Source organism: Cervus canadensis, chromosome 17, assembly GCF_019320065.1.
Source record: "Cervus canadensis isolate Bull #8, Minnesota chromosome 17, ASM1932006v1, whole genome shotgun sequence".
In the NCBI taxonomy this organism is placed as follows: Eukaryota; Metazoa; Chordata; class Mammalia; order Artiodactyla; family Cervidae; genus Cervus; species Cervus canadensis.
Genome location: NC_057402.1, coordinates 24,303,140 through 24,375,228, shown reverse-complemented (window position 1 = coordinate 24,375,228; position 72,089 = coordinate 24,303,140). Strand labels below are relative to the sequence as shown.

The following is a 72,089-nucleotide window of genomic DNA, read 5'->3' as shown; positions in this document are numbered from 1 at the left end:
TAAAAAGCAGACCAGTACTTACTCGTAATCCTTCTGTAATAAAGTTACACTACAAGAGCACAAGTGGAAAATAGCAGGATACACAACAGAATGAGTCAGATGATGATTACAATAAATCAAACAAGCAACCAAGCCCTTGGAAAGGAAGCATAGTAGAGAAATGTCCAAACAAAATACCAAAATATGTGAAAAAGAAAAAAAAAAAGCATTTGCTTGTGTCTTCATCAAATTTCCTTTAATGAGTATTTTGCTATTCAGGTTTTGAAGAATTACTCTGAAACACACTCTTCATGGAAAGTCATGGATTCTCAGCCAAAGGAAACCAAAGTTAACAATATGAGTTTGTCTGCAGTCTGGGGAGGAACCTGCAACCAAGGAGGGACTTTGGGAAAACCAGTGACAGAGGAAGAGTGAAGCCTTGCAAAGGGGCTTTGCCAACTTGATAAGTTCACCTGAGGTACAGACAGTGACAGAGGGATGCAGATGGAAGTGGGAACTGGAGTCCAGCTGAAGAGCAGAGCAGAACCAGGCCTAGGCAGCCTTCGAAGGTCTAGGACCTGACTGAGGGACCACAAGAAACTTATTTTCTCTGGGCCTCTAGGATCCTTGTCTGTAAATGGAAAAACAAGACTGGATGAGCTTTACAGTCCCCTATAACTCTAAATGTGTAGGAATCTGAATTGTTTGATTCATTTCAGTGTCTACCACTGAAGACCTTCTATGTATGAAGAACCACAAACATCTCTTTAATTTAACTCACATCAATGCTCACATCAGTCAAAAACAAGTTTTTTTGATTGCACATTGATTGGACACCTATTAATAAATGTATAGTGTTGCATATTTTCTAGAAAAAGAGCTCTGCAAAGCAGTCTCTGAGCAAATCTTAGAGCAAAGGCTAAGAGAGCAAATCTAGCTCTTGTATAATGTGATAATTCATTCTGATTAGAGACGTGGGAAAAAGGATTTTGCAGAAGTCATGGAATAGAAATTGACACATATCTCAGCAGGAAGATGCCAAGGCATTGAGCAAAGGCCTGCTGCCCTCATGGGCATTGTTGTGGGAAGAGGTATCCCATTCTCTCTCCCAGAACCATCTCTACTCCCAGCTGTTGACTGAAGTCAGAAGTAAGCTGCTGTCTGTTGATGAGGAATGTGAGAACAAATGCACAGATGGGTGGAGCAGGAAGCTTGAGGGAAGGTCAGAGAGAAAACAAACGGGGTTTCCTGTGATGAGTCACGGCCTTCTGAGAAATAATTTCAGAGGCCACCACAAAGTCCCCGGCACCTGTCTGTCCAAGGCTTGCACTTTGTACAGAAGAAAATGTAGCAAATGAAGTACCAAGCCACATCTGACAGCCCACAAGCCATGTGCAGGGAAGAGGCCTGAGAAGGAGTCAGGCTGAGCCAAGGACATGTGACAACTTGCACACTGTCTGCTGGTGTCTCCAAGGCACACTTATGGGTGGGCTGAAGATTCTGGGTTCAACTTCCCCTTTGGGCTGTTGCTTTCTTCAATAGCCATAGCTTGAATTTTCAGATAAAGGTTTTTTTTTTCTTTTTTTTTTCCTATTGTTCTGTGATGAAGGTCAATGTAAATCAGATAAAGTTTTTAAGTGTAAAAAACTTACTGAATCTAGAAAGAAAACAAATGTGACCATCCTTGGTTCCCCTTTTGGTTTCCAGAGTTTCCTCTTACTCTATTCTTACGTTTTGCTTCCTCCACCATCTTTGAAGCTCTCAGTTTTATACCCAGTCTCCTGGGCACAGGATCAACATGCCCTTGAGCAAAAAGAAAGTCCAACTGTCTCTGTCTCCTCAGCTCCCAGACACCAAGGCTCTCCTCTTGCCTCACAAAGGCCTCCAGGAGCTGTCCTCCAAGAGGACAATGTCCTCCAAGCCACCTGGAGGTGGGAGTCACTGAACACCCAGAGGGACTAGAAGCCCAGGGGCTACCACAGGGCCCTCGATAGAGTAATGGGATTTTTGGTCATCTTAAGGACCCACTCTTTGCACAAAAATGATTATACAGAAAGTTTTGAGTTTTAAAACTCAGTCCTCAATCAGTCAAAGTTACAGACTTAAAAATCTATGTCTTCCTTCAACTTTTAAGTTCAATGTAGAGAGATTATTCCTCTTTTTCAATATAGCAAATTTTAATCACCTTTAAGGGAGCTTTTAATCAATGCTTAACTCCAGTCACAAATTTAGTTTATGAAACTCAAACATTTTAAACCATGTTTAGTTAGCATTTTTAATCTCTCTTATATCAACTGACTAAAAATAACCTATTATAGATGCAGTAAATTTAGTTTTAATGTATGAAAAATCTTTGATTCTCTCAAGTATTCCAATATTTATTGATTGGAATTTTAGAATATCTTTTAATTTAAAATCACAAACCTCAATCAATTTCTTGATTGCATATTTCAAATCGGTATCAAATGGGTGATCATTACTCTAATAGGCCAATTTCTCTTAACTACTGCAAATGTGTACAAATTAACAAAAATATTATGAGTCTAGTATTTCTCTTAAACATTTCAACATGTATTTATAAATCCTTACAGGATGAAAAATGCTTACCCAATTCCAGAGTTTACATTACAACTCACTCTTGTGTTGTACATTCTACAGGTTTGGATAAATGGATGGTGACACTGTAATGTAAACATGAACTTTGGATGATTGTGATGAGTCAATGCAGGTTCATCAATTGTAACAAATGTACCCCTGTAATGGGGGATGTTGATAATGGGAGGCTATGAGGCTACAGGGACAGGGGGTAGATGGGAAATCGCCTCCCTCTTTGGTTTTGTTGCTCTAAAATTAAACCTAACACTGCTCTAAAAGTATAAAGTCACAATTTTAAAAAATGTTTACTCTCCATGGAGATGACACCATCTTAAATAGTCTTGCATTTCCCTCCAAGGCCATTTCAAGGTGCTGTCTCAGCTGGGTTAAGTTTGTTAACAACCCCAGGGCCTGGTAGCAACACCACAGACCCCTGCATCCACCCCACTTGTCATGTCGAGGTCCGGTTCTGAGTTGCCTTGTCTCACAGCCTGCCTCCCAAAGATTCCAGACAGTCCTTACCTGAGACTTTTCTTTCCCAGTTCACTACTTGGTTAGTTTCAACCAATCTATCTGCTGCTCTATTCCAGTCTGAATTTTTTCTTAGTCATCCTTTGAGCACCACAGTTCCGACAGATATTTGTTTCTACACCATGGACTCCCTGACAGGCTTGTCCAACTGTTTCACAGTTCCAAGTTGATGCCATTGATAAGTAGAAGATGGTAGGGAGAAAAGATGGAGAAGGTAACGCATATTTAGATTTCTAGTTGACTTCCTGTAGGGCACCCTCTTCTCTATGAGGACCAGGGAACAAGCAGGGGATATATCATTAAGGCTGCATTCTTTCACCCTAGTGGGGTCATCTCAGTCATTGCTCACTTGCCAGACCTCAGGATCCTCCCTGAGGAGTCCATAAGGTCTACCAGGGTCCAGGCATCTCAGGTCAGTGCACAGAGCCAAAGGGCTAATCAGATTGACAAGTGATTTTGCTCCTATCTCTGTCTCTATTTCTCTTTCTCTTCTCTCTCTTACACACACACACACACACCTCTCTATTCAAGTGATCTTCTGCTGCTTGGATTTCAGACTCAAAAGCATTCTCTATTTAAATATCATAAGGTCAGGTACTTCCAAACTGAAAACCCTAAGCAGGGATTACACTAATTCTATAATTCCTTCAACTATTGACCATGGTGCTGCCTAATCTATTTCCTTTTTTTGTTTTCTTTACAGCACTCTCACCTAAATATCAATAGGTTTTTGTACTGAGGCAGACAAGTTGAACAATTAGTTGGAAACAGATCATTTTGGGGAGAGGGGAGTAACTGAACAAAATAGACATGACAGATCTCCCTTTTTACCCAGGCAGTGAAAGAGTACTGGGTACAGCGTTGGAGGGCTTGGTCTCCACGCCAATTTCTCCTACAAACTGCACCGTGGACCCAACATCTGTGAGCTTTAATGAACGTGATAAGGGTGTTTCCAAGATTAAATGTAAAAGATGGGAAACACTTTAAGTCTTTTCTTTAATTGGGTACCAGGATCTGACATGTTCCTTGCTCTCCTCCTGCCTCACTGACAGGCCTTAATATCTTTACTGGTTCCTCTTCATCTCCCAACCTCTATTGATTGGGTTCAATATTTGGACTTCTGCTTTCTATCTCTTCTTACTTACTCAGTGATATTATCCAGTCACATGGCCTTTAATACCATCCATAGGCTGATGATTTCTACACTCCGCTCTGTAGCCCAGAACTCTCCCCTGATGTCCAGACTTGTATTTCCACCTGCCTACCCATCAACTCACTTGGGCGACAAATAGGCATCTCAAATGATCCATTCCAACCCTACTCTCCTGCTGTCTTTCCTTATTCAGTAGATGGCAATTCCATCCTTCTAGTTGATTGGATCCCAAATCGTCCATTCATCCATGACTCCTATCTTTCATGCCTCCTGTCTACTCCATCAGCAAATCCTTTGAGTCCTATCCAAAAGCTATCCTGAATCCGATGGTTTTTTACCACCTCCATTGCCACCTTGAGGCAATTGAACATTATATCCCACCTGGATTCTTGCTCTAGTTTCCTAAGTGGTCTTCCTAATTCTGTCCTTGCTTCCTTCCACCCTCCTTGGTCTGTTTTCAACATGGCTGATATCTTGATCTTGTTAAAATATAAATTAGATCATGGCATTCCTCTCCAAGAAACCTTCCACTTTCTCCCCCATCACATTCAGAGAAATTATCATTATATGTTAGTTACTATAAAATAGGGGTCATAACAGTATCTACTTCATAGGGCTGTTGTGGGGATTAAAAATGTCAATATAGGATCTTCCCTAGTTACCCAGTGGTTAAGAATCTGCCTTCCAATGCAGGGGACTCAGGTTCAATCGCTGGTTGGGGAACTAAGATCCCACATCCCGCAGGGCAACTAAGCCTATGTGCTACAACTAGAGAAGCCCCCACCCACCTCAACAAAGACCCAGCACAGCCAAAATAAAAGAGTCAATATATATAAAACACTTAAACTAATATTCACTTAGTGTCTGCTGTGTATCAAGTGCTGTCTTACTTACATATATTACCTCATTATGCATTAACTCATATTCCAAATATTCCAAGATATGTACTGTTATTAGGCCCATTTTACAGTTGAGGAAACTGCATTACAGAAAGGTTCAATAATTCCTCCAAGGACACACAGCCAATGAGTGACATCTGGCCTCCACAGCCTGTGCTTTCACTATCCTGCCTAGTCAGTAAGGCTTCTTCTGTGACATACTCTGTAGATGCTGAATAACAGCCCAGCATATGGAGGGGCTACTCCTTCACTTAACCAATTTCTCACTAAGCCATCTGATCATTCCAGAGGTTCTCACTTAAGCCAGAAAGTCCATTTATTCAATAAATATTATTGAGTGACAATACCCTAGGCACTGGGGACATGGCAGTGAACAATCAAAAAATGGACACAAAACTCTGTCTTCACAGAGCTTACATTCTTTTAGAAGTATCACTAGAGGCTTGACTTGCATGTTGCCTAATGGTTCCTTCTCTCAGGCGATCAGGTCAGCTTCATTGGGCACATCTCTTAGGCAAGGCACTTGGCTAACTCCTATGGGAGGAACATGCATGATTCAGATGCGAACCTTGCTCTCAGGGAAGTTGTACATTAACATGGGCCTGGGTATCTCTAGGAAGCAGTTCTTGTCTAACTTGTTTCTGGGTTGGTCCCATGCTTTTTCATTTGCATACTTCTCATCAAACATCAAAGGTGCCTAAGGGGAAAGAACATTCGTGTGGTTTCCTATTTTTCCTCCCACAGAAAAAATAGTGCTTTGAATACAGTGGCTTCTCACTTTTATGTTCTCTATGATGGATCAGTTCTAGGAGTCCTCAAAAAACTACTTAGCCACAAATTTTATTCCCCATTTTTCTGCCCTTATTAAGGCCACAGGAATTTAGTTCATCTGCAGATAGGAAGAGGAAAGAACTAAGGCTATGAGCTAATTTTATAATTATGAATATTTTAATAGTCTACTCCCTGATTATTTTTAACCATTTGACCACCAAGATTGAGGAACCCTGATAATCTAACAAATCTGCACTTAAAAATACATTAAGACTAAATGTCTTACACACACAAGTATACACACACACACACACACACACACACACACACACCCTTCTTAAAGTCCCTCAATGATTCCCCATTTTAGGGGAAAAAAATAGCAGCCATGTATCCAACTGCCAAAAGCCATGAGTGTCCTGGGTGCTCCTGCCTCTCCAGTCTGGCCTCACAGAGTACCATGAGTCCCCTTGCTTTCTGCACTCCAGTCACAGGGCCTGATGGTGGTTCTCCAAACAAACCCACTCCATTCTGCCACATGGCTTTAGGACGTGGAGTTCCCTCTTCCTAGGCTGCATTTCTTTTCTCCAACCTTCAGATTCAACTCAGTCATCACTTCTTTGAGCCAGTCTTCACTGGCCCTGGGCCCCAGACTCCTCCACCCAACGCTGCACATTCCCAAAACTTCAGTACCTATCCTTTAGGCTCCTACTCATCTGTGCACTCATACCAGTTTTAATTTTACTTGTTTAAGTGAAAATATGTCATTAATATCTCTCTTTTCCACTAAATATGCATCGTGAGTCCAAGGGCCATTTCTGCTTTTACTCACTGGTATATATCCAAAGCTCAGCACAGCACTGGAAACAAACAAATAAAAAGTGCTTATTCATCTGATGAATGTTTAATGAGTCCCTTCTTGTGCCCAGTCTTGTTCTATGTGCTAGGAATACAACAGTATACAGGCCAAAGTCCCTGTCTTCCTGGAGGTTACATTCTAGTTTTGGAGAAGAGTTAATAAACAAATAAGCAAAATGATTTCAAGGAATGAGTCTTCTCAGGGTAACAGGGTAGGATGTGACCACTGGGGATGGGATGGGATGCTACTTTAGAAAACAGGGAAGGCCTCTCTCGGGAGGTGGCATGGGAGCAGTGTCCAGAGCCTTCTGAAAGAGAGACTGAATTTTCAGTACAAAAATTGGGACAGTCCAAGGCAAGCCAGAACAGTTGATCACCCAGCACCAAATGCTGCTGGGAGCCTGGCAGCCTGCCTTCAGCCACTTACCCAGGAAATGCTGCTCCTATACCTTCTAAATCTCTTTTCCAGAAATACTTACTTTGGGAGAAATTAATACAACTTAGAACTTAATAAACGCTTTGTAATGATGAGGAGGCTTCCTAGGCATCCACACCCACTCGGCTCAGAACGAGGCTGGCTTGGGGATTCCCACTCACACCAGGCCCTCTGTGTGACCCTCAGGCTCTGAGAGGTCCATATTTGGATTTCCATTTGGGTGGAATCCACCCACCAGGAAAAGCTCATTTCCTCTCCTTCTCTGGCTCACACTCCCGGCCGGGAAGCTTCCCCCACATTATCCCTTGGCAAACTCCTTCTGTGCTCCCTCCTGGCTGGTTATGTTCCCAGTGAGTTCCACCCAACAATAAACTATCTGTAATCAACTACAGAGTGGTGGATCCCTGGCCCATGGTATTCCCACTCTTTGGGGAACATGTTCAAGCAGACCCTGCCTGAACAATGGGTGGAGGCCCCTTGGCACAAGTGCTAATTCTTCCCACTCTAATTGCTCTAAATCCCCTCTTTAATAAATTTCGAAACAGTTCAGTTCGAGAGCTAAACTTATTTTCTGTTTCATCTTCAGTCAAATTCCTAAGGCACTGTCAAATCTTTCTTTCAAATAGATGTGTGTGTGTGTGTGTGTGTGTGTGTGTGTGTATAAATCACTTTGCCGTACACCTGAAATTAACACAACATTATAAATCAACTATACTTCAGTGAAAAAAAAAAATACAAGACAACATCCAGACTGGGAGAAAATACTTGTAAATGATGTCAACAACAAGGGCCTAATTTTCAAAATATACAAACAGCTCACACAACTCAACAACAACAAAAAACCCCAATTAAAAAATGGGAAGAAGACCCAAAGAGACATTTCTCCAAAGAAGACATACAGATGGCCAATAGGCAAATGAAAAGATGCCCAACACCACTAACTATTAGAGAAATGCAAATCAAAAAAACAATGAGATACCACCTCACACCAGTCAGAACAGCCATCATTAACAGCAACAAATGCTGGAAGTGGTGTGGAGAAAAGGGAACCCTCTTACGCTGTTGGTGGGAATGTAAATTGGGGCAGCCACTATGAAGTACAGAATGAAGGTTCCTCAGAAAACTAAAAACAGAGTTGCCACATGCTCCATCAGTTCCATTCTTGGGCATATATAAGGACAAAACTATAATTCAAAAAGATACATGCACCCCTATGTTCATAGCAGAACTATTCAAAATAGCCAAGACACAGAAACAACCTAAAAGTCCATCAAAAGATGAATGGATAAGGATGTGGCACATATATACAATGGAATACTACTCAGCCGTGAAAAAGAATGAAATACTGCCACTGGCAGCAATATGGATGGACCTGGAGATTATCATTCTACGTGAAAAAGTCAGAGATGGAGCAAGAGAAATATCATATGATTTCACATATACGAAGGAACTTATTTATAAAACAGAAACAGACTCACAGAGAATGAACTTCTGGTTAACAGGGGGAAATGGTGGGAGGGGAGGGATAAATTGGGGGTTTGAGATTGACCTATACACTCTGCTATATTTAAAACAGAAACCAACAAGGACCTACTGTATAGCAAAGGGAACCCTGTTGAATATTCTGCGACAACCTAAATCAGAAAAGAATTTGAAGAATAGATACATGTATAACTGAATCACTTTGCTGTACATATGAAGCTAACACAACACTGTTAATCAACTATACTCCAATGTGAATTTTTTAGCAAGGGAAACAAGTATAAATATATAAAAATAAAATAAAATCTGACACAACCTATCTATGAAACAGAAACAAACTCAGACACAGAGAACAGACTTGTGTTTGCAAAGAGGTAGGAGGGGTAGGAGAGTGATGGATTGAAATTGGAGGATTAGCAGAAAAAAACTATTATATATGGGATGGGTAAATAGCAAAGTCCTACTGTATAGCACAGAGAATTATAGTCAAGATGCTGTGACAAGCCATAATGGTAAAGAATCTAAGAAAAGAACGTGTTTGTGTGTGTGCGTGTGTGTGTACAACTGAATCACTTTGCCATACAGCAGAAATTAATACAATATTATAGATCAACTGTACTTCACTTTGAAAAGCCTGGCCCACAATGCAGAAATTAATTAATGAAAAGCATACTAAATAGAAACAATGTATGTTCTCTTAAAAAAAAAAAAGCCTCTCTTTTTCTCTTACTCTCTTTCCCACCTTCCCCTCTCCCTTGCCTTCTCCCCTTCCTCCCTACCTCCCCCTGCTGCTCTGAGGGTCCTGGCCCACCACAGTCAAACATGCAGAGTTCTACTCCCAGCTGTCCTCTCACCAACTCTCTGGGCAATACTAGCACTTAGCTCACTGAGATGTTAGGAGGAGGAAGAGAGCTAATACATATTAAGCACCAAGAACTACACATAGGCCTTCACATGGATTTATCAAACAAATGTTACTTCTTGTTGTCTCTGAGATCTGAGGGACTTTTGTGCCCTGCTCAGACAGTAAGTTGACTGCCACCCATGGTTTTACTTGAAGAGACAAAATATCCTTTTGTCCATATGCCTTCCTGCCAACTTTAATATCCCTACAACTAGCATCTGTATGTAACAGAGGACATGAGGTAGGAAGAGAAATCACATAACAACTCTTCCCCATCCTTTTTCCAGAGGTATTTATCCCATTAAATGAATGGGAAATACTAGAGCCAGACAGCCAGACGTGGCTTATTTACAAGAGAAGGTCAGAAGCTGGGGGTAGACATCAGGAAGGCACTGGGCTCTTGGTCAGGTGAGAGCTGGAGAAAATGGCATGGAGAAATAGAAAGAAAGCGTGTGGAGAGGAGAGACTCAGAGAAAAAACTCATCGAGGATTCTGGAACCAAGTCCTTTCAAAATCAGCACACCTTTCCCCGCCATGCTCCCACACTACCCAGATCCAACTGCGCCGCTTACTGCAGTCAACCTGGTCAAGAGAAAAGAACCTGGATTTTCAAGCCAGCATGAACTCGGAGCAAATTCCAGTTCTGCCATTTACTCATTGACAAAGTAAACCAACCTCTTTAAACCATAGAATCCTCCTCTGTAAAAATAAAAACCAAAGCATTCTGGAAGAGTAGTTGTGAGGATTCAATAAGGTAACACATGCGACAGGCCAGCTTAGTGCCCACTAACTAGTAGGTGCACAAATCATTTCACTTCTTCCTAACGATGATCCCATGTATGCCCAGAGGTTACCCAGCCAGCTTTCTCAATGCACACCAAATGCATAAACCTCTTGCACATGTTCACATCTAGTTTTTACATATAATTTATTACATGTAATGCAATTCAACAAATACACCAACATTTTAGAGATTTCATAGAATATAAACCAAGTACTAGAGATATAACAGGATCAAGTCCTACTTGCTCCTTTCCCCCTTCCCAAAATTTATAATCTATAAGGAAGATTGGCAACCGTAATATGCAGTTACAATGGTAATGAGCATTCCTGTAAGGGAAATACAAGAGCTGTCAGAACACACAGCTTTCACATAATAAATGCATTTATGAGACCTATGTCATTTATGCTGTGTCAAGATTCAGCAATCAAGTACAACCACAATAGAAACCCACACAGACATCACAGTGAAGCTGATTTCTATGTTCAAGGAAGTTCCAAAGTAGGCACATAACTGAAGACTACATAAGCAATCACCTTTTTAAAAAAAATTCCCTAAAATACCCATCAAATACAGTATACATGGTTTTTATGCAAAATCATGCATAGCTATGTGTATGTAAACATGCAATAGCATATAATAATACAGAAAATTTATTGAATAAATATGCAAAATATAAGTTTATAGTTTTTTTTATTACATAGAAGAGAACAAAAGCTGAATTAGAAAAAGTTTGCAAAATCAATCTTCTTCATGTAAAAACTTCCTGTAGAAATGCATGTTTATTTCTGATAAAGTCTGGAAACGCCCAGGAAACAGCAGCAATGCAAAGCACATTCACATTCTTTTATCACTCTGACTTTTTCTCAAAAAATGGTAATAGACTCAGGAAATCATTCTTACAGGATCCAGTTAATCTAACAGAGTAATAGAAAGAAAACTGGCCCCCAAAACCATGCTAGCCTTGTATCCTTGAAAAAATCTTAAGGTTTTGGGAAAACTTAAAGGTCACTAGCCCAACCTCTCATTCAATGTTTCAGTCCCTCCCAAGGGACCAAACAGCCTTTACAGATCATCCCAGTGGTTGGAAGCCATCCACTCCACCTAAGAACACCTCCAGCAATAAGTGATTTAAACAATCAGTTACTTCAAAAACTTAATACATCAAAATCATGTGTTGCACATAAAAAAGAGTGAAATAGTGCTATTTGTGACAACATGGATGAACCTAGAGATTATCATACTAAGTGAAGTAAGTCAGAGAAACACAAGTCCTATGCCCATATACAGTACATGTCTAAGTATAAAATCCATATTATATGTGGAATCTTAAAAAGTGATACAAATGAACTTATTTTCAAAACAGATATATACTGACAGACATAGAAAACAAACTTATGGTTACCATGGAAGATAGCAAGGGGCAGGGAGTAGGGAGAAAAATTAGGAGTTTGGGATTAACATATATATGTGCGCGTGTACTCAGTCATGTCCATGGACTGTAGCCCACAAGGATCCTTTGTCCATGGAATTTTCCAGGCAAGAATACTAGAGTGGGTTGCCATTTCCTACTCCAGGGAATCTTTCTGACTTAGGGATCGAACCCACATGTCCTCCATCAGCAGGAAGATTCTTTACCACTGAGCCACCCAGGAAGCCTTCACACACACACACACACACACACACACTGCTATATATAAACAACAAGGACCCGTATGGCACAGGGAACTATAGGCAATATCTTGTATAACCTATAATGGAAAAAATCTGAAAAACAATATATGTATAACTGAAGCACTTTGCCATACAACTGAAACTAACACAGTATTGTAAATTAACTACAATTAAAAAAAACAAAGGGAAAAAAATAATGTGTTGCATCAGGACCCTCCTGGCATTGCTTCACTTTAAAACTATGAGGAATTTACCCTGTAATATCCTCAGGTGTATAAAAGATTCACACAAATTGAGTTTTTAAACCACTAAGCTCTCAAATGATAAACAAGTAACAATGTAGATAATCACAACATCTGTATTAAAAAGTTCAGTCTAGCTCATTTAATAGGCAAAACAGATCTCACATTGCACTCCATTAAATAACAAAGGTTATGAAAATGATAATATGTAATGTTAGCAAAGGAGCAATGAAGCATGCTTAGGAACTGGTGGTAGAATGTAGATTGCCAAACACTTTATGTATCTCAGTTTGGCAATACTCATCTGTCAAAGAATAAAGACTAAGATCACCAGCAGTTCATCTGTCTGTCTGCTTGCTTTCAATCACAGTTGAGTCAAGCGAACGCATACCAGTGTCGATGTTAGCAGAGTACTTAGTTCCCTGGGGAGGAAAAAGCTGAGAAGGCGGAGTGTGGGGAGGAGGTTTGTTTCTCTTTTTGTTTTTGAATTGCTAGGGAGGAATGCCTGGTTATTTTAACTAAGCACTGAAAACTAGCGTTCTGGGTAGGCACTTGGTTTTAACAAGTCCCATTATTCACCAGTGAGAAAAGTCTTTTGTCAACTCTGGGGGTTGGGGGTAGGGAGAGTCCCTTAAAGTTCATAGTCCTTTATTAGTCTGAGCACATTAGAACCAGTTGGGATGAAACACAATCTTTAGTTTTGATATTTCCTAGGCAAGTTCTGCTGCAAGTGACAATTTTTCATTCATTGATTTAACAATGAGCATTAAGAACCAATTCCATGCTGGATGCTGGCAATGCAGCAGTAAGGAAGACAGATAAAGTCCCTACACTCATGGAAACTGCTACTCAGCAATGTGATCTTGTCACGAAAATGTTTATATTATTTGACCTAAAAATTCCACTTCAGGAAGCCCATGCTAAGGAGATAGTAAATAAAGTGGTCAAATATTTATACACAAAGATATTCACTGAAGTACTGCTCAGCAAAAAAAAAGAAAAAGAAAAAATGGAAACAACCTAAACTTCCAACAATAGGGAAACTGTTGAAAAAAATACATTCATACAATTGGCTACAAAAGGCTTAACAACATGGGGGAACACGCTAAAACTTTAAACAAGGCAAACAATATAAAATAACATAGACTGTGGTCTCAATTATATTAAATGAATTTTTAAATACCTAGACAAAAATATACCTGAAATGCTAACATTATTGGTATATGAATGTCAGATTATAAAGATTTTTCTCTTTATATTTTCATTTGCTTTTATGAAAGCATGTGTTAGTTTTATAATCTAGAGTTTGGCAAGACCCCTGCCCCTTCAAAAAAAAAAAACCAACAGACAAAAAGAAATCATAACACACACACACACACCCCGCCCCGCCCAAAATAGGCAAAACTGAAAAGTTCTCCACAAATGGCTTAGCTGTATGTTTGCAGTGTAACCTAGGACTCGGTATCTAAACGCAGAATTTCCATGAGAATGAATCTCAATTTTGCTCCTACTGACTCCATAGAAACTATGCTCTCCATGGTTTATCCCAAGAGGAGCAAACAAGAGCGATACACACTTTGGGAGGTAGACAGTGTCTCTCACTCCCCATCTTTGGTATTGTATGACCAAGGAAAAAACCCCATGTCTCATTTCTGTGAACCATGATAGTTAAGGAGACGCCCTCCACATACATTCTCATCTTGAGCCTCACAGCAAGGCGAAGACGTGAAAATAAACTCAGAGATGTCAGCGGCCCTGTGCCGAGTCTCTCAATGGCCTAACCAGGGTGTCATGACCCAGATGCAGGCGTAGGGGCTCCAGGCCCTGACGCGTGCGTGGCAGACATCCAAGGACTCGCTTGGTGGAGTTAAGAATTGGCCAGTTACTCCACAAACACTGGTTTTACTGTAAGCTCAGCTGTTTCTACTTAAATCTACCAAAAGTCACCAGAGCTGTAGATAGTGAGATTTCACACCTACTAATACAAACTCTCCATCTTCCCCCACCCCTCTTTTTCCCATTTTCATTTGTCTTTCCATTGAACACAGGAGAATAGGAGATGTTGCAAAAACAGGCTACGCCAACACTAACACTTATTATCCAAGAGCTAAGTATTTATAAAAGTTATAGTAAATCGTTCTCCTGTCAACAGATAAAACACCTAAACACAAGCTCTGGTTTCCTCATCTGTCAACAGGATTGACAAGCGCTTGCCCTGCCTATCATTTCCATGTCACAGGGTTGTTTAGAGATTAACTGAGCTGAAAACGTGCAAGAGAGCACGTGGACTAAGAGATGGATGGCTCTTTCCTTAAGTAAAATGCAAACCCAGAGGCCGAGGCCCCGTGGAGTCCCCCAAGAGCAAGGAAAGGCTAGCCCAGAGCGCCCCTGCGCCAGGGCAGACCTAACGTGACCCTGGTTGCCCCTTCCTAGCAGAAATCCCCGGGGATCAAAGATTACAGCCCCGGAGCAGCCATCAAGTCATAAAGATGCTCAATCTCCGCAGCAAGCGGGCCGGAGGGGGATGAAGTCCTCCGCAGGCAGGCGGCGGCCGGGACGGTCGCGGCGCACAGCGCCTGCGCGCGCAGCTGCCCCCGAATAAATAAATAACCGCGCGGGCGGGCGGCGGCCCCAGCTTGGCGCCCTGCCGGGCCCGGGCCGGCTCGCAGCTCACGTAGCGAGAGCGTGAGTCAGCGCGTTCGACCGCAGCCCAAACCCGGGTGGGTGCCCTCGACCGCGCCGGCCGCCTGCACGTACCGCCGGCTCTCCTGTGCGCCCGGCGCTCCTGGCTGAGGGCTCCCTTTGTGGCCCGGCGGGAGGGGCGCCTGGGCTTGAAAGCCACGTTGGGTGAGCTCGCCTTTCCCCTACCGGATCCTCCGCGGGAACTCGACCTTGCCCTCGTCCCTGTGTGCCTTCCCACTTGGAGCCTCAGTTGGCCCGCCCTGGTGACCGCCCCCAACCCCACCCCTCTCCGAGAGGTCGGGAGGTAGATGGAGAAGGGGGCTCTGGGCTCCAGCTGCAGGGGTCGAGTCCAGGGCAGACTGGGGAGGCTGAAGCCAATAAATTAAGGGAAGAAAGTCCCTTATCAATTTAATCTCACACGCAGCCGGGACTTCACTCGAGTTGGCCTGCATTTCCTCAGATCTGCACCTGTTTAGTTGCTACAACCGACTTTATAAGAGGAAGTTGCCTACGTGCCTGCCGGCTGAAGGACGGAATTAGAAGTACTGTCCCCTGAACGTGTGAGCAGAGCAGAGCCTCCTGTTCCCCTGTGGATCTACAGAGTTGCAGGGCTGGGTCTCCTGAGGCCCAGCAAAAATTCCGAGTCCTCCTTTGCCCTTTGGTACAACAGCCTTTCCCGCATTGGGGCGCGTTAAAAAGCTTTCCTCTTCGTGCATCTGGGATGTGCCTGTGTCACTTTTCAAAGCCTGTGCGAGGGGGTAGGCTTGTTATGGGGAAGGAGACAGGAGAAGATGCTTGTGAAGGGAAAGAGATGAGAAAGGGAAGAGGAAAAGTCAATTAGGAGAGGAGCTCTGAACAACGAGTAAAGTGAGTCACGGAACATTACTGTCGCCATAATGGAGGTCCGCACATCTGGGCACTGGAGATACAAAATAAGTGGCTCTCATGGTCCCTGCAGTTAAGGGTTCACAGTCGAGAAAGGGACACCCACCAAGTAGAGAGTTAAACATAGGGGAGACTTTAATGGAATGTTCAGCACGGAGGCTCAGGATTCAAGCTGTTCAAGTCATCATGCCAGTTTTGCAGCTTACAGCTTACATATGACCTTAGCTAACCCACTGACTGTCCCCAACTCCCCTCATTTTCCTCGTTTGAAAAATAAGAATGGTAAAAACACAACATTTTAGGACTTTTCAGAGAAAGAAATACATTAATACAAGCAAAGTCCTTGAACAATGCCCTATATTCACTTGGCACTCAATAAATATTGTCAACAGAATGAATAAAGGAGACCCTGGCACAGCCAAGTTCAGCAAGGCAGGCTGTGTTCTGCACAGCTCTGGGAAGTCACATACTCAGAGATGTAAATGGAACTTTCCAGAACTGTGCAGCATGGTATTCCTGAGGACAAGTACATTTATTTTTAAATCATTCATAATAAAAAATTGAAAATTCAAGAGCAATTTATTCATAAATAAAATGTGGCCTATTCATAAAATAGAGTACTATTAAAACCATGAAAAGGAATAAATTACATCTATGTGTATCAAAATGAATGTATCCAAAATATATTGAATGAAGAACAGAAAGTTGCAAAATGATATAGACTCTGCCATTTATATAGAGAAAACATGCATGCAAAAAATTCTTTATATTTTATATATGTATTTTTTTTAATGCTGTGAGAATACACACAAACTTAAAAGTATCTCTAGATGGAGGAAGAGGAATTAAGATTTGAAATAATGGTCATTAGGAATTTAGCTTATTCCAGATTCTACTAATTGTTTCAAAGAACAATGTAGTTACCTATCCTGTAGTTTTGTGTATTTTTAAGGTATGGATATGTAAAATAAAACCAGAAACAAATATGTCAACATGGGCTAATTTGGGGTTGCAGAAATATGAGTGATTATTGGTTTTTCATTTGTACTTTTCTGCATATTCAAATTAAAAATAATTGCAACCTTGTAGTGGAAATGTTATGTAAGGGGTGGGCCTGAAACCTAGGCTAGCTTGCCCAGAACCTTTGGTAACAACAGAGGACAGAGCTGGCTTCCCGAGCCCCACTCTGTTCTAACTGCACCCTACGGTAGAAGTGGGTGCGTCTGGCAAACCAGGGCTGCCAGCGGTCTGGGCCAGGACTTCCCTGAGTGTGGTGATGCTGGGGCCTACACTTTGTAAATTCCTCTTTCAATCTTTAGGTAAGTAAAGTCACTCAGTTGTGTCAGACTCTTTGCAACCCCATGGACTGTAGCCTACCAGGCTCCTCTGTCCATGGGATTTTAGCATCCCTAAAATATGGCATGCTGGTGCTTGCTGGGGAAATACCATATGACAGTAGAATCCCGGAGAGGGTACCATGCTCCACAGCATGTCATCTATGATACTGAACACTTCAGTAAGCTGTTGAATGTCACACAACAAGTGAATAGTACAGGTGGCCATGGAAAGCATATCCAGCTCCCATCACTGAGGTCCCGCTCTCCCCAGCCTCTGCTAAGATCACTTTTATGGATGTTGCCCTCTTTGGTAGCAGCTCAATGCAGTGGTGAAGATTCCAGGCTTGGCAATCACTGAGACCTAGGCTCAAGTTGCCAAGGACTATGATTTGGGACAAGTTACTCAACTTCCCTGAGCCTCTGTTTCCTCTTTTATCAAGTGGGGATAACTGCCTGCTGGGAAAACGGGACAGGAGCCCTGGGTCAAGGTGGCTAAGTGTGTAGCATCAGGAAGAAAAGTCTTTTGATAACTGAGCCTGTTTGAAAGAGGAGATTATTTCTTATCCTGTGGCTCTCCTTTACCCTAATAAAGGGTTAAATAGCTGTGTAGAAAGGATGAAAGCCCTTGCCTTCATCACGTGACACTGAACTTGATATTGACATTCTGAGAGAGTTTTAGGCCTAGGAACAGTTGTTTAAAGAATGCCATCCCTCCACCCCTTAAAGAAGCAATTGTGTTTTTGTCCCTTAATAGCCAGAATGAGCCACTGAATGCCCTCATCTCCAAACAGGATGCTCTCACATTAAAAAAAAAAAAAAAATCACTGGGACACCAGTGACTTCTGAAGGAAGCAGACGGAACTTCTGATTTAAGTGAAACACACTAACACACTTTCTCCTCCTTTCGTTGCGTGTCCTCCCTGGCACCCATAAACGAAAGTGTCTAAGGCATTTTTAACTTAGTCGTGCTGAAAATCCACAATTTAAACCCGATTCCCAGCTGTTCCTTTAGAACGAGTTGCACGAGATGTTGTTCAGTCCAACCAGCCCTGGGGAGGGTAAACACTTACAGCTGAATGGTAGGACGTGCAGAACATCAGGGGAACATAACCAAGCAGAGGGAAGCATGTGCTGTGACTAATAAAGAACAACCTGGGGTGTGGCTGTCATGAGAGAAATCACCTCCCCACAGGCCCTGGCACCTAAGAAAGCTGGGGAAAACAATGTCTGACTCCCAGGCAGTGTTTACCCGGCCAAGGTGAACAGAGCTTCAGTCATCACATTCGTGCTTTTCCAAGCTACCCTCCTGTGTTTGTTCAGGAAGGGGATGCTGCTTGCTGCAGGGAGTGTAAATGATCGCCTTGGATAAGCCCCATGTCTATGAAGACAGCAGCTCAGCCCACAGCAAAACAGAAAAGCCCCCACCCTCGGCTCAGCCTGAGCAGAGATGCCCAAACATTTTCCCTGAGCCTCCCTGGCCCGACACTCCACCCTATTCTCTCACCAGGGTTTGGCTGGGTATGCAGGGAGGCTTCTGGCACAGAGCACCACCATCAGCTCCTCCCTCTCCTTTTCCTTCTACTCCAGCCATCCTCCCCAAATCTACGTAAATGTCAAGTTCTGAAAACCCTCCCTGTGTAACATTCATAAATTCATCCTCCTTCTCCAGCTATCCTAGCTGAGGCTCCAGATCCAGGTCAACATCAGCAGAGATAAATCATGTTGATACTATCTGCCCTTGATCTGACATGATGAAAATGAGTTAACCTCTGTGATCTTCTTCCTCAAAACCATAACCCCAGTCTACTTGTGAGGAAAACATCAGACAGATCCAAATTGAGAGACATTATACAAAATACCCAACCAGCACTCCTTGAAACTGTCAAGGTCATCAAAACCAAGAGAAGTCTGAGAAACTGTCACAGCCAAAGGGAGTCTAAGGAGATGTGATGACTAATTGTAATGTAGTATCCTGGATAGGATCCTGGAACAGAAGAAAGGACATTATATAAACACTAATGAAAGCTAAATAAAGTATGGTCTTTAGTTAATAACAGTGTATAAATATTGGCTTATTAATTTTGACAAATGTGCCATACAAATATAAGATGTTAATAACAGGGGAAACTGGGTGTGGTGATATACATGTGAAATCTCTGTACTTTCTTTGCAGTCTTTCTGAAACTTCTGAAACTATGCTGTCAATGATGAAATCAAATAATAAATTTAAAAATATCTTCAGGCAAATGACAATGAAAAATACAACCACACAAGATCTATGGGTTGCAGTGAAAGCAGTTCTTACAGAGAAGTTTATACCAATATGGGCCTTCTTTAAGAAACAAACAAAAAATCTCAAATAAGCAACCTAACCCACCACCTAGAAAAGAACAAACAAAACCTCAAGTCATTAGAAGGAAGGAGATAATAAATATCAGAGAGGAAATAAATAGTAATCAAAAAGAATAGAAAAAAATCACTAAAACCAAGAGCTTGTTCTTTGAAAGGGTAAACAAAATTGACAAACCTCCGGCCAGGCTCACCAAGAAGAAAAGAGAAAAAACCCAAATAAACAATATAAGAAATGAAAGAGGAGAAATCACAACTGATACTGCAGAAATTTTTTAAAAAATAAGAAAATATTATGAACAATTACATACCAACAAATTTCACAACCTAGCCTAGAAGAAATGGATAACTTTCTAGAAACATATAACCCGCCAAAACTGAACCAAGAAGAAATAGGTAACTTGAACAGACCAATCACTAAAAGTGAAATAGATTCTATAATAGTAATTTTTAAAAACTCCCTACAAACAAAAATCCAGGGCCAGGTGGTTTCACAGGTGAATTCTACCAAACATACAAAGAAAACTTACACCAATCCTTCTCAAACTCTTCCAAAAGGTTGAAGAAGAAAGAATACTCCCAAAGACACTCTATGAAGCTTCCATCACCCCAATACCAAAACCAAAGTCACTACCAAGAAAGAAAATTACAGGCCAATATCCTTGAGCAATATAGATGCAAAAATTCTCAACAAAATATTAGCAAACCAAATTCAACAACACATAAGAAAAGATTATATACCACAACCAAGATGGATTCATCCCAGGGTCATAAAGATGGTTAAACATACACAAATAAATGTAACATACCACATCAACAAAAGTAAAGACAAAAACCACATGATCACCTCAGTAGATGCAGAAAAGGCATTTGATAAAGGTCAACATCCATTCATAGTAACTTTTATCAAAGTGGGTATAGAGGGAACATATCTCAACATAATAAAAGCTATTTATGACAAACTCACAGCCAGTATAATACTCAATGGTGAAAAACTGAAAGCCTTCCTGCTAAAATCTGAAACAAGACAAAGATGTCCACTCTCACTACTTCTCTTTAACATAGCACTGGAAGTCCTAGCCACAGAAATTAGACAAAAAAGAAAAGAAACAAAAAACGCATTCAAATTAGTAAAAGGTATTCAAAGAGGTAAAATTTTCATTATATGAAGATGACATGACACTATAAATAGAAAACTCCAAAGACTCCCCACAAAAATTACTAGAACTGATAAATGAATTTAGCAAGGTAGCAGGAAACAAGATTAACATAAAATTGGCTGCATTTTTTACACTAACAATGAAATATCAGGAAGGGAATGTAAATAAACAATCCCTTTGTTGCAGCAAAAACAAAATAAAATATTTAGGAATGAGCCTCACCAAGGTGAAAGACTTACATGTTGAGAATTATAAAACATTAATAAAGGAAACTGAAGATGATCCAAAGAAATGGAAAGATATCCCATGCTCTTGTACTGAAAGAATTAACATTGTTAAAATGGTCATACTAACTAGAACCCTCTTATACTATTGGTGGGAAATACACACACACACACAATGGAATGTTACTTAGCCATGAAATAGAATAAAATAGTGCCATTTGCAGCCATGTGGCTGAACCTAGAGATTACGAAGTAAAGTCAGTCAGAAAGAAAAAGACAAATACCATATGATATCACTTATATATGGAATCTAAAATATGACACAAATTAACCTATCTGCAGAACAGAAACAGACCCACAAAGAGAATAGGCTTGTGGTTGTTATGGAGGAGAAGGGGGTGGGGTGGAAAGTATTGGAAATTTGGAATTAACAAATGCAAACTAGTATATATATAGGATGGATAAACAACAAGGTCCTACTGTTTCATACAGGGAACTATATTCAATATCCATATCCCATTATGGAAAAGAATATGACAAAGAATATATATAGATACACACACACATATAACTGAATCACTTTGCTCTACAGCAGAAATTAACACAACCCTATAAATGAACTATATTCAGTAAGATGTTTAAAAATTAAAAATTAAAACCATGCCAAAAAACAAGATTATTAAAAATAATAATGGGAATTTCCTGGCAGTCCCATGGTTAGAACTTGGAGCTTTCACTGCCATGACCTGGGTTTAATCCCTGGTTGGGGAACTAAGATCCTGTAAGCCATGAGGCACAGTCAGAACTGAAAAATAAAAAAATAAATAACTCCGCATGTATAGGGCAAGGAGCTGGCTGTGGATGAGGGGAAGGATATGAATAATCAGGACTGTCCTTAGGGTAGCACATCCCCTCTTGGCCTGAAAAATCCTAATACCATTAGCTCATCCACTCCTACCTCCCAACCACCAACAAAGGTGTCTCTTCAAATGTCTCTTAAAACAAGAGATGAAGACAGTTTCTTTCTTTTCTTGATTACATTTCAGAGAAGTAAAAAGAAACTAATAGCATATAGGTTACTATGTTAAAATTTAGTATATTGCCCTAGCATGGTAATGAGGTCCTAAATTATTGTAAATCCCATGTTTTAGGTCAAATTGTTCTAGAGCAGTGGTTCTCAAGCTTTGTTGTACTTCAAAATCACCTAGCAGGTTTGGTAAACAGATTTCTGAGTTCTCTCATTAGGTCTGGAGCAGGGCCTGAGTATTTGCATTTCTAACTAGTTCCCAGGTGATGTTGTTGTTGTTGTTGTTGTTTCCATTTATTTTTATTAGTTGGAGGCTAATTACTTTACAATATTGTAGTGGTTTTTGCCATACATTGACATGAATCAGCCATGGATTTACATGTATTCCCCATCCCGATCCCCGCTCCCGCCTCCTTTTCCACCCGATCCCTCTGGGTCTTCCCAGTGCACCAGGCCTGAGCACTTGTCTCATGCATCCAACCTGGGCTGGTGATCTGTTTCACCCTTGATACTATACTTGTTTCGATGCTGTTCTCTCTGAATATCCCACCCTCGCCTTCTCCCACAGAGTCCCAAAGTCTGTTCTGTACATCTGTGTCTCTTTTTCTGGTTTGCATATAGGGTTATCGTTACCATCTTTCTAAATTCCATATGTATGCGTTAGTATACTGTATTGGTCTTTATCTTTCTGGCTTACTTCACTCTGTATAATGGGCTCCAGTTTCATCCATCTCATTAGATCTGATTCAAATGAATTCTTTTTAATGGCTGAGTAATATTCCATGGTGTATATGTACCACAGCTTCTTTATCCATTCGTCTGCTGATGGGCATCTAGGTTGCTTCCATGTCCTGGCTATTATAAACAGTGCTGCGATGAACATTGGGGTGCACGTGTCTCTTTCAGATCTAGTTTCCTCAGTGTGTATTCCCAGGAGTGGTATTGCTATGCCGCTGGCCGGCGGGACTATAATTGGAGAGTGACAGGTCTAGGACGTTCTTCCTTACCTACTCACTTTTTTCCTTCCTAGCCCTGTGCCTTTGCACATTGAGAGTTCCATCTGGAGCGTAGTCAACACATTTCATACCAAACCTGCCAATAGATTCTCAGGTTACAACAGTGAACAAAAGAAATAAGGTTCCAATCCTCATGGAACTTACATTCCAGTAGTTCGACAATAAATAAATAAATATACAAGAGAATTACAGATGATGGAAAGTGCTCTGAAGGAAATAAACAGGATGATGTAACAATAACTAAGAGTAGGACATATGAATGTCTTCCCATTTATTTGTGCCTTCTTCAATTTCTTTCATCAACATTTTATAGTTTTCAATGTACAGATCTTTCTCCTTGTTGGTTACACTTATTCCTAAGTATTTTTTTATACTATTATAAATAGGATTGCTTTCTTAATTCTTTTTTGGATAGCATATTGTTAGTGTATAAAAATGAAACTGATTTTTGTATGTTGATTTTGTACCCTGAAACTTTACTGAATTTGCTTCTTATTAGTCTTTAGAGTTTTCTATATAAAAGATCATGTCATCTTCAAAGAGATAAGTTTACTTCTTCCCATCTGATTTGGATGCTTTTTACTTCTTTTTCTTGTCTAACTGCTCTGACCAGGACTTCCAGTACCATGTTAAATAGAAGTGATGAGAGTGAGCGTCCTTCTCTTCCTAATTTTAGAGGAAAAGCTTTCAGCATTTCACTGCTAAGTATGATGTTAGCTGTTGACTTGCAATCATGACAAGTCTATATAGCCTTTATTTCGTTCAGGTACACTCCTTTATACCTAATTTATCGAGATTTTTATCATGAAAAGATGTTGAATTTTATCAAATGCTTTGCCTGCCTCTATTGAGATGATTATATGATTTTTATCTTTCATTCTGTTAATGTGATGCATCACATTTATTGATTTGCATATGTTGAATCACCCCTGCATCTCAGGGATAAATCCCACTTGATCATGGTGTATGACCCCTTTAATGTGCTACTGATTAGGTTTGCTAGTATTTTGTTAAGGATTTTTACATCTATGATCATCAGGGATAGTTGCCTGTAGTTTTCTTCTCTCGTAGCATCCTTGTCTGGCTTTGGTACCAGGGTAACACTATTCTTGTAAAATATCTGGGAATGCTTGCTGCTATTGCTGTTTAGTCCCTCAGTTGTGTCTGACTCTTTTGTGACCCCATGGACTGTAGCCTTCCAGGCTCCTCTACCCATGGAATTTTCCAGGCAAGAATACTGGAGTGGGTTGCCATTTCCTTCTCCAGGGGATCTTCCTGACCCAGGGATCAAACCTGTGTCTCCTGCCTGGCAGGTGAATTCTTTATCACTGAGCCACCCTGGAAGCAGAAAAATTCCATTATTTCCTCTTGGAAATGTTCCCTCCTCTTCAGTTTTTTTGGAAGAGTCTGAGAAGGAGTGATATTAATTCCTCTTTAACTATTTCACAGAATTCATGAGTAAAGCCATGTGATCTACAGTTTTTCTTTGTTGGGGAATTTTTGATTACTGATTCAATCTCTTTCATGTTATTGGTCTGTTCAGATTTTCTGTTTCTTAATGAGTCAGTCTTGGTAGGTTGTATGTTTTTAGGAATGTATCCATCTTTTCTAGGTTGTCCAATTTTTTTGGTATATAATTATCCATTGCCGACAAAGATCCATCTAGTCAAAGCTATGGTTTTTCCAGTAGTCACGTATGGATGTTAGAGTTGGACCATAAAGAAACATGAGTGCTGAAAAATTGATACTTTTGAACTGTGGTGTTGTAGAAGACTCTTGAGAGTCCCTTGGACTGCAAGGAGATCCAACCAGTCCATCCTAAAGGAGATCAGTCCTGAGTGTTCATTGGAAAGACTGATGTTGAAGCTAAAACTCCAATACTTTTTGGCCACCTGATGTGAAGAGTTGACTCATTTGAAAAGACCCTGATTCTGGGAAAGATTGAAGGCAGGAGGATAAGGGGACGACAGAGGATGGGATGGTTAGATGGCATCACCAACCTGATCGACATGAGTTTGAGCAAGCTCTGGGAGTTGGTGATGGACAAGGAAGCCTGGCACGCTGCAGTCCATGGGACTGCAAAGAGTCGGACATGACTGAGTGACTGAACTGAACTGAATTGTTCATAGTAGTCTCTAATGAGCCTTTGTATTTCTGTGGCATCAGTTGTAATGATTTTGAGTCTTTTCTGATTCTGAGTCTTTTTTTTTCTTTTATAGTCTACCTAAAGGTTTGTCTATTTTTTGAGAAAAACAGCTCTAGTTTTGCCAATTTTTCTAGTCACCATTTCATTTATTTCTAGTCTGATTTTTGTTATTTCTTAGCTTCTGTTAACTTTGGGCTTAGTTTGTTCTTCTTCTCCCAGCTTCTTGAGGTATAATGTTAGATTTTTTACTTAAGATCTTTCTTTTTTCTTAATGTAAGTGTTTATCACTATAAACTCACATCTTAGAATTTTGCTTCATCCTATAAGTTGTGGTATACTGTGTTTCCAATCTCCTTTGGTTCAAGATACTTTAAAATTTTTTTCCTGTTGATTTCTCCTTTGACTCATTGGTTGTTTAAGAATGTGTTGTTTAATTTCCACACATTTTCCAGTGTTTTCCCTGTTACTTATTTCTAGTTTTATACTACTGTAGTTAGAAAGGTACTTGATATCTCACAGGTATTTCTCAAAGAGCTCTTACCTCCTGAATCACTAACTTGGATTCTATTTCTGCAAAAATGACCTAAGATAAATAAGACCCATATCAGGATTATTGGGTCAATGTGTATTTTTGACTCAATTTCCAGACTCTGGATGAGTTGTTGACAGTCTCTGGGAAGAAGAGAAGAATCATGCTGACTTTAAGGAAATAGAGTAAAAAATGGAAAACAGATCTTCATCATTTTGCTTGAATTGTGGCCAGATCTATGACACATCATTTAGTTATGTGAGACAACAAACCTCCTTTTTATAACATAAGTCAATTCAAACTAAAATCTCTGTTACTCGCAAGGAAAATTATCCTAACTGCAATTTAGGAGGGTCATCAGAGAAGCTGACCTTGAAGTGACATTTAGATTGAAATTGAAAATATGAAGAAGAGCCATCCATTATATATCTGGGGGAAAAAACAAAAACACTAATGTGAAAAGATAAATGTACTTCATTCATAGCAGCCTTATTTACAATTACCAAGATATGGAAGTAAAGTTAAGTGTCCATTGACAGATAAATGGATAAAAAAAGATGTGGTACATAATGTACAATGGAATACTACTCAGTCATAAAAAAGGATGGAATTTTGCCTTTTGCAACAACATGGATGGACTTGGAGGGTTTTAAGTAAAAAGCACTGTAAGTCAGACAGAGAAAGACAAATACAGTATGATATCACTTATATGTGGAATCCAAAAAAATACAGCAAACTAGTGGATATAACAAAAAAGAAATAGACTCACAGATATAGAGAACAAACTAGTAGTTAGCAGTGGGGAGAGGGAAGTGGGGAAGCAAAATATAGGGTAGGGGATTAAGAGGTGCAAATCATTATGTATAAAATAAACTATAAGGATGTATTGTACAACAAAATATATATTTTATAATATACTCTATATTAAAATAATATATAAAATGTAATCAATATTTTATAATAACTGTTTAAGAAGTTTGATCTTTAAAAATTGTGAATCATTCTATTGTACACCTATAATTTATATAACATTATGCATCAACTCTACTTTAATAAAAAACAAATTAACTGATTAATTTTTAGAAAAGATAAACAACCACTGATGCAAAGAGGCAGGAAAAGGAAAGAAGAGAGAATAACTAGTACAGAGGCTGTGCAATGGGAAAAAGTTTACCACCTGGAGTGACAGAGAAGAGGCCAGTTTAAGTGAGGTGGAAGAAGACAAAACTGGGCCAGTGAACAGAGACATCGTAGGTGTAGCTTATGCAAGCAAGGTGAACAGAACTCTACTCAGCAAAAACCCTTATTCAAAGAAACCTTGTCTTAGCAAAAGAGTAATGAATAATTCAAATTTAGATAGTTTTAGTGAAAATTTTGCTTAAGGTATGTATCAGTTTTTATGATTTTTCCCATTGAAAAAATTTCAATTAAGCAAATACCCATCACAGTTCACATCAGATCAGAGCATCCTATCATATGAATATACTATACTCTATTTAACCTTATTGACTTTTGCCAGCATTTCATATAGTAATTAATAGTTCTGCAGTGAATGGCCTTGTACACCTTTTCACAGTTATTTAAGTAAAACCTGTAATTTTGTAAACATAGACTTTTTGAATCACAGAAAATCCACACTTCCATTTTAAACAGATGTCACCAAGCTGTTCCTGAAAGTATGTACCAATTCATACTCCATTTAGAGCAAATCTTACTGGGCATTTTACCAATTAAAAATACATTTTTCAACCACATAGGCAAAAAGAAAACTTTAGTTCGCATTTCTTTTATTATTGAACTATATTTTTTATTTGCCTATTGGCCACTTATAATTCTATTATGAATTCCAAATTAATGTCTCTTTTTAATTTGATGTAAGGTGTCCTGACAGAAGTCTTGACAGGTGTCCCACTATAGTTTATTGATTAATCAATATTTTCCATACCAAATTTGAAATGAGATTATTATCAAATATTAACTATTTTTATATGCTTGGGACTATTTCTACACCCACTATTCAAATTCATTAATATATCTATTCCTACATCAGTACCAAACTGTGTTAATTTCTGCAACAAAAATGCTTGCTTTATACCTGCCTTTTCTTGGCTATTCACATTGCCAAGTTTTAAGGGTTATTTATTTGTCTTATCCCCCTAGTGAACTTAAGTTCCTTTAGAGCAGGAACTGTTGCTTAAGCATTTTTATAGTCTCGACAACTTGGCTGAGTAAGTATTTATTTTTCTTAGTAGATTTCCATCCTGCTTCACCACCCCACAGTGTGCCTTGCTGAGAGTAATCATTCACTTTAATAATCATGTTCGTTAAGTTTTAAGTGTTAAAGAAGGAAGGGCAAGATGTTCCAAGATAAGAGATGGAAATCAAAACAGTAAATTCATGAGAAGCTGAAGCAGACAGTCCTCATGGTAAGAATGAAAGGCAAACAGGATGATAAGCAGTCCCAATAGGGAGGACAGTCTGTTCAGAGCAACACCGAACTATTGGTGTCATTGAATCAGCCTTGGTGTTTGATTAAGTGCTCTGGTCAACAGATCTTGATGACCAAAGGACTGACTGCTTTTGTCATCCAACTCTGGAATGGCAGCAGGGAGAACTGACCACCCATCTCCTCCTGCATTTCATGAAGAATGACTGGCACTATAAAGTACAGTGACTTGGCATACACATACCTAATCTTCTTGAGGAGCCCTCTCCCCTTCAGAGTAGACACCCGCATGTTGATGAATTGCCTGTGTTAGGAAGCTGTATATTTATTCCAATGATTTGGCTGTAGACCAAGAAGTTGTGTTGGCATTGCTCTCAGAGTCTAGGGATAATCCACGTGTAAGAGGATTTGGGATGAAGATGCCAGCAGAGAGTTAAACTCCCAAAACTAACACAGAATCATCATTTTCCAAAATTTGCATCCATGTAAAATTGTTAAAATTTTGGCTTTTCAGTCATGTGGAGAGTCTCGTTTTTGAGGCCAGGGTGTGTTTGAATATGTATAACAAGTGCCCTTGGTGATTATTTATCAGTTTGGGAAATATTAACATAATAGATTGGATTAATCTGGGTAGAAATGGGTGCTCTAGGAGGCTTACAAAACATGGGAGTCCAATTAAGTTAATTAGGGTTCATCCTTCAAACTAAAATGTAACCAAAGAAAACCCAGCCTAATTATTTACACAGAAACCTTTTTTTTTTTTTTTTCCTAAAAAAAGGCAACCTGTGCTGGTAAAAGAGTATGTATAAGATTCAAGTCTAAAAAAAAAAAAATCAGAAAATATGTATTATTAAAATGAAAAAATGAATGATTACACAAACCAGCAAAAGCAAATTTTCAGCTCCCCTTTGATAAGAGAATTTCAGAAAAGTTCTAGCCATGGCACTTGCTAAAATTAGGTAGACAGGTGGCCAGGATGACACCCACCTGAATGTAGAAGTTTCAATATGGATTACTTCTGAAGAGTTTTTTACTTTTAAGTCACATTATATAGAACTGATGGACACAAAGTTTGTGACCTTGGGCAAGCTACTTAACTCTGTGGGCCTATTTCCTGCCTATAAAATGAAGTTACACTTCTTTCTTAGTCTAGGTAATCTGTAAGCTCTCCCACAGGCCTTCGAGTCTTTGGTTGGTTCCAAGACATAACAATCTCTCCTGTGATACACACCAAGAGGTCCCTGATGCTGACAGTGGCCTGGAATCTCATGGCCTCACTTTCTAAGGTCCTTCCCTAAGACAAGACCTGTGACTCAACCTTAGGATGTAGACAGAGAAGGCAACCACTTCAGAGAACATAGACTCCTCTACTCATTATTTTCTGCTCTCTGAAAGGGGTCCTGAAAGTCTATAGATTAGATAAGAGCATTATGTCTGTTTCAAATTTTTCTGCTTTGATAATCAAACCATGGTAGAATGAAAAGACAGAAAGAGGGAGAGAGGGAAGGAGGGAGAATGGAAGGAAGGAAAGAAGAAATCACCTGGGCATTCCCGTAGCCAAATCAAAATTATCAGGTATTGTTCTTGGCTTTTGTGTAGAGCTTGAGAATTACCAGCTGGGTAACAGGGAAGCCCTGAAACTTAAAGACAACCTCAGACAAGAACTTGTCCTAAAGAATTCTAGTCTCCTACCTTGAAGCCCTCAGACCACTGTCTATGAGGTAACTAGCTGGCCCACTAACATATGATCCTTATAGAAGGGAAGAGCAAGTATCAAATGCCTAACTCATAGCCATAACCCCAAACTGTTCATGACTGCTTTGTTACAAAAAGTAGGAAAAATACCTTTTTAAAAAGACAACGCCAAATTAAAAAAAAAAAAAAAACTAATCCAAAAAGATGCATGCACCTTAAGGTTTATAGCAGCATTATTTACAATTGCCAAGACATGGAAACAACCTAAGTGTCCATCAAAAGATGAATGGATAAAGAAGATGTGGTATTTATGTGCAATGGAATACTACTCAACTATAAAAAAGAATAAAATGTTGCCATTTGCAGTAACATGGATGGACTTGGAGGGCATTATGCTTAAGTGAAGTAAGTCAGACAAAGAAAGAAAAATACTGTATGATATCACTTATATGTGGAATATAAAAAATTAAATAGTGAAATAACAGAAAAAGAAATAGACTCACAGATGTAGAGAACAAACCAGTGGTTATCAGTGGGGAGAGAGGAGGGAAGAAAGTCAATACGGGGATAGGGGAGTGGAAGGTACAAACTATTAGGTATAAAATAGACTTGAGGATATATTGTACAACACAGAATATTTTGTAATAACTGTAAATGAAAAGTAAACTTTAAAATTGTATAAAAATTGTTAACAATTTTTTTAAAGAACCCACCAAATAGGGAGCATTCCTAAATTAACTTCACTCCAACATACTTTGATGATTCTTTCACTCTGTTTTCCATTAAAATTAGACGTTCTACTTATACTATGACAAAAAATAAGAATAAAAAGACAACCCCAAGAGGCTTCTGCAAATGTGACCAAGCTTCTTTTCTAGCTAGAAATCTCAGGAGGCTTACACAAAATTCCATAGAGAATATGGCCTGTGGGTTACAGAGTCACGATTCAGTTTGCATCCTTGTTCTGAAACTTAAAAATTACTCCCTAATTTTCTAAGCCTCGGTTTCCTTATCTGTCAAATGAACATCATTATGCCTACATCATATAATTGTGAAAAAGAGTATATAGTCACATATATCTATATATATATAGTTATATATATCTATATAGACACACATAATATACTGACGTGTATAGAACATAAATTATGCTCAGTAATTTTTTTTCTTCCTCTTTCCCACAAATGATGAGAATGTGCCTGATAGTATGAGTATCTTTAGGATTGTGGCCAATATTCAAACATGAGAGTAAATGGGAAAAAAATTCAAATTAACAAGTGGTAAACAGATTAATTAATTCCAATCAGGAGGTAAACTAGCCAGAGCTGCAGGCCTAAATCAGAAGAAAGAATTCAATAAGGGTCTAATTTGAAACCAGAAGGTCAGCTGTGAAAATAGCCCTGTTTGTAGAACATATATAAGGAGTCACTTGTCATCACTGTGACTATTTAAAAGGTGCTCAGCATCTCTTTCGGTGCATAGGCAGAGCATCCTGGCATTCAGAACTTACAACTGTTTCCCAGCCAAAACTCTCAGTCAAAAGCAACCCCAACTTGCTTGAGACAGTAAAAACTGTCAACTCTGGAATGTTTAAAATTATAGAGAAGATGAAATAAACCAAACCATGCTGTTAATGTTTTTTTTTTTTCAGACAGTTAGGAATGATCTCTGTATATTTTATATTTTAAGTATTTGGTACTTTTAAGAAATTTTAGGAAATTTGATAGATTTGGACTTTCATTCTAACTTAAAATGTATTTGTTTTTCAGTCACTCAGTCGTATCTAACTCTTTGCAATCCCATGGACTTAAAACATATAACTGAGTTAATTTTAGACTTAGATTTTTAATTGAAAGATAAAGAGAATTATGCAAAGTTTGTAAACAAAATTGGAGCATAGATGATTAACTTGAGAGCACCATATTCATTAATTTAATTAGATTTATTAGAATGGGAAGGTTTGGATAGGTAGGTTAAGCAGTCAAAGTGCTTTAAAAAACATGAGATTTAGTCAATTATAAATGCAGCCTAAGATGTTCAAGGGAATTTCATAAATTAAGATATAAACAAGACAATCAGTTTAAGGCAATTTGGCCTGTTCAGCTACTCAATCAAATAATCATATAACCCCCTGGATTTATTATGTTTATTAATAAAATAAGAAATGTAATTTGAACTTGAACGCTTCAGGAAAAGTAGATTTATTCTTATTTTTTAACTTTTCTAAATTGAAGAATAATTTTTAAATCTCAAGGTTTAAGTTCTCTTTTGTATCCACAAAAATATATTGCTCAACTACTAAATAACTCTTTCAACAGTACCAGTTTTTAGGTTGATGACCACTTAAGATTTCTATTGTATTTGGAGAAACAAAATATATACAGAAAATGGAATTTATTCAATTTTGAATGAAATATTTTTAAGCTATCTTAACCCTCAGAAGAAGGGGGAAAGGAAATAGAAAAAAATTCAAGAGCGGATAATAATGAGGATGATATGATATGATATGATGATATGATAGCTGAAACTTATTTTGTGCTTAATATGTTCCTAAGTACAGCTCAAAGATCTTCACATGCATACTCACTGAAGCCTCCTAAGAACTCATGAAATTGTGGAAGGACAAGCATAGAGGAAGAAAGGAAGTGTGTGGGCTACCACAAGCTACGAAAAACTCTTCCTAACATACGTCAGTGTTTTCTTTTCTAAGGTAGCCCAGTTCCAATAGCAGCATCCTGTGATACACCTGTTCAGTCATTCCTTCACTCTTGCCACCAACATTTATTAAGTTCTTACTACGTGTCAGGCTACTGAGCGGTGCATAGTGTGTAGGAAAGCATGCCTAGGAACAATCAGGAGGCTGATGTCATGATCCAGGCGGACTTCACAGTGCCTGATCTAGGGCAGTGGCGACAGAGGTGCTGAAGAAAGGACAGACTGAAGAGTTACTCAGAAGTGAGAATTAATATGACCACTGGAAATAGGACATTAGGGGAAAGGTGGTATCTTTTCCCAGCTCCTCAAAATGCAAGGCCTGAGACCAGAGTTAAGGTCACAGCAATTGACTTGCTAGATGCAAGCCCAAAGAATTGAGGATGAGGAAAAAGGGAAGCGAACCAAGACAGCTATGCAATGACAGTGTGTTGAATGGCCACCCTGGCTCCTGGTTCATGACAGAACATAGAAAGAGAGATAGTGGGTCACTCAGTAGTACTTTTTTTTTTTTTTTAGCACACAGGACTCCCTACAAGAGCTACAAAGAACAAACGTAACCTGAAGCAATCCACAGAAAGAAAAAGAGGGACTTCATCTCACAAGTTATCTCCTGCCTTCTGTTTACCAAAACAAACAAACCCTAAGGAAGGAATGTGTGGAGAGGTAGGAGGTGAGAATTCCATTTTGAATAGTTTCACTGGCTCTTAAGAGATGTCCATATGGAAATCTCCAACAGGCAGTTGAATGTTGACAGAGTCTAGAGCTCAAGAGAGAGAAAAGCCAGGTTGGAGAAGACCAGGTAATGAGCACACAGTGTGTTCTAGGCTGTGCCCCCCAGAAGCCCTCTCTGGGAATGAAGCACTCACTCCCCCAGCCATCAGAATTGCTGCCTGCTGGTGGCCATGGCCAAATTCCTCTCCAAGAATGACCTTCTATCAGAGGAAACTAACTTACCCAAGTCTATGCACCTATCATCTGCATGCAGTGACAGATTGATGTGTGATTGCAAAGGCCTGTCCTCTTTGCCTCAGTTCAGGTCATTTCTGCAAGGTCATCACAGTTCAGAGTTTCCTAGAACTGGATGATGTCAATATGAAGCCACACTGCCAGTCCTGTCTCCTTCATCCCACTCCCAGGGTGGTTTCTAAGAGTGGCCACCTGCATGCAAATCTGTGTGTCAAAGTCTCCCAGAGAACATTACGCAACATAGAGTAGAAGCTGAGAAGCTTCTTTTTTTTTTTTTTTTTTCTCAATTACAGTCCTTTCTTTTATTGGAGTTCCAAATTTTAAAAACTGAAAGTAAAGCAATCATTCAGTGGTTCAGATAAAAGAAAAGCATCTTTACCTGAGTTACCCATCAGGCCTACTCTGACCTGCCCTAGCTCTTCCCAGAACAAGTTTCTGGGTATCTAAACAAAACTGTTTGCATGTCAACTCCATTAAGTCATCTCTACTACAGGGGTCAACTATGAGAACAGTTCTTCTCCTACCTGTTAAATGCACACAGTTCACAGTTAGACCTCTAGAGAGGTCTACAAAACGCTCTCCAGAGTAGTTTCTTTGGGGCCCAATGGTAGAGATTTCCCGCAAGGAATTTTTTTTCTCCCCCAGACTTAGGGTTATTTATAGGGTCTTTCACTTATACAAGTTCCCTGGTGTACAAGAACTGATCATTGACAGAAGTTTTCTCATTCAGAGAACTCATAAAGTCCTTCATCAGATTTTCTTTTTTGGAGGGAGGGAGGTTGCAAACCCAAGAAGGCTCTCCACTTAATGCTTTTGCCACATTCAAGGCAAATACACAAATTTTCACCTGTATGGCTTCTCTGATAGGTAATAAAGTCACAGTTATGTTAAGAGGCTTTTTTCCCAACTGTTGGGGTTTCTTTCCAGTGGGGCTTTCTGATGTCCAATGAGGCGTGCATACTGTCTGAAGCACTGTTTCACAGGGCATTAAAAAAATATCGTCCTCTGATCTGAATTCTCTTGGAATGAGGAGAGGTGAGCATTGCTAAAGAGCTTTCTCACATTCACCGAACTTGTAAGTTTTCCACCTGTATAATTCCTCTTGTGGATGATCAGACACGAGCTTGGACTGAAGGTTTTCAAAAAACTCAGGGCATTTGTAAGGTTTCTCACTGGAGTGATTGATACGGTTCTCTAAAGACAGCTCTCTGGTCAAACCATTTCTCAAGTTCCTACAACTGCAGATTTTCTGGTCCCCAATAAAGTCTGAGCTCTGAGGAAAATCTGAGATTTGCTTTGAGTTCTCCATCTTAAATGAGTTTTCTTACATTGTAAATACATCTTTTTTTGTTTTTTTGTTTATGGTATAATAACTTCTTGTCTGGTCAAGACATCTGTGAGGCTTCTGATACATGCGGAGGGCTGAGCTCAAGACCTTTCTCAGCCACATTACAGATATATGGTTTTTCACTGATGTGGATTGTCTGATGTTGAAGAAGGGCTGAGCTCTGGTGAAAGCTTTTATCACAGACACTGTATTTATAATGCAGCTCCTCTGTCTGAGTTCTCGTTTTCTGTTGGGCAACAAAGTTCATGCCTAGGAGGAAGCCACTCTCACATGCAGACCACTGACGTGGTTTCTCTTCCATGTGAATTCTTTAATGTACAATAAGGTCTGAACTACAGCTGAAGCTCTTCTCATATTCAAGGCATTTAAAAGTGTGAGTGTGAGTTGCCTGGTGCCTGGTGAGGTTGGCACTCCAGGTAAAACTTCTCATACATTCCAAGCATTTATACGGCTTCTCACCTGTGTGGACTCTCTGGTGGACAATAAGGTCTGATTTCTGGCCAAAGCATTTCTCACAGGCACCACACTTATAGGGCTTCTCCCCAGTATGTACTCTTTTATGAACAATGAAGGCTGACCGGTGTCTGTAACTTTTCTCACACTTATTACATTTGTAGGGTCTTTCACCAGTATGAGTTCTCTGGTGGCTAATAAGATTGGATTTCCCACTAAAAGCTTTTTCACACTCCAGACACTCAAATGGTTTCTCACCCATGTGAGTTCTTCAGTGCCTTATGAGGTATGTACTTCAGCTGAAGCATTTATCACACTCACTACACAGATATGGTTTCTCGCCTGTATGGCTTCGCTGGTGGACAAGCAGATCAGAGCTCTGACCAAAATTCTTGCCACAGATATCACATGTATAGAATTTTTTACCTGCATGCATTCTCTGGTATCCTGAAAGGGCTAAGTGGTGCCAAAAGCTCTTCTCACATTTGCTACATTTATAAGGTTTCTCATAACTGTGGATCCTCTGATGTGAAATAAGATCTGAGCTTTGGATGAGGGTTTTCTCACACATATCACATCTATAAGGTTTCTCCCCAGTGTGGGTTCTCTCACACATAATAAGAGCTAAGTTTTCACAAAAGTTTTGCTCACGTTCAAGGCACTGGTATATCTGATCATCTATTTGAGTAATCTCATGCACATGAATAAAAATCTTTATACCCTTCTGAGGGCATACATGATAATATTTTCCTTTTTTGAGTTCTCTGATTATATCTCTCTTCTGAAGTGTACATTTTCCATGGCTGTCTCCTAGGGAGTTTTCCACTGGTCTTCCTGACCCATCATTTTCTTCATAGTCATTTTATCGATAAGAACTGTAAAGATACATCTATTTTAGGCCTTTCAGTCATGAGTAGTTCTTCTCTACAAGTTTCCAGCATCACATGCACTCATTCTTTATGTGGTATTTACAACCCATAACAAGAAAGACTCAAGACTGTCTTCCTTTTGGCTCCAAAAGGTCTCCAGTCCGTAGTTATTAACAATACTCAATTCTTCCCCCTCCCCGGCTGCAGCCGGCGCCGCCCCTCAGCCTGGGAGGGCATTTCCGGTTACTCTCCGGACACTGTGGGTTTGGCTTTCCCGGCGGCCGCAGGCTCCGGACAGTGAAGGTAAGGGCCCACCTTCGGGAAAAGAAAGCAAGCAGACCTGGGAGGCCGACGAGAGCCAGGAGCATCCTTCTTTGCGCGGCTCGGCGAGGGTAGCTGGGGCCAGGCCATTCAGTAATGCGATTTAAGGGCCAACAAGGCCAGCTAGCTTCCCGAGCTCTTTCAGCCTGGCTGGGAAGCGGCCGGCGCCAGCTTCTCTTTCAAGAAGCTTGTCTGTGACAAGAAAGGAAGATACCTAAAGAAGGGTCCTGTCAAAGGAGGGGCTTTGAAGTATAGTTGATTTACAGTGTTGTGTTAGTTTCAGGGGTACAGCAAAGTAATCAGCTGCTGTTGTTCAGTTGCTAAATCATGTCTGACTCTTTGGGACTCCCATGGACCTGCAGCATGCCAGGCTTCCCTGTCCTTCACTATCTCCTGGAGTCTGCCCAGATTATATATATTCATATTTTAAAGATCGTTTTCTATTATAGGTTATTACAAGACATTGAATATAGTCCCCTGTGCCTCCAGCAAATCCTTGTTTTTTAATCTATTTTATGTATGGTAGTTTGTATCTGTTAATCCCATATTTCTAATATATCCTTTTTCCCCCTCCTTGCCCCTTTGGTAATTATAAGTTTGTTTTCTATGAGACTGTTGCTGTTTTGCATATAGATTCATTTGTACTATTTTTTATATTTCACATATAAGTGATATTTTATAATATTTGTCTGTGTGACTTACTTCACTAAGAATAATATTCCCTAGGTTTATCCATGTTGCTACAAATGACATTTCATTCTTCTGAGAAATATTTTATTTCATACCACATCTTCTTAAGCCAATTGTCTATTGAAGGGCACTTGGGTTGTTTCCATATCTTGGCTATTGTAAAATAGTGTGGCTATGAACATTAGAGTGCATGTCTCCTTTCAAATTAGAGTTTTTGTCCTTTCTGGATATATAATAAGGAATGGGATTGCTGGATGATAAGGTAGCTCTATTTTTAGCTTTTTTAGAAAACGCTCTACTGCTTCACATAGTGGCTGCACCAATATACATTCCCACCACAGTGGAGGAGGGTTTCCGTTCCTCCACACCCTCTCTAGAATTTACTATTTGTAGACTTTTGATGATAGCTATTCTGACTAGTGTGAGGTGATACCTCATTGTGGGTTTTGAGTTGCATTTCTCTAATAATTAGTGATGTTGAGCATCTTTTCATATTACTGTTGGCCATATGTATATCTTCTTTGGAGAAATATCTTTTCAGACCTTCTGTCCATTTATTGATTGGGTTGTTTATTTTTTCAACATTGAGTTGTATGAGCTGTTTGTATAATTGTGGTATTAACCCCTTATTGGCCACACCGCTTGCAAATATTCTCTCTTATTCCATACCTTGTCTTTTCATTTTGCTAGTGGCTTCCTTTGCTATGCAAAACCCTTTATGTCCCATTTGTTTATTTTTGCTTTTATTTCTATTGCCTTGGGAGATGGATCTAAGAAAATATTGCTATAATTAATGTCTGAGAATGTTTTGATTATCATGTCTTTTTGGTGTCATGTCTCATTTTTGTTATTTTATTAAAGTATAATTGATTTACAATGTTGTATTGGCATGTCTTATATTTAGGCCTTTAAACCACTTTGAATTTATTTTTGTATATGCTGTAAGGGAGTGTTCTATTTGATTTACATGTAGTTGTTTAGCTTTCCCAGCGCTTGTTGAAAAGACTCTTTTCTCCATTGTATATTCTTACCTCCTTTGTTAGAGATTAATTGACCATTAAGTGTGGGTTTATTTCTGGGATCTCTATTCTGTTTCATTGATCTGTATGTCTGTTTTTGTGTCAATAGCACACTGTTTTGATTCCTGTAGCTTTGTAGTATAATCTGAAGTCTGGGAGGGTTATGCCTCTGGTTTTGTTCTTTTAACTTGAGACTACCTTGGCAATTCTAGGTCTTTTGTTGTTCCAATCTGTTGACTGCTTTGAGTAATATAACCATTTTAACAATATGAATTCTTCCTATCAAAGAGTATGGCATTATCTTTCCATTTCTTTGAATCATCTTCAATTTATCAGTGTTTTACAGTTTTCAGTGTATAGGTCTTTTACCTTCTTGGATAAGTTTATTCGTAGATATTTTCTTTTTTTGATGTGATTTTAAATCAGGCTGTTTTACTTCCTGATATTACATCATTAGTGTAAAGAAATGCAACAGCTTTCTGTGTATTAATCTTGTATCTTGCTACCTTGTTGAATTCATTAGTTCAAATAGTTTTGGGGTGGAAACTTTAAGGTTTTTTATAGAGAGTATCATGTCACTTTCAAAAAGTGATAGTTTTACCTCTTCTCTTCCACTTTGTATACTTTTCTTTCTCTTATCTGATTGCTGTGGCTAGGACTTCCATCACTATGTTGAATAGAAGTGGTGGGAGTGGGTATCCTTGTTTTGTTCCCAAATACAGCAGGAACGCTTTCAGTTTTTCACCACTGAGTATTAAATTGGCTATAAGTATGTCATAAATGCCTTTTATTATGTTGAACTATTTTCTCGCTGTACCCATTTTGGTAAATTTTTAATAAGAATGGATGTTGAATTTTGTCAGATCCTTTTTCTGCATCTGTTGAGATGATCATGTGTTTTTTGTCTTTCCTTTTGTTCATATGGTGTATCACATGATTGATTTGCAAATCTTGAACTATCCTTGTGACCCTAGATGAATCCAACTTTATCATGGTGTATGATCCTTTTTATGTGCTGTTGGACTTGGTTTCCAAATATTTTTTGAGGATTTTTGCATCTGTACTCATGAAAGATATTGGCCTATAATTTTTTTTCTTTTTTACAAATTTTTTTTCTTAATTTTGTAATGTCTTTGTTTGGTTTTAGTATCAGGGTGGGTGATGGTGGCTTCACAGAATAAATTTGGGAGTGTTCCCTCTTTTTTGATTGTTTGGAAGAATTTAAGAAGGATAAGTATACGTTCTTTGTATGTTTGGTAGAATTCCCCAATGAACCTATTCAGTTGGTCTGGGACTCTTGTCTGCAGGGAGTTTTCTATTTTAATTATTACTACAGATTAAGTTTCACTTCTAGTAGTTGGTCTATTCAAATGATTCACTTCTTATTATCTGTTTTGGCAGGCTGTATGTTTCCAGAAACTTGTCTGATTCTTCTAGGTTGTCCAGTTTCTTGGCATACAACTGTTCAGAGTATTCTCTTATGATTTTTTGTAATTCTGCAGTGTCAGATGTTATTTCTTCTCTTTCATTTCTTATTTTATGTATCTCCTCTCTCTTTTCTTCTTGGTGAGCCTGACTAGAGGTTTGTCAAATTGTTTAACTTTTTAAAAAACCAATTCTTGGTTTTATTGATCTTTTTAATTGTTTTTTTCTGGTCTCTATATAATTTTTTTCCTCTCTGATCTTTATTATTTTTTCCTTCTCCTGAATTTGCGTTTTATTTGTTCTTCTATTTTGAATTCTTTTTGGTGGTAGACTAGGTAGCTTACTTGAGATTTTTCTTGTTTCTTGAAGAAGGTCTGTATCACTATGAACTTCCCTCTTAGATCTGCTTTTGCTGCATTCCGTAGATTTTGTAAGGTTGTATTTTCACTGTCATTTGTCTTGAGGTATTCTCTGATTTCTTCTGTTATTGCTGACCCACTGTTATTTAAGTAGCATGTGACTTAGTCTCCATGTATTTGTTCTCTTTCTGTTTTTCCTTCTGTGGTTGACTTCTAATTTCATACTGTTGTGGTCAGAAAAGATGTTTGAAATAATTTCTGTCCTCTTAAATTTATTGAGACTTGTTTTTGTAACCTAGTATGTGGTCTATCCTAAAGAACATTCCATCCAAACTTGAAAAGAATGTGTATTCTGGGTTTTTTTGTATGTAGTATCTTATATAGACACCAATTAAGTTTAATTGTTCTATTGTGTCATTTAGGAGCTCTGTTGCCTTATTGATTTACTGTCTGGAAGATCTGTCCATTGATGTCAGTGAGGTGTTAAAATCTACCACTGTTGTTATATTCCTGTCAATTTCTTCCTTTATGTCTGTTAATATATTTTATATATTTAGGTGCTCCTGTATTGGGTGCATAGATGTTAACAAGTATAAGATCCTCTTCTTGTATTGGTTCTTTTATCATTATATACTGTCCTTCTTTATCTTTCTTTATGGGTTTTATTTAAAGTCTATTTTTCTGCTATGAGTATTGCTACCCCCACTTTCTTGTTGTTTCCATTTGCATCAAATATCTTTTTCCATCCCCTCACTTTCAGTTTCATTTTCACCTTAAAGTGAGTCTCTTGTAGGCAGCAGATTGTAGTTTCTTGTCTTTTAATCCCATCTGCCACTTGATGGGGCTTCCCAGGTAGCCTAATGGTGAAGAACCTGCTTGCCCATTGCAGGAGACCCAGGAGACGCAAGTTCATTCCCTGGGTTGGGAAGATCCCCTGGAGGAGGGCATGGCAACTCACTCCAGTATTCTTGCCTAGAGAATCCTATGGACAGAGGAGTTTGGGGGGCTACAGTTCATAGGGTCACAAAGAGTCAGACACAACTGAAGCAACTTAGCACTCATGCACACCATCCTATGGCTTTTGATCACAAAATTAGTCTATTGACATTTAAAGTAATTATTGACATATATGTACTCATTGCCATTTTAAACCTTGTTTTCTAGTTGGTTCTGTAATTCTTCAAAGGAGGATTTTCTAAATTTAGAAAGACTAAGCATTTTTATCTGCTTATGAGAAAGAGCTAGTTGAGAGGAAAGAATGGAAGATTCTGGATGAAGAAAAGACTGAAAAGAAATGGCATCCAAATCAGAGGTATAACAATTGTCTAAGAGGAAAGACATTCCCTGTGATGAGAATGAAGGAGACGGAGAATATAAGTGTGAATGTAGGTAAAATTTATTTTCACCGTAGGGAAGGTCAGATCATCTACTGAGAGTAAGAGGAACTGGAAGCTGAGAGTCAGAAGCTTGATGAGAGTGGGGAATGTTAGAAATAGGCAGTGGGGACATTGGCTGGGAGAACCACTCAGTAGAATGCTATAGAACTGCTGAGCAGTGATGAAATCCAGGCTGAGAATGAGGTCGCCAGGAATTTATGGTGGCAGTCATCATAGTACTAAACATCGTATGTTATAATTATTCACAGGCCTCTCTCAGCACATGTGCCTGACAAGCTGGTGTACCCACTCAATGCTGGACAAATGGATAGACCCAGTTTGAGTAAGCCCTCTAGTTGAAGGACCATATCTCCTCCACCAACAGAGTTTCATCAACTAAAACCATCTGAAAGCTATCTTGGGTCAATCTCTCTCTGATATTTTTAGTCTAAAGACACGCTTAATCTAAAGACATATATATGTTATATGTGTCTGTGTATATATGCTAAGTTGCTTCAGTCATGTCTGATTCTTTGCAACCCCATGGACAGTAGCCTGCCAGACTCCTCTGTCCAAGGGATTCTCCAGGCAAAAATACTAGACTGGGTTGCCATGCCCTCCTGCAGGGGATCTTCTCAACCCAGAGATTGAACCCACATCTCTCTATGTCTCCTGCATTGGCAAGTGGGTTGTGTACATATACAAATATATATGTATATGTATTACGTTATGTATGTATGCTTTGTAATTCATGTATGCTATGCATTATGTGTATGCATTAAGTAGTTTTCCAAAGATCAGTGGGCAGGGCAGAGCTCAGGTTAATTCGGTTCATCTGACTTGCATTCCATATACTGGGATATATGATATGCTACGTGAAGCTGCCAAGGAGTTCCAGATGATTTACTACGCTTCCAACGTTTCCTTCCTTCCTCCCTCCCTCTCTCACTCCCTCCATCTTTCGTCTCTGAGCATGGTACACCTCTTGGAATCCTTTCTGATCTCCCTACCAAGCTGTCCCCCAGCTTCATTATGTTCAGCCCTCATTTGCACATGCTCTTGACACCTGGTGTTTGGTGGCAGAAATGGCTGATAAAATTCCACACTGATTAATTTCATGTTTAATCTAACTGATACTTCTGTAGCCTTTGCAAATAACCTTTTTGAACAAAAACTGCAACAGCTCATTCCAAACCCGATCAAAGAGGTATGCATGACTCACAGCCACTAAATAAACATTGATGCCTGATGGCAGTAATATAGCTATTTATATTCAGAGCCTGATTTAACCAGTGGCATTCCTGTAATAAGATAATAAGCATGAGCTGTTTACTAGAAAAAAAGGAGAGACTGTGGTGCTGGTGTTCAATAAAATCTCTTAACAGGCAAATGAGTCTCTGAAATTGGTTGGCAAATACATCCAGAATGAGATGTGCTAATTAGTTGCTGTTACTGATTTTCTAAAATAAAGAGTTTAGACTTAAATTAGCCCTGAAATTTAGTACAATAAAAATATTGGATATAGGATATCATGTTGAGAGTCTTATAGATTATATTTAATATATGTCCAGCAATACAATTAAGAAAAAAAGAACTCTGCATATAAATCACTGGATTTTAAACAGAAACTGTCTAAGAAGAGGTTTTAAATGTAAGGGATTAGATATTTGTATCTCAGGTTCAAGTTTTTTTTCTATACAGAAAGCATTTGTAGGTGAACCTCTTGGCTATGCGAGCAAAGATGTCTATGACTATAAGCGCTTCAGTGATTAAACAGGAAGAGCGAAAGAATATAAGAATTATCTTGATCACATCTGGATACCCTTTAAAATAGATTAAGCCATTCAAAACCCAGATCACAGAGGTTCTAGGTGAACATATAAGAGATAATTGTCGGGATTCAGAAATACACGATGGAAGTATCAAGCTTACGAAGCCTCTCCCCGCACCACCCACTGCTGTCTTCCCTCTGTTGCAGTAACAGCAGCAGGCATGCTGTGTCTGCTCCCTTTCTCCTTCTGCCAGCACTCCAGGCAGCCCCTTCCAGCTGCTAAAGATGCATGTTCAAACTTCCATTTTTCACTGCTGCTTTCACCAACCCAGAAGGAGCTGCCTCTAATAGGACTTGCAATTTCAAATAGTGAGATGATCTCAGAAGATATCCAAATATTATTTTTTAATCAAATATTATATCTAAAAAGATATGGCCAGCTTGTGTATCCATCATATTTTTTCCCCAAACCAACTGAATTCAGGAACCTGTTGTTTGAACTAAGCTGGTTGAGATGATGCTTGTTATCCCAGAACAAACAGTCATTCTTCTTTTAAAGCCAGCTAGATGGCTGATGTCAGTGCTATAGCCCCAAAGTAGTCATGTTTCTAATGTTAGCAATGAGTCAGTTCATTCATTTAGGTTCTATTTATCTATAGCTAAACTAACAAAGGTTGATTATTTATTTACTTTAATTTAGATGTTCAGTCTGTATCAGTCTTTAGTTACCAAGGGTAATTGATGACGTACATCTTTGTTTCCATGTCACAGCCGTGCCCCAGCTCAGATAGCAACATTTTCAGCTAATACTGAAACCTAGAATTGTTAGGGACACTCTCTGATACTGAAACCTAGAATTGTTAGGGACACTCTCATATAGTCTAGCAAATAACTGAAATTACAAACAGAATCCTAAATCATGAACATGTGGTCTTCCCTATATTTTTCAACAATATAACTTAAGGTTCTTTTGAAACTAATTCTAGCTAGCTTAAGACGAAAGGTAATTTACTTGAAAGGATATTAGCAATCTTATAAAAGGTAAGGAAAACTTGACAAGATACACCTCAGAAGTGCAAGAACCACAGCCAGAGACATGAAAACACAAATTTCTAGACTTATTCTCCTGTTTTTGGTAGCTCAAAGACTTAACATCTCTTGGTTCCATTCTTTTTTAAGATTCCATACTGTTAGACCAAAAAAATCCAGTTGGTCTAACTGGGCTCAAACAAATGACCTGAGCAAATCCCTTATGACTAACAAAGAGAGGGTCAGGATCACATGGCATGGATGTGGCTTCTGTGCAGGTCCCAAGAGACTGGAGGATGGTTGTCCGCTGGGCAACAAACCCAAGGGTCCTCTACACCAGCGCTCCTCCAACTGCTGGTCCCCAGAACAGTCTGAGGCCAGTCCATGAGGGTACTGTTTAAGGAGCAGGCACCAGAATCCAAATCAACACATTGCTTACTTCCCTGAGAAAATCTTGCTATTGAAAATTGTCAGTGGAACTAAAGAGTGTGCTAGTGACACGCTGGGCCACCTCCTGGCACAGCACGTCTTACCTCCTCGAGAACCCGCAGTACAGTCTGCAGACCATCCTTGAGTAGCAGTCTCTTCTCTTTAGCCCTTGTCTGACTTCATGGGACTCAGACCAGGGCAATTGAGAACATAGACTTAGAAGTCACCGGGATTCAGTTCTCACTATGCTGAGTCGCTGAATGACCTTGGGCTAATTCATACTCTGAGCCTCAATTTCCTCATCTAAGCTGGAGGTAATGATACTACCATATTTGTCAGGATTCCTTCAATTGCAGGCAGCAGAAAATCAAGTCATTAAGGTAAATCAGATGAAATTGTTGATATCCAGTCTGCAAAAATGGCAATTTTATGTGGTTCAAGCTAATAGCTTAAGCTGAAAACGATTTTATTTGCTTATGAAACTGGCAAGTATAACAGTATAAAGAGAACTAAGGCTCAAATCTGAATCTAAGGCTCAAATGAATAAAGAGAAGCTCTCTTTTTCAGCAACCAGAACTGGATCATGTGACACAGTATAAGGCTAACCAGCCCTACTTGGGTCATGCTCCCAGTCCCTGGCCCAATCGGGGGTGTGTGTGTGTGTGTGTGTGTGTGTGTGTGTGTGTGTGTGTATTAGTAGATCAGTCATGTCAGACTCTTTGAGATCCCATGGACAGTAGCCCACTCTGCTCTCACTTTTCAAAAGGACTCCATGCCCTGGGGTCAGCTCTTACCTTCTAAAAAGAGTGTGTGTGTGTGTGTGTGTGTGTGTGTGTGTGTGTGTATTAGTAGATCAGTCATGTCGGACTCTTTGAGATCCCATGGACAGTAGCCCACTCTGCTCTCACTTTTCAAAAGGACTCCATGCCCTGGGGTCAGCTCTTACCTTCTAAAAAGAGTGTGTGTGTGTGTGTGTGTGTGTGTGTGTATTAGTAGATCAGTCATGTCGGACTCTTTGAGATCCCATGGACAGTAGCCCACCAGGTTCCTCTGCCCATGGGATTCTCCAGGGGAGTAGGTACCCTGGGGTCAGCTCTTACCTTCTAAAAAGAATGTGTGTGTGTGTGTGTGTGTGTGTGTGTGTGTGTGTATTAGTAGATCAGTCATGTCGGACTCTTTGAGATCCCATGGACAGTAGCCCACTCTGCTCTCACTTTTCAGTGTGTGTGTGTGTGTGTGTGTGTGTGTGTGTGTGTGTGTGTGTGTGTGTGTGTGTGTGTGTGTGTGTGTGTGTGTGTGTGTGTGTGTGTGTGTGTGTGTATCAGGCACTATGATTAACAGATTGATGGGTGTGTGTGTGTATGTGTGTATCAGGCACTATGATTAACAGATTGATGGGTGTGTGTGTGTATGTGTGTATCAGGCACTATGATTAACAGATTGATGGGTCTGTCAGATAAATCCTTTGTTTTGTTCAGTCATATCCCTGATGCCTAGCACATAATAGATGTCCCCAAAATTAAGTAAATAAATGATTGGGGAGGGGGGATTGTGCAGCCTCTCCAGCCAAAAGGAGGCAGACAAAAGCAACAGAATCCCATGATAAATGCCTACATCATATGGTTGTTGTGAAGATCAGATGAGAATGTGATGCACATGGGACAGAGAGAGGCACACAAGAGCACTTTTATCAGCCACATTGATCAGGTCAGAGTGGAAGCCCATCTCTTCCATGCAGTGATTTGCACATAGTGAACACCCAGGTTTTTTAATTGACTGGATGAGCTAATAAGTAAACTCATGGACAGACAATGCGCAATCTGGATCCCACATCTTCCTTTGGAAAATGTTCTCTATCCTATGGCAATTCTGATTTTGTCTGAGGTGTTCCTATAAACAACAGACACAAATCACATGATCAATAAAGCAAGAGCAAACAGGAGATAAATTACAGCTGGAGGCATTTTAGGTGAAGACCTACATTAGGACAACTTTCTAGGGTCTAGAAAACAAACCTTCTTCAGCGATACTTAAAACAGGCTGGTTTATAATATGATTCTTTCTGGTAGAAGAAAAGGGACAGATGACTTCTATGAGTTCTCGCCCAGCATCTGGCAGCACTGGTTGGTCACATTCCAATCCAAGTGAGGACGGAGGAAAGGGGACAGAAGCAGCAGACATAGTATCATAGCAGAACGCTTGACTTAGAAGTGTTCACAGTGCTTGTCGGTCTAATTTCCTCTTTTTATTGAAGGGGAAACAGCCTGGAGAATGAAGGGGCCTGTCTAAGGGGTGGAGCTGAATCCGGTTCTTCTTAGTTCATGTCAAGTATCTCCCCCACGTCACGTCACAGGCAATGATGGCTTCCCATCAAATTAGGTTATTTTATTTATTAGGGTATTTCATTTTCTAAATTAAAAATGTGAACTTAACAAAGGATAATCGAGCCTTTTCTGAACAGAAAAAGCATACATTTAGATGCTAAAATATTAACTTTGTCAGCAGACTGTCTGCAAGCAGGATGAACCAGGATATGTGCTCACTTAGAGGGTTTGGGCATCATATTTGTGCAGACTATTAGTTCCCTGCCCGGTGTAGACTCTCCCCTTCATCACTGGCAGAGCCCCTTCATTGCTGGCAATGACAGGATTCCCAGCCTAAAATTTTTTATGACTTGCTTGAAATGTAACTAACAGTGACAGAGGCTTTCCAGAAAGCCCCCATTACAGGGACTGTCTTTCCTCTTTCTACATCTTCCAGATGCTAATCAGATGGCTGGAGGTCCGGAAGCCATACTATAAACAAGAGATGAGGGTCTATGCTAGGGACTGTGGATGGCAAGCTGCCAGGAGTTTGGGCCCCCCTAAACCTCATGGCACCACCACATCAGCCCTATACTGACTACTTGTTAGATGAGAAGAAAAGAAAGCCTTATTTAGACCAATCTTCAGATCAGCTGAGTACAGTTTCTGACTGATTCAAGCTTATAGCATGATCTTGGCAAAGTTCTTTAGTCCCTTCATGCCTTAGTTTCTTTCCCCTTAAAACTGAGTAAGAGTAATAACCAGCTTTAAAAACACATAATACAGTGTTTTAAAATTCTAGACAAATTTTGGATGTAATTCAACAGAGTGAGGGGGTGAATATATAAGTATCTGAACTTGACCACTTAGTCAATTCGAACAGTTCCTATTCTATTTAATTTTTACATGGAATTTCCAAGTAAGATTTCATTTGGAGGCAAGAAGAAAAGAATGTAAAGGCTAAAATAATTTGAAAATCACTGGCATAGAAAAATGTTTAATTCTTCACAAGTGAAAAGGACAGATGGGGCACACCGCTGCTCCTGAGATGACAGTTTTCTAACACTGCCAATGGATCTGCTGATGCTCTTTGGGGTCCTTCTTGGAAACAACAGCCCAAACTTACAGACACTTATCTACCTATCAAGCAGTGAAAGTGCCCTGACCCCTGCAGGAAAAAAAAACAGCCACCCAGCTTGTTTAACCCCCTGGAGAATAACTAGTGAAGACTTTCCTGGTGGCTCAGTGGTTAAGAACCTGCCTGCCAATGCAGGGGACACAGGTTCCATCTCTGCTCCAGGGAGATTTCACATGCCGCAGGGCAACTAAGCCTGTCCCCCACAACTACTGAGAACACAGACCACAACTGCTGAGACGGAGTTTGAGAGCCCATGCTTTACAATAAGAGGAGGCACCGCCATGAGAAGCTCACACTGCAGAACTGGAGCATAGCCCCCACATCCCACAACTAGAGAAACCCGTGCACAGTATTGAAGACCCAGCATAGCCACAAAAATTTTAAATTATAAAAGACTTGAAAAGAAAAGAATAACTAAGGAGCCTGAGAGCCCTGCAGCGGCTGCTCTCTGGGGTGTAATGGAGACTGAAGGAAGCCGAGGAGCTGTCCCCATTAAGAAGTCTCGTCACTCAGTGCCTCCTCCTACAGCCCTGACCTCTCTGACCTGTCAGGCTCCGCGCACCATGTCCCCAAGGATTCAATAGCCTTCCACGTGGGAAAGAGAGCCCTTCCAAAGGGAGGAAGGAAGGAAGAAATGGAGAGGGAGGGAGGGAGACAATGGAGGCAGAGAGGAAGGATGGAGGGGAGAGAGAATGAGAGGAAGGGAGAGAAAGGGAAAAAAAACTCCTGAGCTGTTCCCACAACTTGGATTCCTAATCAATCTGTCTCTCAGCAGAATATCTCACTTGAGCCCTGGAGAAAGAGCTAAACCACAAGGTTCTTGAGACCTTGGAAATCAGCCTTTGTCTGACAAAATTCCACATCCATCCACAGAAGTAGCTTTGAAACCACATAAAATGATCCTAGCAGGGCCCTCTGGTTATAGAAGGCTCCCCTCAACACTGCTGCTGCTGCTGCTAAGTTGCTTCAGTCATGTCCGACTCTTTGGAACGCTATGGACAGCAGCCCACCAGGTTCCTTTGTCCACAGGATTCTCCAGGCAAGAATACTGGAGTGGGTTGCCATTTCCTTCTCCTCTACACTAAGCCACCTCAAATCAGAACAGCTGAGGCTTACATGGTCAGAGTCCCTGGAGCAATCTCAGACACTGACTCCAAGTTCTCTTTCCCAACAGACTTGATATCAACTTTGACTTGACAATCAGGTTGCAGCTTGTTCTGCTGAAATCCTCCAGCTGTTTCTCTGAGTGTGGTCACTGCCTGTCTTCCTCTCACTGTGTAGGGTCATGTCCCATCCCTGAGCCGCAGATCCCCGGTGAGGCCTTGTCTTTAACCCTTGCTCACTCTGTACCCAATCTCCAATCCACAGGTGCCCATCCAACCACTCCCAGCTGCCAAAATTCAGACTCTTCTGGAGACAGTCAGGCTCTATCTGCCTTCCTTTCTCACATTCTCAAATATCTCTCCATGAATACAACTCACTCAAATACATCACTGAAACAGAATATATTTGATTTGCATTGCATCTTGCCTCTTTCTTTTTCCACTCTACTTTCCCACCCCAATTAGACTTCTGCAAATACATCCCTCTGAATGGGTTTTTGAATGGGGATAGGAGAAATAAAACAGAAAAGATGGCATTAAAAATTAAGAGACTTAAGAGAGAGTAATTGTGAAAAGACAATGGAAGGTCCCTGATTTCTGTAAATTCCATCAAGGTAGAAAAGAGTGCTAGATACTACCCCTTAGTCCTCAGCTTCTATTTCCATCCTTTTCTCTGCTCTCCTCTGGATCACAGGGGCTGGGAAGGCATAAAACCATATTTTCCCAACTTCCTTTCTGCTAGGGATCTAGATGGAATTTAGCTTCTGCTAATAAAATACACGCATGTGCTATGTGGAATGCAGAAGTGGAGTGAGTCTCTCTGAGAAGTGGTGACTGGTGAGTGTGCTCCCATAAACACAAGTTTCACAGTGGCCACACTCCATGGTATACTGTCTGATGACCAGTCTCAAGGGGATTAGGCAGTTGTCAAGCTAGCAGCATTTTCCTGACCTCTGGATTTAGTAGAGAGTAGGTGGAAGGGAGAAAAAAGGAACTGCATTCAGTGAGGTGGACTGAGCTACATGCTCTTTGCTAGAAGAACTCCAGCTTCTTATCCACATTCTCTCCCCACAAAATAGGGTCATATGATTAAGATACTATTCCTTATAAACGAACTTTAAAATGAGATAGTATCAGAATGCCTGCTGTTCACAAATCAACCAATGTAACCCATCACATTAATAAACTCAAGAGGAAAAGTCACAAGTGTGTATCAACTGCTACAGAAAAAGCATTTGATCAAAATTCAATACCCATTCATGATAAAAACTCAGAAAAGTAGGATAGCAGGAAATTTTCTCAATTTGATTTAAAAAAATTTATGAAAAAACTAACCTTATATTTAACTCTAGAGGACTGAAAGCTTTCCCCCTATGACCAGGTCCAAGGTAAGGACGCCTATGAGGATGTCTGCTACCACCACTATTACTCAGCCATGATCTAGCCAGCTCAATATGGCAAGAAAATGAAATAAAAGGCATACAGATACGAAATGAAGAACTAAAACTGCCTCTACTTGCAGATGCCATTATGGTCTACATAGAAATCCCAAGGAATCTCAAAAAAAAAAAGAAAAAAAAATCTTTTGAACTAATAAGTGCATTCAGCAAGATCACTGATAACAAGATCAACATATAAAAATCAATTGCAACAATGGAAAAATTAATTGTATTTCTACATCCTAACAGTGGATACATGGGAACAAATTAAAAATACAAAACCATTTATTATCACTCAAAAACTACAGCCACAGAGTGACTGCTGTTCACGGGTCTCTCAGCTACTAGAGAGCCCCGTTCTGAGAGAAGATACCCCTCCACCCTGACTCTAGTAAAGAGGTCAGGAAACCTTGAGTAAGGTTGCAGGTATTAATTTCGAGCAGTTAATTACATTCTTTCAGCATCCATCTCCCTGAAGTTTTCACTGGGCAAATCCTTCAGGAGGACATTCGCATTAGCTATTCATTTCCTTCCGCACTGACTGGAGAATGAAGTGACTATTGGCTATGTCACACAACTCGTCGAAATTCACCCCTGGGTGAAGTGATCCTCAAATAATTACCAAATGTAGGTAACTGAATTAGTGAATTACCTTGGCTCCTTTGAGATGAAAGACTCTTTAGGAATGTGAAATACTTTGGCTCTTTGTTATTAATAACCTGAACAATGAAAGAACCCAAAGTAGTATTCAATATGCTCCAAGAATAGGATGACTAAAATTAAAGAATGCAATTGGTTTTCATTTTCCATACTTTTCATTTTCTATCCTTTTCATTTCAATAGTCAGGACTGAATATGACAAGTCATCAAATCTCCTCTGATGTTAATAAGGCATCAACTAAGGAGCTCTGGGAAGAGAAAAATTCAGCCGAAGTGTGACAAGTACGTGGTTCTCCTTCCTTCTGTGATATATTATTATACCACTTCCTCTCACACCCTACTAGACTACTCTACAGGTGAACACCTCCTACGTTGCTTTGTTTTCTTCTGTCCTAGTCTAATTTTCCAAAATTAAGAGTCTTAACTACTCTTTCACTTTCCAAACAGTTGCTCCTATCACCGATGCCCACCAGAGAAATACAGGATGCCCTCGGCTTAGTGCTCTCCCCTGGGTGTGAAGAATACAGAAGCCTAGAGGAGAATCTCAGGCAGATAGCTTGGCTTGGGGCTGGAAGAGTGGAAAGTGGTGGGGAGGGAGTTGAGGGCAGGCAAATCAAGGCCCAGTCTACCTGAGTTGGGGGGCAGAGGGCTGAAAATGGTGCAAGAGATGCTAGCTCCACTCATGATGGATATGGGTGTGCTGCATTTACTGAATCCAATTTATAGTTAAACATTTTTAGTTTTCATGTTTTGAAGCACTGAGAGTTTTCTATTTCTCTCCCTTTCCAAATATCTTTTTAAGTGTAATTTATTTATTTTGGAGCTGGAATGGGTAATACCTTCACATAGTTCACAACTCAAAAACCATTCAGTGATATACAGTGAAGACTCCCTCCCACCTACATGCTCCAGACACCCAATTCTCCCTCCAGACTCATCAGCATCATCACCTTCCTACTTTTTCTTGCAGAAATATATAAGTGAATTTGTATAAGGCATACATTCACCATCTTTTATTTACACAAATGATAACTCACTATTCTGTTCTGTACCTGGCATTTCTCACTTAATATATCTTAAAAATCATTCCACACCAGTACACAAAGACCACCTCAAACTTTTCTTGATGATGAATAGTAATCCATTACACTAACATTTCTTCATTTGTCTACCTACTCTCCCATTGATGAACATTTCCATTACATTCAATTTTTTGATACTACAAATAGTGCTGCAATGATTAATCTGTGAATAAGTGATCTCCGGTGAGCAGCTAAGAGGAGATACCCCACATCCAAGGTAAGGAGCAGCAGCTGCACTTTGCTGGAGCAGCCGGGAAGAGATACGCCACGTCCAAGGTAAGAGAAACCCCAGTAAGATGCTAGGTGCTGAGAGAGGGCATCAGAGGGCAGACAGGCTGAAACCACAATCACAGAAAACTAACCAATCTAATCACATGGACCACAGCCTTGTCTAAGTGAAACTAAGCCAAGCCGTGCAGGGCCACCCAAGATGGACGGGTCTTGGTGGAGAGGCCTGACAGAATATGGTCTACTAGAGAAGGGAATGGCAAACCACTTCAGTATTCTTGCCTTGAGAACCCCATGAACAGTATGAAAAGGCAAAAAGATAGGATACTGACAGATGAACTCCCCAGGTTGGTAGGTGGCCAATATGCTACTGGAGATCAGATGAGAAATAACTCCAGAAAGAGTGAAGGGATGGAGCCAAAGCAAAAACACCACCCAGTTGTGGATGCGAATGGTGATAGAAGCAAGGTCCGATGCTGTAAAGAGCAATATTGTATAGGAACCTGGAATGTTAGGTCCATGAATCAAGGCAAATTGGAAGTGGTCAAACAGGAAATGGCAGAGTGAAAGTCAACATTCTAGGAATCAGTGAACTAAAATGGACTGGAATGGGTGAATTTAACTCAGATGACCATTATATCTCCTACTGTGGGTAAGAATTCCTTAGAAGAAATGGAGCAGCCATCATAGTCAACAAAAGAGTCTAAAATGCAGTACTTGGATGCAATCTCAAAAACGACAGAATGATCTCTGTTCATTTCCAAGACAAACCATTCAATATCACGGTAATCCAAGTCTATGACCCAATCAGTAATGCTGAAGAAGCTAACGTTGAACGGTTCTACGATGACCTACAAGAACTTCTAGAACTAACACCCAAAAAAGATGTCCTTTTCATTATAGGGGACTAGAATGCAAAAGTAGGAAGTCAAGAAACACCTGGAGTAACAGGCAAATTTGACCTTGAAGTACAGAATGAAGCAGGGCAAAGGTTATAGAGTTTTGCCAAGAGAACACACTGGTCATAGCAAACACCCTCTTCCAACAACATAAGAGAAGACTCTACACGTGGACATCACCAGATGGCCAACACCAAAATAAATTGATTATACTCTTTGCAGCGAAGATGGAGAAGCTCTATACAGTCAGCAAAAACAAGACCGGGAGCTGACTGTGGTTCATGAACTTCTTATTGCCAAATTCAGACTTCAATTGAAGAAAGGAGGGAAAACCACTAGACCATTCACATATGACCTAAATCAAATCCCTTATGATTATACAGTGGAAGTGAGAAATAGATTTAAGGGACTAGATCTGATAGACAAAGTACCTGATAAACTATGGACAGAGGTTCGTGACATTATACAGGAGACAGGCAACAAGACCATCTCCAAGAAAAAGAAATGCAAAAAAGCAAAATGGCTGTCTGAGGAGGCCTTACACATAGCTGTGAAAAGAAGAGAACTGAAAAGCAAAGGAGAAAAGGAAAGATATTCCCATTTAAATGCAGAGTTCCAAAGAATACCAAGGAGAGATAAGAAAGCCTTCCTCAGTGAACAGTGCAAAGAAGTAGAGGAAAACAAGAGAATGGGAAAGACTAGAGATCTCTTTGAGAAAATTAGAGATATCAAGGGAACATTTCATGCAAAGATGAGCTCAATAAGGACAGAAATGGTATGGACCTAACAGAAGCAGAAGATATTAAGAAGAGGCGGCAAGAATACACAGAAGAACTATACAAAAAAAGATCTTCATGAGCCAGATAATCACAATAGTGTGATCTATCTATAGTGCGATAGTGTGATAGTGTGATAGTATGACCTAGAGCCAGACATCCTGGAATGTGAAGTCAAGTGGGCCTTAGGAAGCATCACTACAAACAAAGCTAGTGGAGGTGATGGAATTCCAGTTGAGCTATTTCAAATCCTAAAAGATGATGCTGTGAAAGTGCTGTACTGTATATGCCAGCAAATTTGGAAAACTCAGCAGTGGCAAGAGGACTGGAAAAGGTCAGTTTTCATTCCAATCCCAAAGAAAGGCAATGCCAAAGAATGCTCAGACTACCACACAATTGCACTCATCTCACACACTTGTAAAGTAATGCTCAAAATTATCCAAGCCAGGCTTCAGCAATTCGTGAACCATGAACTTCCAGATGTTCAAGCTGGATTTAGAAAAGGCAGAGGAACCAGAAATCAAATTGCCAACATCCTCTGGATCATCGAAAAAGCAAGAGAGTTCCAGAAAAACATCTATTTCTGCTTTATTGACTATGCCAAAGCCTTTGACTGTGTGGATCACAATAAACTGTGGAAGATTCTGAAAGAGATGGGAATACCAGGCCACCGGACCTGCCTCTTGAGAAATCTGTATGCAGGTCAGGAAGCAACAGTTAGAACTGGACATGGAACAACAGACTGGTTCCAAATAGGAAAAGGAGTACGTCAAGGCTGTATATTGTCACCCTGCTTATTTAACTTATATGCAGAGCACATCATGACAAATGCTGGGCTGGATGAAGCACAGGCTGGAATCAAGATTGCCGGGAGAAATATCAGTAACCTCAGGTATGCAGATGACACCACCCTTATGGCAAAAAGTGAAGAAGAACTAAAAAGCCTCTCGATGAAAGTGAAAGAGGAGAGTGAAAAAGTTGGCTTAAAGCTCAACATTCAGAAAACTAAGATCATAGCATCCCATCACTTCATGGCAAATAGATGTGGAAACAGTGGAAATAGTGTCAGACTTTATTTTCTTGGGCTCCAAAATCACTGCAGATGGTGATTGCAGCCATGAAATTAAAAGACGCTTATTCCTTGGAAGGAAAGTTATGACCAAGTTAGACAGCATATTAAAAAGCAGAGACATTACTTTGCCAACAAAGGTCCATCTAGTCAAGGCTATGGTTTTTCCAGTAGTCCTATATGGACAGGAAAGTTGGACTGTTGAGTGCCGAAGAATTGATGCTTTTGAACTGTGGTGTTGGAGAAGACTCTTGAGAGTCCCTTGGACTTCATGGAGATCCAACCAGTCCATCCTAAAGGAGATTGTTCATTGGAAGGACTGATGTTGAGGCTGAAACTCCAAACTCTGGCCACCTGATGTGAAGAACTCACTCATTTGAAAAGACCCTGATGCTGGGAAAGATTGAAGGTGGGAGGAGAAAGGGACGATAGAGGATGAGATGGTTGGATGGCATCACCGACTCAATGGAGATGAGTTTGAGTAGACTCTGGGAGTTGGTGATGCACAGGGAGGCCTGGCATGCTGTGGTCAATGGGGTTGCAAAGAGTTGGACACTGAGCGACTGTACTGAACTACTGAAGTGATCTCCACATATAGGAGTATGTCTGTAATTTAATAGAATTAGGGCTTCCCTTGTGGCTCAGCTGGTAAAGAATCCACCTACAATGCAGGAGACCTGGGTTCGATCCCGAGGTTGGGAAGATCCCCTGGAGAAGGGAACCCACTCCATTATTCTGGTCTGGAGAATTCCATAGACTGTATCATCCATGGGGTCTCAAAGAGTCAGACAAGACTGAGCAACTTTCACTAATAGAATCATTATAAATAATTCCTGTAGCTAGAATTACTGAATCAAAGATTTAGTATTTGTAATTTTGATGCTGCCAAATTGCAAATTCATGTCACCTGACACAATATCCTTTGCCATTTTTCTACTGCTTTTTTTTCCTTACTGATTGTGTCATGATGACATAAAAATATTCCCTAATTTGTCCATTGACTTTTAACCCAGCTATGATTGTTTTTGCATGGATTCATTTTTTAAAACCTGGTTAAATTTTTCAATCTTTTACTTTATGACTGCTATACTTGTCGTATATTTACAGATTCTCTTCAGTCATAAGTTACAAGAAAATTGTTTATTTTTTTTCCTATTTTATGGTTTCATATTTTTCTATTTAAAAATCTGTAACCCATCTGGAATTTATTTGGTAACATTTGAGGTATGGCTCCAATTTTAATTATGTATTTATTGTTATAGCTAACTACTCTGTTGTCCAAACATTGATAAAAACCCAATGTTTCCAATGATTTGAAATGGGACCTTTTGTGTGTTGTTTAGTCGCTAAGTCACGTCTAATTCTTTGTGACCCCACGGACTGTAGCCTGCCAGGCTCCTCTATCCATGGCATTTCCCAGGCAAGTAGGTTGTCATTTCCTTCTCCAGGGGTTTTTCCCAACCAAGGGATCAAACCCTCATCTCCTGCATTGGCAGATGGATTTTTTTTACCACTGAGCCACCAAGGGAGCAAAATGGGACCTTTAGCATGTGCTAAATCCCTATATATATTTGGATCTACTTCTTAATTTTCTATCTATTTATGTACCAGTGGCACCCTGGTTTGATTTTTTTTTAATGTAACTAAAAGCAACTGTACCTTCAATTTTTAAAAATTTATTTATGTATCTCCTTAAGTAACTCTTTCCTTGGGTCAGTGATCCATGGAAACAAGGTTTCCTGTCTGTGTCTTACAACTTTGTTTACTTTCTCTCAGATAGCTCAGGACTAGATTTTTCTTAGTCTTCCAGGAAAAGAAATTTAGCCTTTACAATCTGAGTGCCATAGTCAAATGAATGGCATAATCTAGGGCTTATGAAATGACCATAGGAGTATCATGTTTTACTTTTCCAAATCCTGATGCATAACACAGTCACAAGGAACAGGCTCTTTGATTTCTATAGCCACTTTAAAATAAAAGTTGTATAATTAATGAATATTTACTCTATAGCAAGTTGTTTAGTTGGGATGCCTTTGATTTCAAGTCATAGCAACAGATTCAAACAGCCTTCCAGAATAAGGAAATGCATGAACTGCAATAAGTAGTTCTCAAAGAGCAGGGAGATGGATAGGCAGTGTCAGTATCCTGGCCGTGTCATTACAGATCCAGGCTCTTACCATTTTATGTTCCTCCATCCTCGGTCGTTGGCTTCATTCTCAGGCTGATGGAAAAATGTCTTCGGCATTTCCAAGTATCCTCTCCAGACATGACAACACCTTGAGAAAGAAGAGATAGCATCTCTTTTTGTTCTTTTAGGCAAGGAAACATTTCCCAGAAGTCTCCCATGTATGACTGGTCAGAATTTGGTGACTTTCCCATTTCCAAATCAATTACTGACAACAGGAATGTGATCACCTTAAGGTCAATCAGACCCATCCCTGAGGTGGGTGAAGGTGAGTTCCCACCAAGACACATGGCTGCTTGCAAGAAGGTGAACATCTGCACAAAACCTGGATTCTGGTAGTTACAGGAGTGGGCAATGGAAGCTGATAATGATTCTGCCCCAAGCCCCTCTCTTTTTCTCTCTCCTGACCGGTTCCCTTTGCAAGACATCCAACAATGTCCCCCTTAACATATACTTAGTGTTTGGTCATGTATTAACTGCAAATTACAAAATTCAGTCAACACTCATGGAACTCATATTACATGCCCAATACTATGTGAGGATCTGAGGACTAGAAGAAGGAAGGACAGGGATCCCGATCTCAATGATTTAATGGAGAGGCAGAAAATTAATGAATTTCATAGTGCAGTGATAAGTGCTCTATGTACATAATCTAATGGTGCTATGGGAGTTCTAAAGAATGAATAACTTCATAAGGAACTTCACAGTAAAGCAAATGGAATATTCTAGCTGAGCTTTGAAAGGTAAGTAGGTAATCAAGGAAGAAGGACATTCAGGCAGGGAAATTAGTACCAAGGACCAAGAGGGCATTGGCCTGGCATGCTCAGGTCACTACAAATGTAAGATGGCAGTGAGGCGCTGCTTTAAACAAAGAATGAAGGCACCTGGGGAAGTTTTGGGTCCTGATTAACAACTTGTCTTATGCTGTTTAAGAGACATCATCAGTGGATATCATCCCTAAGAAGCTCTGAGAGAGGTCAAAGCTAATCGTAGCATTCAAACACAAATAGCATCTTATGAATCAACTCTACAGTGACACTAGTGGTGAAGAACCCGCCTGTCAATGCAGGGGACATATGAAATGCAGGTTTGATCCCTGGGTGGGGAAGATCCCCTGGAGGAGGGCATGGCTACCCACTCCAGTATTCTTGCCTGGAGAATCCCCATGGACAGAGGAGCCTGGTGGGCTACAGTCCATGGGGTCGCAAAGAGTCAGACACGACTGAGGTGACTTAGCACACAGCACATTAGAGGTGACAGACCACCTCTCAGAGACCCCCAAATCTTCCTTTCACTTCACAATCACACTTCTTGCAAGTGATATCCATACCAACAATCTTCTTACTTCCATTCAATCCTTAATCCCAACCCTCTAAGTTTAGCGATATGGTGGTTATTCCTGCAAAGCTCACCAGTGGCCTCAAAAACTATAAAAATATAATAAAACCAATGACAACAAAATAACTCCTCTTACATCCCACCTTCCAATCACATGAACTATATATAATTCACAAATTACATTGATTAATACATTTAGAGACCACAGGCACTAAAAGTATGAATTCTTTCTCCCCTCAATATAAAATTAAAATTAAAAGCATTCCTAAGTCATAATCTTTTCCATAGGGACTTCATTTTTTATCATATTCCGTCCAAAAAAATTCCCTTTCTCTGTACCTCTGTGTTATTGCTTATTTAAACACATGCCCACCAGTTGAGTAATCCAGCAATAAACACCCTCATACCTTGTTTGTAGTAGGTAAATGGTGTCCCCCCAAAAGATATATTCCCCCAGAACCTCAGAATACAATCTTATTTGAAAGAAGAGCCTTTGTAGATGTAATGATTCTTAGAGATGGAAATACCAGACCACGTTACCTGTATCCTGAGAAACCTGTATTCAGGACAAGAAGCAACAGTTAGAACAGGACATGGAACAATGGGATGGTTCAAAATTGGGAAAAGAGTATATCAAGGCTATATATTGTCACCCTGCTTATTTAACTTATTTGCAGAGTACATCATGCAAAATCCTGGGCTGGATGAAGCACTAGCTGGAATCAAGATTACCTGGAGAAATATCAATAACCTCAGATACATAAATGATACCATCCTAGTGGCAGAAAGCAAAGAGGAACTAAAGAGCCTCTTGATGAAGGTGAAAGAGGAGAGTGGAAAAACCTGGCTTAAAACTCAACATTCAAAAAACTAAGATCATGGCAACCAGTCCCATCACTTCAGAACAGAATACAATAGAAGTGGGGGGGAGTGGAAACAGTGACAGATTTTCTTTTCTTGGGCTCCAAAATCACTGCGGCCAGTAACAGCAATCACAAAATTAAAAGACACTTGCTCCTTGGAAGAAAAGCTATGACAAACCTAGAAAGCATATTAAAAAGCAGAGACATCACTTTTCCAACAAAGGTCCATATGGCTATGGTTTTTCCAGTAGTCATGTATAGATGTGAGTTGGACCATCAAAGGCTGAGCACTGAAGAACTGATCCTTTGGTGCTGGGAGTCCCTTGGACAGCAAGCAGATCAAGCCAGTCAATCCTAATGGAAATCAACCCTGAATATTCATTGGAAGGACTGATGCTGAAGCTCCAATATTTTGGCCACATGATGCAAAGAGCCAACCCATTGGAAAAGACCCTGATGCTTGGGAAAAACTGAGGACAGGAGGAGAAGGGGTGACAGAGGATAAGATGGTTGGATGGCATCACTGACTCAGTGGACATGAGTTTGAGCAAACTCTGGGAGATAGTGAAGGACAGGGAAACCTGGTGTGCTGCAGTTCACAGGGTCTCAAAGAGTCAGACACGACTTAGCTACTGAACAATAACAACAAGATGTAATGAAGGTAAAGATCTCCAGATGACATGATTCTCGATTAGGGTAGGCCCTAAATCAAACTGATGAGCTTCCCTGTAAGAGAGAAAAACAGAGAATCACAGAGACACGTGGGGAGAACACCACATGAAGATTAAGACAGAGATTGGAGCAATGCTTCTACAAGTCAAGGAATATCAAGAATTATTGAAACCCCCAAAGCTAGGGGAAAACATGGAAACAGATTCTTCCTCAGAGCCTCCAGAAGGAACCAACCCTGCTTGATGGGGACTTCTGGCCTCCAGAACTGTGAGTGAACACTTTTCTGTTGCTTTAAGTCATCCAGTTACAATAATCTGCTATAACCATCCTAGGCAACCAATATATTATTAGGTAACATTTTTGAATTAAAACCAGGGAATTTTTTTATTATAAGAAGACAAAACTCACTCCAATTAGCTCAGGAAGAGAGGAATTTATTTTTAAGAACTGCAATCTCACAGGACACAAAGATGAAAAATCAAGCCTGCTGCTTTTGGATCTGGAAACCAGGGCTGGGATGAAAAGTGACTCTCCATCTCCCAGAGACATCTAATAAGCTCTCTCACATTGCTCCCTCTGTGAGTCATCCCATGCTGTCCCCTGGCTGACTTCCTTTGCTTCATCAGTCTCTGGATATGTGTGGTTCATTAAGGTGTCTTCAGCCCCAAGTCTCTGTAAATTTCAGCTTTGTTCTCCACATCTGACTTTGTCTCTCCAGCATCCTAATTACAAATTGTCAAGTAAGGGACTGGGTTGGCCCGACTTCGTTGTTAGTTGACCCTGACCAGCCATCAGGTGCCCGTCTCTGACCTACTTGCAGCACTTGAGAGGTGGGGCACCACGGCATGAGTGCTGTGCCTCCCAGGCTCTGGGCAAGAACTCCCCCTGCAGAGGTCACAGGAGTGCAGGTGAAGCTTGGCCTCTCTGGTACAATCTGGTCATTTTTCTGCTTCCGTTGCTAGACTGAAAACCCCTCGAGGACAAGAACGTAGGTCTCAGTGACTGAGACATGGTAGATATTCCAGATGAGTTTATTAAATACAAAGGAATTAGTTGAGCTTTGTAGAATTGTATCTATTCAGTAGACAAAAAAAAAGGTAAATGTTTATGCCACTTTCTCTGTTCACTGTTTATGTAACTTTCCTGAAAAAGTGGTCATTTTAAAGCTGACTTCCTTCCCTTAGGTCATTCTTGGAAATAGTAGAGAGACTATCTCTGTTTATTTCATAAAATGACACTCACAAAGCCACACAACTTCATCAGGTCCCTGATGAGTGGATATAAGGTAAACAGTTGTCTGACCTCTTTCTCTCTATCAGTATCTAAACTCCCTAGTCTTTTGGCCCATGCTATGATCTTTCTTGACAGAGAGCTCAGGCAAAGAGGTTGTTTGAGTCATTCTTTGCCTCTCTTTCCTTTTCTTCCCTTTAAAAAAATGGATTTTCCCCTCAAGAGAAGGTCTCTTTTTCCCAACTTATTTTTTTTTAAGTATAGTTGATTTACAATGTTGAATTCTTTTGCATACAGCAAAGTGATTCAGTTCTATATATATATATGTATGTATAGAGACAGAGAGAGAGAGATCTTATTTTAACAATACAATCTGATGGAACATTCTTTCAGGAGCCTGCTTAGGTTTCTAGAAATTTTTCCTTTGCTTTGGCTACCACTAGTTTGTTGAGACCATTTCCTAGTAGCCTCTCCCTTGGGTCTAACCTTCTCTAAGTAGACAGTGCTGTGCCAGGGCCTGGTGAAGATAAGAAATAACTAACGGTCCAGAAGACATAAGCTCAGTCACTGCAGAGTTCATGCAGTGTGGAGCACCCAGCAAGGCCAACACTGAGAGGGCCCAGGAATCTTCAGGGCCTCATCTGCATGAGATTTGCAAGTTAAAAGGATCCTGGTCAGGAACCCATTCTTCTCAGGCTGGTGGTTTTCTGATCATTGTTGTACTAATCAGGTGGACAGATTCAGCCTAGGCAGGGGAGGAGGAAGAAAGGTTAATTCCCAAAACCATTCTCTTTCTCCAAGCCCAGCAGCCCTCCTGGCTCATCTGAAGGCCTCCCAAATTGTCATTAGAGCTGCCCCAAAGGAGAAATATTGGAAAAGGAACATATGTAGGAATCTTTTAAAACCCTGCAAGACCTTCACACCACGATTCCTCCTGTGATGAATTACATGTACCGAAACCTAAGTAAAATAACTTGTCCCTAAATTTCTAAATTTAAATATCAATACATATCTTCTCTTCTATGTATGTATCAGCAAGAGGTAGCCATAGGTAGTGTCAAAGAGCTGTGTAGATGGCAGACCCCACACACAAGGGATTATGGGAACACACATACACCACACACAAGGGATTATGGGAACACACATACACCACACACAAGGGATTATGGGAACACACACACATACACCCCACACAAGGCATTATGGGAACACACATACACCACACACAAGGGATTATGGGAACACACACACATACACCACATACAAGGTATTATGCGAACACACACACACCCCACAGAAGGGGTTATGGGAACACACACACACACACACACACAAGGCATATTATAGCAACACACACACACCAGAGAGATAAATGTCCCAACTGTCCTGCAAGCAGTTCCCAGCTGGCCAAATTTCCAGAGAGCCAAAGCTGGGGGAGGCTGGTGTCCCCAGTATGGGGATAACTGCCAGGGTCCCCATCAGGTAACCAGTAACTGTGATTGACTGTTTCTTATGAGTGAATGGGACCACTGGGCAGTTTGACCAACATTAAGACAAAGCATCACATCTGGAGTCTTGGACATCCACAGGAAAGGCCTTACCCAGAGGAAGCTAACATCAAACACGGGACCTCTCCTCCCTGGAAAATTACCCTTCCATCCCAGCCATCCCTTTCCCAATTCTCCCCTCACCCTGGTGAAAGCTCCCAGGCAGTGTCCTACCCACCCAGCTCACTTCCCGTTCATTCATTCATTCATTCACTCATTCACCAAACATTAACAGGCACCTACTGTGTGTCAGCCACTGTGTCAGGCCCTGGAAAGACAGGAGGCCAGACACAGCCTGCTGGCCAGCCCTGGTGGGGACAGGGAGGCAGGCATTTCCCTGCTCCTCTCATCCCAGGCAGGCACCACGCAAGGCCAGCTCTTCGGAGAACCACGGCTTCTCCATTTCTTCTTCCCAGCGCCTCGCCTCGTGCAGGAGCAGCAGCTCAGAAAATCTTTCTTTTCACTCGCATTATAGGATTTTTTTTTTAAAGCAGCAGCAGCCTTACCTTCCAAGAAGCCTGTGGCTTAGGCTAATATTTACATGTATTTGCATTTCCTTTGTACACACGGATGGGGAAAGAAAGGGTGGGGAAGGGAGTTTGGCTGGGAATGAAAATTCGCCCTGAGCCAATCCTCAAAGTGCTATTGCAATTGCCAATTTAAAATCAAGATGCAACTTGTTTAGCTAAAATTCAGATAATTTCCATCGCTCCCACCCTGACTCTTCATCCCCTGCAAACTTGCAGCTCCTTAGCTGGCCTGTGCATCACTCCCAGTCATATGTGAGGGAGCTATCTTTGGTATTAGTTTTAGATACACTGGAAATTTTCTAATTCTGCAGGATTTGGTCATTTTCAGAGAGCTCTGTGGGCACCCTCTGGTGGCTGACTGAAAATTTTACCTGCAAAAATTGCAGTGGAACTGAGATGGCTCTATTGGGCAGTCGGGCTTTGCGGTCGGACGGGAAACATGGTAAGTTTATTTGCTGTACCTTGTACCACCTCTTTCGTCACACGATGCATGGCTGGAACCGGGGCTCTGTGGCCTGTCAAGAGCATTGGCACCTGATAGAAAGGGCAGAGCTAAGGCACGGGGCCTACTTGTGGGGCAGTTTTTTCAGGACAGCCCGAGTGAGGAGGGTGAGGGTAGCCCTTCCTTGGGCTCTCAGAGGACTCACCCAGGAGGAGAAGCCGCTGCAGGCCAGGCTTGAAGGGCTTTCTTCCCAGACTTCCCGCTTCTCTGCTGCTCCTAGGAGCAGCCATTCCTGAGAATCATCCTGACCTGCGGGAAGGAGCACCGATGGGAGAGCGGAGGAGAGCAGAGGAGAGGCAGGAAAAAAAAGAAAAACTCTCTCCACCTGAGGATGCCCCCCCAGGCCCTACAATCAGGGATTCTGATGCGCATAGCTTCTCTGTCAACACCGTAAATACCCACACCTGATTTTCCTTGGCTCTTTCTCCAGGGATTTTATTAGTCTCAGGATACCCCCTCAAAGTCAGCTCAGGTGGCCTATATTTTGCAAGAAGAACTGTGATGTCACCCAACCTGCTGGGGGCAGGATTCAAGACTGGAGTTTTCTTACCTGCCCATTGATGCTGGGGCATATTTACCTGCAGCCCCTGTGGTCTCTCTCAGTCACCCCCACCCCGCACTCTATCAGAGGAAACTACTCTTGACCAGCAAATCATGATGAGACCTCTAAAGAGCAAGGTCTTAAGGAAGGGTACGCTTGAGGGTCAGGAGAGTAGCCCCCGTCACAAGTGGGTTCCAGAAGCTGGCAAGAGAACCCAGTGCTCAGATTCCAGTTTCCCTCCACAGGCTTCATTCGGCCCCAATACTACCATTTACCTGGAAACAAAGAGGCGCTGTCTACTGGGAGCAGCGTTCTTTATTGCTACCATTTTTCATTTGCTTTCTTTCACAACCAGGCCCCAGGGCAGAAGGGAAGGCTGGTGAGCGTCAGTCACCCCACACTGACGGGGCGGCCCCGTCCTGCCCCGCTGGGTCTGACAGCACCACTGCAGCAGACAGTGTCTTTGGTGGGCGGCCCAGAAGCTTAGATGTGACTGGAGCAGAGCAAGAAAAAAAACTTTAAAAACCAGTGTGGCCACACCTGTGGGAATAGACAGTTCAACTCTGCTCAGAGCCATCAGCCTGGAGGCAGGGCAGTCTGGGAGCTCCTGCTGAATGTGAGCTGAGCTCATGGGTTTCTCCCTCTAGTCTGTGCTTCCAGCAGAATGCAAATACTATGGCAAGGTTACTATGTGCCAAGCCTGCGGGATGGAGTGGACAGTGTGCTCACTGCATCAAAAGGCGCAGTGCAGCCACCACCTACCCTAAATCCTTCATGCAGATGAACTCATCAGCCCTGGTGATAACCAAATGAAGGAGGTACTGCTATTCCTCCAGAAAGGAGGACACTGAGACAGAGAAACTAAATAACCTGCCCACATCATGTGTGGGCTTAGTCAGGGCTGTTAGCAGAGTTAACAGTTTCCCACATCATCCATGGAGTCAGGATTCAAGCCCTGGCCATGTGGTTTCAGAGCTGGTGCTTTTAACCACTTCATCCTGTGGGTTCCTTCAGTACATGCTAAGAGCTCATTTATCCTCCACAAAGGCTGCACACAGTATATGACAGCAGTCCCATTTTACTGTTGAGGAAACAGAGTCATAAGTAAGTAAAGTAAGTGTTAGTCGCTCAGTCGTGTCCGACTCTTTGCAACCCCATGGACTGCAGCCCACCAGGCTCCTCTGTTCATGAGATTTTCCAGGCAAAGATACTGGAGTGGGTTGCCATTTCCCTTTCCAGGGGATCTTCCCAACCCAGGGATCGAACCCAGGTCTCCTGCACTGCACGCAGATTCTTTTACCAACTGAGCTACAAGGGAAGTCCTTGTAGGGTCATAGAGGAGTTAAATAAGGTTGCACAGCTAGCAAGAGGCAGAACCTGAATTCGAATCCAGGCAGCTAGACTCCCGAATCCCAGCTCTAACTGTCACACTCTACCACCTGTCTCCCAGGGCAGTGTTTCAAAGTTCCCACTCGTTAGGTGTTGCAAAATTCCTGCTAGATGTTGGTGAGCATCCCTCTGGCTTTGTGGCCGGACCCAGAGCCCAGGAAGTGGCCCTCCTGCCCCCCTCCACCCCAGCCCCAGAGCTCATGTGAAGAGGTTTCTGGCTCTGAGCACACTGCCCCAGGGATCTCTTCCAGGAGCTTGGGGTTCACTGCCACTTCTGACTAGCAGAGTAACATGAATCTTGACTCTGCCCAGGTAGCCTGGGTCTGTCTATCTGGGGCTTCAGACCTGGGCTGGTGTCCCTCTCTCCCTTTGCCAGATTATTCCAATTACCCTGGAAGCACAGATGCTTAGTTTATGGGCCATAAAGACAGAGCCAGTTCCTTCACTGAGCATCAGGCTCCCCAGGGCTCTGCTTAGACAGTCACTCAGGAAATTGGGGAGAGGGGCTCAACCCCAGAGCTGCTCTGAGGGGGCAACATCCACAGGGTGTTACTGCACTTTCCATTTGCATTAACATTGATTAAATCCAACATTTAGCTATTTGATTAAGAAATGTCTCAGAGAGATTTTCCTCCTTCCTCACTTACTGATCACATTACTGGCCACCTTCCAAAAGAGATCTGGTCTTTGTCTTTTAAGATTTGTATTCTGGTGGGTTGAGTTTTATCAAATGGGATCAACACCCTGACACCAACGTTAAAGTGCCTGGTGCCTGTGCTGGCTGTTGCCCATCTGTCCCTCCAGATCTCACTTCACACTTCTCCGACTGCTCTGTGCGCCCCAGGGAACTGACCTACATAGGGCCATCAACGGGCTCCTGTTCTTCTGGCTTTTGTTGGGCCCACCCAGTGGTCACTGGCAGTAAATAAGTAGGCAGGAGATGGGAAAAGTCAGTGGGGTTTTCTCCCCGCTCCCTTCCTGCTAGGCTACCATGGCTTATCTGTGTCCCTCTACTGAGGCCACAACTCACATAGCCCAGTAACCACTGATAGTTATAAACTACCCCCAACACTTAATAGCTTAGCTCTGTGGGTAATTCATCTCCGTCCCACGTGGCATAAGCCAGAGCAGCGTGCCTAGGGTTGGAGAATCCACTTCCAAGATGGCTAACAAGTTGGTGCTGGTTATGGTCTGGGCGAGCTTAGTCAGGGCTGTTAGCAGAGTTAACAGTTTCCCAGGTGGGCCTCCACTTGGGGTTGTTAAACTTGCTCCCAGCAAGGGTCTGTGTTCCAAGAGCTAGTGTCCAAGGGAAAGAAATGGAAGCTTCTAGTGTCTTTAAGACCTGGGCCTGGAAACAGCTATACAAACTTCTGCAAGGTTCTACTGGTCAAAGCAATTGCAGAGGCCCCTCTGATTCAAGGTGAAAGACCACAGACCGCACTCTTGATGAAAGGAGTATCAGAGAATTTTATCCGTCTTTAACCCACCACATGATGTTATTGTAAGTGCCCCTCCTATGGCTACCCACTCCAGGATCCACAGCCAGTTTCCTCCCTTTCTCCATCAGAGTGTGGAGCAGCTAGCTCCCCATTAGTGTTCATCCCAGGGTTCTACAGTATCCCTGGTTTGATTTAACTCTGATCACACATTTTTAACAGTCTCTTTATTAAACTCCTCCTCAAAACATCCAGTTGCAGTGTACCCAGGTATTTGGTGGGACCCTGGCAACATTCTTCTGCAAAGTTCCTACTTACCCCCCACAGGAATATCCCCTGAAACCACGTCCTCAAGACCTTTCCTCCGAACTCCCACTAGCCCCCAAACTCCCCACACTCCAGTCTCCTTCCTGCTTTACCCAGTGCTTTCCTTCTGGCCCTTGGGAGACCTCTGCTCAGTCATTAACTGCACAGACTTATCAAAATAATTACTGCCTTCCTGCTTCCAGGGTGCTCCTGGCTTCCTATCCACCTCACCCAGAAAAATGTTAGCACTTTTATAGAAGTCTATAGTCAAATCTAAATCCAAAGAGAAATCCCTAGAGACAGAAATTTGTGACCCTCGGAGTTAGGCCAATAAAGGACTCCTTCTGGTCAAGCTAGGCTTTCAGATCACACTTTGATTTTTTTTTGAAAGTTGCTCAGTCATGTCGAACTCCCCGTGGACTGTCCATAGAATTCTCCAGGCCAGAATACTGGAATGGGTAGCCTTTCCCTTCTCCAGGGGATCTTCCCAACCCAGGGATTGAACCCAGGTCTCCTGCATTTCAGGCAGATTCTTTACCAACTGAGCTATCAGGGAAGCCCTCAGACCACACTGGCAACCTCCAAACCTTCCTACTTTCAGCCTCCCCGAGACGTTTACCTTGACCTAGGGTCTCCATGCAGAGCTTGAAGATCTATTTTCCTTTCTCTGACTTTTTCATGATGACTCTCATGCTTTCAGTGTGGGAACTATAACTGATAAATTCAGAGCCAAGGCCAAAGGGCATATTTATTGCTCCAATGCCTCATTTCATTCAAAGACAAGTATATTTCCAGCAATTGAGAAGGAACAAAGGTTATATTTCTATGATACTGTAAAAGATAGCATTTTCTGGATTCTTATCTGGAACTCTGATAGTCATGGCATCTGTTATGTACTTAATCAGCAGAGCCAAGAAAGGCAGCACTAAACTATTCCTAAAGCACTTTCTCATCTTCTATTACTTCCAGAACATCTTTTCAATAATTAATTCGTTGAAGAAATATTTTTTGAACACTTGCTGTATGTGGCAGTACTGGGAATAATGATGAACAAAAACAGATTGACGAGAAGACACATGACTCAAAGAATTCCACAAATAAATCTGAGATAACACATTGCAGTATCAGTTTCCTTGTAATATGAGGGTGTAGAGCAGGGAGACAGTGATAATCAGTGAGGTCAGGGATAGGTATCTGTCAGCCTTAAGTTCCACCAATGCTCTTGCCCTCTACCAAACTCAACACTGCCCAGGGATAAAGTGAAACAGCTAAAATGAAAGTGCTAGCCCTGCTGCTTGTAGCCCTGAGCTGCTAAGCGCTTAAGACCTCCACCTACAGCAGCCCTGTCAGGTCCCTAGTCCAACACACCCACCCTTTGAGATCTCGGGCACCGTGGGCACCACTCCCGTCAGTGGCAGGCACATGGAGTCCGTCTTGGTAAGAGGCTTCTTCTGAAGCACAGTGAAAGTTGCACCTTGTCCGGGTCTGCCTCATGATGTCTACCTGTTGCCATGTGAAGCTACCCAAGGCCTCTCATCCAAGCAGCCTCTACCCCATTAACTGGGATGCCTCAGGGTAACGTTGCCAGAGATGTCGGTGGCATATCTGGCTCAACTCTTTGCCCAAGTCTTTTTTTTTTTTTTAATTTTTTTTAAATTGAAGTGTAACTGACTTATAATGTTATGTTAGTTTCAGGTATATAGAAAAGAGATTCAGTTATACATACGTATATGTTCTTTTTCAGATTCTTTTCCCATATTGCTGTTGCTGTTTGGTCACTAAGTCATATTCAACTCTTTGTGACCCCACAGACTGCTGCCTGCCAGGCTCCTCTATCATGGAATGTCCCAGGGAAGAATACTGGAGTCTTTTCCCATCTAGGTTATCATAAAATATTGAATAGAATTTCCTATGCTATACAATAGATCCTTATTAGTTATCTATCTTATATATAGTAATAGGTATATGTCACTCCCAAGCTCTCAACTTATCCCTCCCTGCCTCTTTCCCCCCAGGTATCATAAGTTTGCTGCTTACATCTATGACTCTATTTCTGTTTTGTAAGTAAGTCCATTTGTATCAACTTTTACATTATACATATGTGATATCATATGATATTTACTTAATAATATGACAATATCTAGGTTCATCTGTGTTGCTATAAATGGCATTATTTCATTCTTTTTCATGGCTGAGCAATATTCCATTGTGTGTGTGTGTGTGTGTGTGTACACACATATACACTACATCTACATCCATCCATCTGTCAATGGACAATTAGGGTATTTCTAAGTCTTGGCTATTGTTAATGAACGTTGGGGTGAACGTGTCTCTGAATTAGAGTTTTCTCTGGATATATGCACAAGTCCAAGTCTTTAAAGAACTGGGCTTTAGCCTTCCCTTAGTTCATGTGCAAATAGAAGTCTTTCTACCATGAGTCTGGGCATTACTATCCTGATATTTAGTTTTAGTTGCTCCTCTCCTTAAAGCTAATTATGCGTAAAAGTATACATTTAGGCAGTATCCAAGGTTCTCTGGGCCCATGTTCACTCTTTCTCCTAAGGAGAACCAGGTGCAGTGGGCAGCCCCCAGGGATTCTATGTTCCCTAGACACTGCCCATGTTACTACAGCACATACTCCACTAAATCCTGCCCTTTCCTTCTCCTCCCTGCTTGTGTGTGCAGGATGTGTGTCTGCCTCACAGCTGAGGCCTACGTGTTAGGATGAATGTTCCCATCTGAGGATGCTAGTCTGGTCAGGCAACAAACAGTCACCTGTTTGTTGAGTGAGAAACATGTGTCATGAGTGAGAAACATGAGTCAAAGTTGGATTTAAATGCTGGTGCTGCCACTTAACCAGGTATGTGCTTTGGGGCACCATCCTGAAACAGCCTTGGTTTCTTCATCAACCAAAAAAAAAAAAAAAGAGATAATCATTTCCACCTTCCAAGAATAAATACAATAACCACCGCCCTAGGACACTGCTGGGAGCCCAGAAGGTATTTGACAAATATCACTTCCGCTTCTGTTCTGACAAATCTGCTACAGCCAAAGACCCTTCAGCTAAGGCGATACTCAGCCATCTGCCTTAAGACTAAAGCAAAGGTGACAATCATGAAAAACACACTCCATTTGCTGAAGTAAAACACACTTCCCCAGAGTGAAGGATGGCATCCTGAACACTTTGGAGGAAAAGAAGTCAGATCCCACAAAGAACACCAGGGTGTGGGCTGAGTTAGGATTTCAGGTGCAGTTGGATGGTGGAGGGGGAGGCCTGCCAGATCTAAATTGTTTTTGTTGTTCAGCTGCTAAGCTGTCCGACTCTTTGTGACCCCATGGACTGCAGCACGCCAGGTTTCCCTGTCCTTCACCAGCTCCCAGAGCTTGCTCAAACTCAAGTCCATTGAGTCAGTGATGCCATCCAACCATCTCATCTTCTGCCACCCCCTTCTCCTTCTGCCCTCAATCTTTCCCAGCAACAGGATCTTTTCCAATGCCAGATCTAAGAGATTCTGTTAGTCCTGAGGGAGCAAGTGTGGATATGGGAAAAGTTTTGGATAGAGTGGGCCCACCACCCTAAAATGCTGCAGTGACCTTGACTCAAGTCAGCCAGGCCATGCCCGCCCCCATTCTGTGAGGAAAAGGATGGAGCAGCACAGACAAGGACCCGACATTCCTAAAATGAGTGAGCTAGTGCCACGCCACTTCTGCGACCAGAACAGGATCTGTGAAAGAGTCTGACATCACTAACAACACTGACAAATGGGCCTTCATGACTCTCCAAGCTGAGTCCAGAGGCAAAGAGCCTCCTCCCCCTGCCTGGCTTGGAAAGAGGCGGCGAGAGGCAGCATCCTCTGGGGCTCAGCACAGCGGGCTGGCCTCCGGAGCATCTGAATACATATGTGTTGTTCTGTGCACCCAGATGACAAGACTGCCTCTCCTTGGGTGACCTTGCTGCCAGCAGCGTCTTTGTTAACGCATGGACTTTCATCATATTCAAAAGAGTCTACATTTGAAAGAAGTTAAGCTGAAGGAAGCTGGGAAAAAAGGATTCAGAGAAGGCCTGCTGGGGTAGCACAAACCTTCAGCCAGGTTGTCACCTGGGGCCCGAGTGGATAGTACACAGAGGAGGCTTTTTCTCTGACACACACTTTTCCAAAAGCAAGGCTCACCTGAATCACCATGATCATCGTCACCATTATTGAAAGTTGACCATCTGCCCAGAACTCTCCAGAGCATATCACATCTCTTGCGGAATTTGACTCTCACAACCACTCTGTGAGGT

At 41.0% G+C, this 72,089-nt stretch overlaps 1 pseudogene; it reads right to left on the bottom strand.

Annotated features, from left to right (window-relative positions):
• Positions 1 to 34,741: 34,741 nt before the first annotated feature.
• LOC122455241 lies at positions 34,742 to 36,074 on the bottom strand (annotated as a pseudogene).
• Between the last annotated feature and the right edge of the window lie 36,015 nt (positions 36,075 to 72,089).